The 72,089-nt window shown below is 36.6% G+C and overlaps 4 protein-coding genes across 4 annotated transcripts in view; 2 read left to right on the forward strand and 2 right to left on the reverse strand.

The window, feature by feature from the left end:
* Window positions 1-6,070, reverse strand: part of LOC144349581 (uncharacterized) — a 6,699-nt gene extending 629 nt beyond the window's left edge. The window contains exons 1-8 of the mRNA XM_085499360.1: window positions 5,994-6,070; window positions 5,724-5,861; window positions 3,642-5,082; window positions 3,357-3,488; window positions 3,028-3,186; window positions 2,405-2,674; window positions 2,156-2,290; window positions 1-1,937 (exon numbers count right to left, since the gene is read on the reverse strand). The exon at window positions 1-1,937 is cut by the window's left edge and continues 629 nt beyond it. Of these exons, the coding sequence (XP_085355486.1) occupies window positions 1,906-1,937; window positions 2,156-2,290; window positions 2,405-2,674; window positions 3,028-3,186; window positions 3,357-3,488; window positions 3,642-5,082; window positions 5,724-5,861; window positions 5,994-6,062 (2,376 nt within the window). The 5' untranslated portion in view covers window positions 6,063-6,070 and the 3' untranslated portion in view covers window positions 1-1,905. The remainder of the gene's footprint in view (window positions 1,938-2,155; window positions 2,291-2,404; window positions 2,675-3,027; window positions 3,187-3,356; window positions 3,489-3,641; window positions 5,083-5,723; window positions 5,862-5,993) is intronic.
* Window positions 6,071-34,338: 28,268 nt separating this feature from the next.
* LOC144355143 (uncharacterized) lies at window positions 34,339-44,837 on the forward strand. The gene is made up of 9 exons (XM_078010568.2): window positions 34,339-34,446; window positions 38,619-38,731; window positions 39,330-39,473; window positions 40,137-41,589; window positions 41,711-41,836; window positions 41,948-42,106; window positions 42,467-42,742; window positions 42,941-43,075; window positions 43,580-44,837. Exons 1-9 carry the CDS (start codon window positions 34,365-34,367, stop codon window positions 43,609-43,611), a joined length of 2,520 nt encoding a protein of 839 aa, XP_077866694.2. The 5' UTR covers window positions 34,339-34,364; the 3' UTR covers window positions 43,612-44,837.
* A 4,841-nt stretch (window positions 44,838-49,678) lies between these two features.
* On the forward strand, window positions 49,679-60,457 carry LOC144355116 (uncharacterized). Its single transcript, XM_085498977.1, has 10 exons — window positions 49,679-49,770; window positions 52,345-52,662; window positions 54,008-54,084; window positions 55,134-55,280; window positions 55,483-56,947; window positions 57,129-57,254; window positions 57,373-57,531; window positions 57,878-58,156; window positions 58,761-58,886; window positions 60,162-60,457. Exons 1-10 carry the CDS (start codon window positions 49,680-49,682, stop codon window positions 60,191-60,193), a joined length of 2,820 nt encoding a protein of 939 aa, XP_085355103.1. The 5' UTR covers window position 49,679; the 3' UTR covers window positions 60,194-60,457.
* Window positions 60,458-69,988: 9,531 nt separating this feature from the next.
* Window positions 69,989-71,173, reverse strand: LOC102809315 (E3 ubiquitin-protein ligase TRIM56-like). Its single transcript, XM_006811154.2, has one exon. The coding sequence runs from the start codon at window positions 71,171-71,173 to the stop codon at window positions 69,989-69,991; it is 1,185 nt and encodes a 394-aa protein (XP_006811217.1).
* Window positions 71,174-72,089: the final 916 nt, after the last annotated feature.

The raw sequence follows: 72,089 nt of genomic DNA on the forward strand, positions 1-72,089 counted from the left end.
CATTTAGAAGTGTGCCGCAATAACAAACACTTGGGGAATTAGTATACATTCATAGAAACGGATACATGTAATGAATTTCAATGTGTATGTATGACCCGTGTATATCAGATTTAATGAAGTCGCCAAAGACTTCGACCATATGAATATTGGTACATTCGTTCAATAAATCACGGCTCACTTGTTAAATATAGTATTATATAGTATATAATAATGAATAATGCAACAATATATAATTATGAGCTCATATATTTGTCATCAAATAATCAAGTTTGCACAGAAATGAGTTCTTATAAATGCGCAAATTACAGTAAATACCCGAATATTCTAAGATTCATCCGATTATTTTACATAAAACAAATTGAATGACCTCAGTATATACTACTTAAATATGGGTTACAAAAGTTATTTATTATTCACTAACTCAAACTCACTTGTATTAGATTTTATAAAACTTTGCGATAGCTTTTATACATAAAGCAGAATTCCACATATTCAAAGTAAATAATATTTCGGAACGTTGGAATAATTCCATATTTTCGATTTAGCCGGCAATAAAAACATACGAAAGTTACCAGGTTGTTCCTTAATCTCATTTCCCGACCTGACCACAAAAGGGCGTTTAGGTCTATCAATAATGTCTTTAAAATCAGTGGAGAGTTATTCATATGTATCACGGGAACCACACGTGCTTAAAGCATAAACATTGCAGCGTCATTAAATAGTAAAATTGTTTTACTAAAATACTGACTAAAATAACAGCACTTAAAGGTCTCAGGACAAACATGAAAACCTCACAACACACATGAGTATAATGTTGTAGTCAGGTCCATTGCCATGATAGGCGGAACCATACACATATTTCTGTTGTTAAAAACTGTTACAGGACAGGTAATCTTTACTTTAAACTTGTATTATCATCAAACTGAAAAGGGCCCTAAACTGATACAGCGTCTAGAGTAAGGCAGTCGGTCGACAAGTAAAGTATTTTAAAAAAAGACAAAGGCGGTTACTAATTCTAAAAGCTCATCAAACAAATCGTCGTTTGTCAGGTGCAGTCAACGAAGCGCGAAAAGGTGTTCATAGACTTATTCATTGAGTAGGCAAATTTAAAGTTATCAGCGAGAAGAACACAAACTTCTCTCAGTGGAACTTTGTGACAGCGAGGAGTCATTGTGGAAAGTGAAACTTGTGCTTAATGAAAAATACTTCAGGGGTAGAATTTATACAGGAGAAATTACAAGCAAACATTGTATGTGTAGATGGGCAGACAGAAGCGACACCGAAATGAAATGAATAGTGGTACACCTGGGAATTACCATCAATTAGCAGGGAGGGAATACTGGTTAATGGTAATTGCCAATTAATTAGGGTACTACCCCCGTGAATTTTCATTCTATAATGACACTTCACATATTATCCAAAATAATAGAGTAAAGGCAGGAACCTGTTACCCAAAAATGCTCTGGGGCTATGACAGTCTAATAACTTGACTCTGAAGCACAGAAAGTCGATTTGCCACATAGAGATAACAGTAGCATTTTCGAAAGATATTCGATAGAACTATAATACCTTCATGTGGTTGGATTAGAATACGCTGTTGGGGAGGGAATTGCATCTCCCGTAATATTAAATAACAATTCTGGAATTATTCATAATATCAAAATATTTACTTAGTTGGTAGTATAGGAAATTATGTGATTTAGGTCTGGATAATGGTTCTCAGCATGTGCAACTAAGAATTTCATTTTTGCCAGTGCACTGTAATACCAAATGAAAACATTCCACGTTTAGTGAATCATATACAGTGTTATTTACTGTTATACTTAAATATTAGGTTGTAATTAGTTTGAAATAAAATACATGTATAGGCAACTGTGCTCTAATATGATCAACAATCCCGATGTTTTACAGCCACTTTAGTTTTTCCAGCGGATAATCTAAATTAAAAAAAAACACACACGAAAATTTGAATTAGTGTTGAATAAGAATCTCTTTATCAACTTTAGACCTGTGTTTTTGTATTCGTCACAATAGTCAGTAGCGTAATGTATGGTGTTATGTTACTCGAAGAGCAAGGAAAAAATTAGATGATTTCATTACCACCCAGAAACAGCACAATAGTTATCTTATACGAACAACATTAAAGTTAAAGTACCTTTATTGTGGTCATCACTTTTTCCAGTTTTCAAGCGTGTTTTATAATCGCCAGGTTCCAATCTACTGAAATATGTTTGATACTTGGCTATGTCTTTTATGTGATAACGATACAGCATGGCTAAGTAGTATATACCTTTGGTACAAATATACATGAAAAGAATTAACAAACCTAATTATTTTTAGAGTTGACATTAGGAAATGTCAGCAAAATAGGGGAAATATAAATGTAAAGTAACCAAAAACTAACCAATTTGGTAGGAGTCTGTTGCTTGGGGTATTTGCTTTTCCTTGATCTGAAAAGCACGTACAAGAAGTTCCTCTGTATATCTCATATCCAGAGATTGTAGGAGATGGTTTCTTGCCAAAATAGTCATGGTGACAGCAATATTAATTGTTTTCGTTGTGTCATACTTTTCCCTTGCATATGCCTCATGAATTTTCAATGATTGAGCAAGAGGGTCCTGTGCTTTCTTGTATTGTTTAGTGTCTTGATAGAATCGACCAAGCTGAGTGAATGCTGTTAAAGACAATGTGTTCAATATCCTGTTAGTTGACAATTTGTTTGCACATACAATACAATTTAACCTGTTTTTTATTCACTTGTATTTATGAGAGATGCGAGAAAATCTAATTCAGTTTTTGCTCTGTCAATACGTAGGTATTGTAATTATATACAAGTCAATGTTATTTACAGAGTTAGATATATGGTGGGGTAAAACTAACCATACTAAAAGTAACCATACTAAATCAAAATATGAAAACAAAATGGGTGGTTTGCACCTACAAATAACCATATACGGTTTTTGAGTCTATATTTCACAATCTATAATCGATACATTTGTTCACAATTGTAGTGTCCAAAACACCTACCATATGCAACACTGTAGTTATTACGATCACCAATCCGCTCAAAATATTTTTTTTTCTTCTCAAGAATATCGATTAACAATTGTTTTACTTCTTCTCGCTTTTCCACATTATCCATGTGATTTGGTGTGTGTTGCTGAACTCTTGCTAAGCACTGCATAGCTGTAAGACATACATTTACCAAAAATATAAAACTTCATACAGTTAAAGTCTAATAATACGAATGAAAAATAATTAGAAAATTACATTCTATACCATTATGCAAATGATCATGAAATTTACAACCTATGACGACAACATTTTCGAGTTCATATAGTGTAACATTTATATACCTTTCAGCACTTGAATGTCATCATCAGCATCAGGTAATAACTTTTTATACAGTGTCAAACTTTCATGAAATACCTTCTCTGCTTCTGCTAATTTATCAAGATCATAGTAAACCTTTCCCAGACTCCTTAAGTCTGAAATAAAAATATATACCGGAATTTAAAGAATCAAAAATATCTACAGCACTGTTATTGTCACGGTTCAGTGCTGCACGTCATCATCATGTATGCCTGCATACAAATAGTCAAATATATCAATCTATGGCAAAAATAAAATGAATGACTTACCAAGAGCTAAGAGCAATTCTTGGCATGGTCTACGCAGTCTTTGTATATGGACCATCGACTTATAGAGAACCTCAACGTCTTCAACTCTACCAAGTCTGCGAAGATACGTGCCAACTGCTGTAAAGAGTTCGGTAATTTCGTTGATTTTCATTATGTCGTCTTTCTTCAAATAATCCATCTGTCGTGCAAGAGCTAGTACATGGAATGCTAAAATAGAATGCCTTTGATGAATAACATCATCGGGATAACCAAAATCAGCTTTAACTTCTTCTACTTTAGGAAAAATATTTTTGAGCATGCAAAGAGCATTATTCATGGCCCGGACTTTGCTATTAGGACATACACGTTTGCTAAACACAACCTGTTGCAAGAGGTGATGAAGCGCGAATGCTCCCATCCGGCCATACGTTGTCTCATGCTTTATAAACATGACAGTTGCGAAAGAAAACTTCTGCAGCTCGTTGAAGCATTTTCTCACTTTCTCCTCCCTAATAACCTCCCCATGAGTAACTCCGCGTACATCCCCAGTAGACTCAAGTAAAAAGTCTTTTAAGGACCCCGGGTTCAAAAACTTTGCACCTTCAACAAGCACTTCTACATGAATTACAGGAGCCATACAGCAGCAGAGGTGTAAAAATTCTTTTACAAATTTTTCACGAGTACAAAGCTCATCATAAGCTAAATCCCAGGTTGTCTGCACGTTTCTTCTGCTAAAGTCGGACAATCGTGCCAAGTAGTGTACTGGAGTTTGCATTTGCGCGCACTGGAATTTTTTCAAATCATCACCCGTCATGTTTACCAGGTCACTGGTAAGTGTTTCTTGAGGAAGCTCTTTAAGTTTGATCATGTCATTGCCAATAGCCCTTCGCAATCCATCTGTGTAGCATTTCTTCACATCATTTTCCTTCATCCAGTATGTTAGTGGGTCAGACTCAGGAATGTCTAAAGCATGGAAACTTCCTTTAAGGTAGCGTTGTTTATAAATAAGAAAAGTTATTTTGTATTCAACTATATACATACTGGCCTGGACTAAGGCTAATGGTAAACGATGTAGTGCTTCCTCGCCAACAAGCCACATGAGTGCCTCATACTCAGGAGAATTTTCATGGTGCAAGCGATCAAGCTCACGTTTGGCATCTTCCACTGAACTAGATTTGATTCGCATCAATAAGAGCAATGCCGAATCTTCATCAGAGAGTAGATTGACTTCATGTTTTTTCAATTTCCATCCCAGATATTCCCAGTCATCTTTCATTCTAGATGTTATGAGAATATGCCCAGATCCAAGTTCTGAGTAGTCAGGTATAAACTGCTTGACTATTTCGGGATTGTCAGCATCTTCAATTACTAATAACCAATTATTGTTTTCGCATAACCACTTGCGAGCTATTTTTCTAATACTTTCCGGATGCATGCTTACATTGGGATTCCATGGCTGCACCTTTTCAAAAAGAAAAAATGTTTATATATTATTGAGCATACACGAAATCCATTTGTTTCGTTATTGATACATCTCAGTATGCGACAACGGTTCTAAATGGACGTTATATTGCAGTTTTGATAAGCTCGGGTCAGAAAAAATATCTATTCTGAATATTCAGCCATAGTCTGAGATATGTTTCAAACCCAACATATCACATTAGTTATTGACATACATAATGCATTAAGTGATGATTATATACAAGAAAATCAATTGATGCTTAATGAATAACACGCATCAGATTTGGCATTTTTTGTATCGGAATTTCCATAGCAAAGTGAATAAAACTCTGCATATGTACTACATAGCCTTGTAGAGCAAACGGGCTGAGAAGGGTATACCTCATAGACTGGACTGAATATACTGTTGTAAATGCGTCGAAAATTAAATAATTTCCACATAGTTATCATAGCAAAGACTTGGGGGAACTTGAAATAAAATATAGCCGTAGTTAACGACAGGTACAATATATATATAAATCATCGTTATATCACTGATTATTGTGTCATTTAGAAGGAAAAATATAACCAAGTATACTGATGAGCTATGTTTTTATAATAAATTACACATCAAGTACAAATTGAACTGTTTTTTCTACATACCATTTTATTGAGAGTAAAATCTAATAAGCTTGCTGAATGGCCACTGAGAAAATAAATGTTTGAATACTTCTTTAGGTATCGCAGCACAAAATTGGTCACAATCTCTGTTTTACCACAGCCTCCCATTCCATAAATCAACTAAATTTAAAAAATAATATACAATTATTTCTAGGAATAATATCATTTTGTTAGTTACTAAATGTTTTGACATTGTTGTGAAAGTGTATGTGTTGTGCATTTGAACATATATCAATGTGAGCATGTACTGACCTCAATGTTTACACCAGTATCGTTTGAATCACGTTTTCCTAAATTTTGCAGGCATTGTTCATGATCCATTCCCGTAAACCAATCAGACGGCTGCCGCATTCCACCTAAAAATTGTTTACGTAATATATGAATTATGGTAATAAGCAATGTGTATAGGAACATAATACATTAGTAAGTGGTAGAGAATAATAAATACGTACTTATGTTTCCCAGACCTTCTTCACAAGTATGATCAAACTGGGGTTCTGGAGAAAGGTAAATAAACAAAAATAAGTTGGTGTTATTTCGTGTAATACACCTTTTTGCTTTTTTTGTTTTTGCATATATATATATATAAGTTATAATAAGTTACCAAACAAAAGGTCATAAATAAAATACATTTATGCTGGCACCATGACTTGCTCTTTGAGTGTATCTTATTATGTGCATAGTTAACCAGTCGTGCACTACCACTGGTCACTCAACGGTCACATTTTCCTCCCGAAAAAGTCCAAACATATCAAGCAATAATTATGTGGATTTATATATGTACATGAAAAGACATATAGGGATTGAGCCAGGTTTCGATATACTGTATGGATACGATATTTTGTTTTAAATATTTAACATTTTTTTTCTGCTGCAGTTATGATAAACATAACATTACTGTCAGAAAGTCCGCTACCTGTTGTGCGTTTTCCGGACTGCTATGGGGAGTCAGGGTGAAGGCATTAATGGTTGGCTATTTTAGATATTACTTGGATGTTTGTCATGACATGTTGAAAATCACAGATTAACCAACTAAATAAAGGGCATCATCCACCACAATAAAACTATGTGAATCTCTGTAAATAATATACATATTATCATATCACAAGCAGCAAAAAAATCAACGTTGTACAGTAGTATCAAATGCCAGCTTCATGATAACTAGTTAGTTAGTAGTTGGGTTGCATTAGGGGGAGTAAGGTCCGAATATGGCTCTTCACTGAACCCTTTAATCGGGTGTTGAGGCGTCACTGTGCAATCAATTTATATAGCAATGTCACGCCTGTCATACTATAGTATTGCACCTATAAATATCAGCACCAACCTGCTAACGATCTTGTTTGACGCATTCTGCACATCTTTATTTTTATTGATAGAAACATATACCATATTTTAGGATAAGGTAGGTCGGCTAGATTTGTATCCAATCTGCCCTGAACATTTTATTGGGCATTTCAATTGTTCATCTTTAGCCATCCTGAATAGTGATTCAGGTTCTTGTCCAATTGATATGCACTAAGAGTGTGCATTTTTTAGTATAATCATGACTTTGGTTACAATTTTATTCTGGGGTAGTTGGTCATTTGTGTCAATTGATCAGCTCCCTCTAGTGGTATATTGTTCTCTATATATTATTTCCCGGAAGATATCAGAACGTTTGCAGATATCGGGCTTTGCAATTATGTATTCATGAATATATGGACTGACATTGAGTAGAAATTGAGAGAAAATCTTATCAGTTCTAGCATTATTGCCACACATCAGCAGTTGTATTGAATTCAATTTGCACCTCCTGAGATGTCAGCAGTTAACAGCCACATATACACGCATCTTAAAACTAGGTGAAGTGAAAAAATAATTTGCACAGAATCTCTATCCTTTAAAGTTTCTGATGATTCACCCTAAATAAACGACCGCATAATTTGAATAGATCTACTGTTTATGTTGGATGCCTTCTTCAAAACAACGATGATAATCTTCTATATGGTGATATATTAGTGATTTGTCATGGTTATTGTTAGCACAATGTTCTGTTCTTAATCAGTCATGGCGGTTAATATGATTGTTGCTATAACAATTTGTATCAACTTGTTACAAACCATACCAAGTAATATTACTAATAAGTAATCAGTAATATTCGCTTAAAGGGAGGTGGTCATCGCGCCGCGTATGTGCGACATTTGTGATGATAACCATTGATGTTTCCACAATCCAATGCTCTTCTAATCGAAATCACAAGTACGAGTTTCGACAAGACGACTAATTACCACCGGTGTTCCTTTTCGATACTTCCTAAACTACCTAAAGATAACTACTTAAGGCATGGCAATGTCTCAGTTTGTATTCGTTGATCTGCAGAACAGTCAAAGTCGCCATCTTTGTTTATATAAGACTCGTATCTCGCTAATGCGTTGCGCGACGACCCTTGAAATAAAATAATGTTGATCAATCAGGCGGATTGCCTACCATTGTAGAAAAAATGCTATAAGTCGGAGCATTTGTAACTCATGAATGATTTTACCCAATAACTATTTAGTTTGTAGCATGGCCAAAACATCTTATGCAGATATAATTTTAGCTTAGTAATGTTGGGAATTCACAAATTGTTATGTGTGCAAATTATAGAATAATACATGTTGGGTTGTTTGTAAGTTAAAAAGTATCGACTCCAAAACGTTTTGGCTAAAAATGGTAGCGTTACCTCCTTTAGGTGAAATGGTAGTGACCCCTATCTAGGCACAATAGTAATGCGTGTTAGACTTATAAAAAATATAAATTTAATAATCTACACTGTACAAAGTTTTAAAGCAGGGGTATGATCGTATTTTCTCACGACGCGTTTATTATGCAACTGTTCCTGTGAATGAATTATTTTGAGCTGAGAGTTCAAATTAGTGTCGTTAAATTATCCAAGGATGTTTGGGTGTGCAGAGAATTATAACGCTCGCATTCGTCAGGGAATATTTAAAAAAAATAAATGGCTTACTTGCAACTAGTTTACTACTAGTAATTTATGTCCCTGTTGCCAATAAACACGTCATTTGAATTGTCCCGTATTATGCACTCCCACGCAAGGCATATATAATTGCAAGTAATTATGTAAACAGAGACCTGGGCAGCAACACGGTTGACCCTTAACGACAATTGATTCACACTAATGCACCCCGATTGTTGAATTCGCAGTTATTCTGGTTAAACGCAAACAATGAAAGACATAGCAGACGTGCTCTTATCATAACTTGTTAATAAATGTCTATTTAATGGGAACTATCATTCATAGACAGCTTCGGTAGTGTAGAACTGGTTATGACCGTAATGTACACCAGGTGTTGACAGGCATATGCACTTTCAATCCTAGTGAAAGGTCAGTTACAGTTCATATAACTCGTTTAGCTAGGTACGTTGCCAATGACGATTTTCTCTATTCAGGATTTGTTCTGGGCGTAAAACAATAATGAATGTGACGACATAATGTTTAAGCAATACTATAATGAAAATAACTCACGTCTGGATAGTGCGCGACTTTCGGGAAATGAATCTTCCTCTGTTTCCTGAACAGGAAGCGGAGTTCCGCTATCAAAACTTTTTGGTCTATTATCGTCACCTGTGTGTTGAACTTGTTCGTCGCTCATCTTCACGCCTGGGTCTTGAAAGTGCAGTGGTAGAAGCCAAACGTTTCATGCAAGACAAAAACAGGACAAGAAGCATTAATGAATTCGAGATGTGTGTCTCAGTCAATATAACTAAAATGAGTCACGTGATACAGAATAATAAGTTATCCACGTGATCATTTTCTCTCGTATGATTGGTACATGCAAGCAAAGTGGCCACATGGAGTAGGCAGAACATATTATTACAACATTAAACATCATAAATAGTTTTTCAATGACTATCATCAATCAAACATACCTAGAAAGCAACAGTGTACCTCGTTGATGTCGGCATGGACCGTCCAACTGTGACGTCACATGTTTACATATTTGCCAACCATAATGCAATTGTGAAGCAATGTTACTCATTGATCAGCGCTAGCTCACTATCAACTTTGCCATAACTTGTCATATTAACAGAAACACAAAGATGTTTATTTATTAACAACAACAGTGAATAACGCCGACATTTTATCTGCAGCTAAGAACAACTGGTTCTCACCAAACAGTCACTGCACATGCGCAAAGCGTAACAAGGGGAAATGGATAATGCAGTATAACACCTTTGTTAAAAGTGTAGTTATTGAGAGGTGATTACTATGACACGAGTCAATATTTAGCAGCGATGATGTTAAAATGTTATCAACTCACGTATATACCTACCATGTTCGTGGCAAATTGTGTGATAAAATAATCATCTCGGCTTTAAGTTACATTTTTAGCTAAAATTATTTCATTTGCAAGTAAAAAGGGCGATTTGAAATAGTGCAAGATCCAGCATTACCCGTTATTGGCGCACATGTCCGTGACCAATTAAATATAAGTCATTGTTTATATTAAATGTATTATTATTTCAAATGACATATGTGAATTATCCATGCGGCGTCCTGAGATAGTATTATATAGCGCCGTCATCGATCACATGTGTAAATCCATTTATAGATCAATGTCTTCAGTATTAAATGTTTATTGTCACAGTCATAGATAGTACGTTCCATATTGTAAGTTGTAAGCGAATTATTTCCAGGACTTTGGTTGTGAGTTGGATATAACGCATACGCTGATTCGTTGAAACAACATGTCACGTGACTTTGTGATAACATAATCTGTATTGCGTTTGTATCCTTATAAGAGTGTTGATTAAAATACAATACAGATGCACATTTATATTTTCGCCAACTTACAAATAGATGAGAAAACGATAAATTTGACAGTATATAAAGCTCAGAGTACATCATTGTGAAAACAGTGTCACTCATAAGTACAATATCTCCAAATTCCCATCGCTTGCTGTCCCTGAATACAAGGATTTGTGTTATAGTGCAATCAGATAGATGAATTATTCGGTAAAACGTATATTCGACGGGAATTTTTTTTATATATTTATTATAAATTTATTTTATTTTAACAACTTACAATTCTTTGTTAGTTTTCTTGCGTAGTCGGCCAGCTTGGTAAATAATTATATATTTACAAAAACACGCACTGCACACTGAACGGCGCCTTTTACTAGTAAGTGTCGATTGTCTAACGATTGTTGTCTTTATATTGCACACACACACACATTGCAGTGTCATCGTATCGCTTGGCAATGCGTAGTGTGTAGTATAGTCCTCAAGTTTTGGTTCGTTAATTAAACGACCCTACCAATACAGTATGAGTGTAGTTCCCAAGTTTAAAGACAATTGTGACTAGTACGTTAAAGCGGGAGGGTCGACACCTGCGCACGCGCGGGAATTGAGTTTCAAGCGACGATAACAAACACACGCTAAAAACGCAAACTTAGGCTCATGTGTAGGCGATTGTTTGTAAACAATAACACGCTATGGCCATCTGACGCATGCGCAGATGACGATTCCACCGCTTTAATATTAAAAATTAACAGGAAAAGCTATTACACTAGTATCAACATCACATGATATTCATTTCTTTTTCATTCAGTTTGCAAACACTCTATCTGATCAAAATCTGATGTAGTGTACAGACTTTAATTATTGTGGCTATTGATTTTGTGATTTTTTTTAATTCCGCCGTTCACAATTACCAAAACTTAAAAAAATAAATTCTAGATCAAAATAAAATATAATATAATAAATATCCAAAAAAAAAGCCAAAAATAGGATCTTATTTTAATTAGACTGGGAAACACTCACATAGTGACAGATTAATGCGACATATCCGTATTGAATGCGCCTCTATGTTTGCCGTCTTATTCTCTACGCTGAGTACACAACAAGAGTTCGTACACCATTTGGACGCGAATTCCCAACTTAACAATAGGAGTGTTTTGTCTTTGCCGTACACACATATTATTGTTAGATAAATAAATTATTGACCATCTAGCAGTAAAGTCAAGAACTCTCATTGGTAAAAACCAATTCACCCAAAAAGCTGAATTAAATGATGCAATAAGATGTTGTGAGCAGTGTTAGACAACACGTGATGCGGAATAGTATGATATAGTGGGAGAAAACTGATCATGATAACCCGTCCTAACTGTACTAACATACATAGACGCAATAAACTTCCACGCTGATATACCGGTAACTGTAACCCGATAGGTTGGTTTCGTTCGCTGCAAAATTACCAGCAACTACTTTAGGGAATTTTTTCACGCAATTTCAGTAGTTTTTTTCGTGGCTGTATTCATTTAAAATGCAGTGTCCTGGGCTTACCATTCTGAGCCACACTATATATTGTTATGTACTGTAGAATACATATACAATGCGAGTCAGTATCGCAACAAAAGAATGTCCCGACTAAAGGCATTAACACGTCTACGTGGACGGTTCTATTTCGTTGAAAACTATTGAAACACATTGACACTGAAAGCATTTATATAAATGTTTTTTGTCCGTAAGTTTCGCATTCATGTCATATAGCTCCTGGTTGTGGTTTCTGTGATGACAATAGAGGGTATTCATATTCAGATAAAACAATATTTGTAATTTAGCTGTGGCTTAATTACAGGTTTGCCGACTAACAAGCTTCCAAGAGTGTTCTCGTGACAACGTACAGCTGACCTGCCGAGGAGAAATCGTTGTAGTATATACCAGTATTAGCAATAACTTGGGGGAATACGCAGTGTTTCCATGAAATATTACATTTTTTATGTGGTCAGATTTGAGAATGAAATCCTGGCCGGCTGGTTTATGAAGTTGGGGGTTTACATCATGCCCATCCCCAAACACTCCGATATTAATGAGGGCACACTCTTTACAGCAGCCATATACTCGTTTTTGCTTATTGGAGATATTATTGGCATTGCCGTATTGTGAACAATTAGATATAAATAATACATATAATACATCTATCACCGGAACGCCATAAGTTACAGCGTGCCGTAATTTCGCGGTATTTTACGGGGTATTTTCATCCTATCATATAAGGAAATGCGAATTCAAAATATGGAATGATTAGGTACGTGAGCGTCCTCTAATAATAAAAACAAACATGGCTACCGCCTAAGTTTTACCGTACTCCATACAAAGAAGTTCTGAGGTTACCTCAAAGTACTGTCTTCGTGCATATTTTGAGGTATCCGCTTAATAACCTCATATTATACATATCTACTGAGGGTTAAAATGGAAATTATACCATTACCATTATATGAAATATCAATTGAAAATTATTTTCATGAACAATGCGTTTCTGAAAAAAAAGACACAATGAAATTAGTTTATCTATGATTGTGATATATTCAATATATATAGAAAATAAGGGAAACACAATAATGCTTAAATGCTTTTTTCATATTGCAAATATCATATATTTGCTCTTGCATCTGACTTCACTTCGTGGTTGGTTTCTTCGGGATCCACGTACAACAATTGTAACCAAAATTAAAGATTAGTACGACATGAACAAACGTAGGTGAATTGTGGTAAATTGAAATCACTCCAGGTAAAAATGTTGAACAAAAAGTTGAATATAATAAGAAGTATTCACTAGTTTCCCTATCATCATCTTTGTCAGTATAGTTGAGTAAACTATTTAATAACAACATGCTGAAAGGAAATTGTTATTTCTATGCTGATATCCAAACGTATTAATGTTTGTTTTTGACACTGATAATATCAGATGACACTGAAGAATAATCAATTAATCGGTAACACCTTATAAGTAACGAAAATAACGTGTCTTGTAGACTATAAAACTATGACCACAACTATAATCTAAAATACAATGACAATAAATGGTAAACACAACTAAATACCACAAATATAAAACTAAAACAGTATGAATATTGTTTAATAAATCATATAGCAAGAATCACTTGTTAGATATCCTATGTGCATATAATATAATAAGTTCTAATATTAATTATAAAAAACACAGTATTTCAATGTTATAAACACCCTTCGTTAATAATAAATCCTAACACGTAGGACAGTATGCATCCACAAAACAATCATATATAATACAAATGATATAGTATAGAATTAGATATATATAATACTAATGAATAATAAAACTATATAATTATAAGCTCACATCAAAGTAACGCTCTGAAGTAATTCCTAAGCATAATTGTTGTTTTCTATTATTATAACATATGTGCGAATTGCAGTAAATATTCCGAAATTTCATACATATGTGAGATAACCACGTGCAAAAACATTGAGACGATATTAAAAGTGTCTTTACTGACATTGATAACAACATTGAAATATATCATTGAACTTCAGAACCATTCAAATGAAAACCTCAAAACACACATGAGTATAATGTAGTAGTCAGTTTCATTGCCATGATAGGCGGGGCCATATCAATAATCCTGTTGTTAAAAATTGTTCCAGGTCAGCTTACATTAAACTAAAAAACGGACGAATCTTTAATAACAACAAAAAAAAAGAAAAGAGACCTGATCAGATAGTATAGTGTCCAGAGTGAGGTGGTCAACACATGTAAAATAACTCAGACAACGTCGGTTACTGACTGTAAAAGGTCATCAAACTAAATTTTCGTCAGCTGCAGCCATTCAATGATCAGCAAATTCAAACTTGATCAGCGAGAGAGAGAGAGAAAGGTACTTCTCGCGGTATGTATGGCCTTGAGACAGTGGGCAGACAACTGGGAAAACCTGTGATTAAAAAACACATTTCAAGTGCTTACACATTTCCCCAAGACAGAGCATCATTTAGGTGCACAATGCTCCAGCTGTTCAGCAGTTCAGCTGGGGAAGGTTTGGACACCCTACATCTACATCTTTTTCTGGTGTTCTGTGTTCACTCCAATTAAGCTTTATTGTATGAACATATTCATGCACTTCCACAGAAATTGCTACCAAACATTGCAAAATGAGCGCCATTGCATATCGAAAATAATAGAGTAGAAATCGGGACCCGCTACTCCACGATCTTCTGAAAATATGGCAGTCTAATATATTGACTGTGACGCTTTGAAAGTGAAGAGGAACATTGAGATGATCATATCATTTTCGGAACATTCAATAGACCCAAATTGGCTTGGCTTAGGAGATTGTGTTAAGAGATCACTTGCCACTCCCGTAATTGAGTGTTTCGTAATTGGTAATATAGGAAATAGGAAATATTGATACATAAGTCTGGGTAATGTTTTTCATGATGTGAAACTCATAGTTTCATTTTTCAGTGCACTGTAATACCAAATAAACTACCTATGCACATTCATGTACTGACATTTAGTGAATCAAAAATTACCATGTTATTTAGTTTTATACAAAAATATCAATACATTGAGATGTAATTGGCTTATACTAAGATCTATGTATAGACAAATGTGCTCTAATAAGATCCACAATTCCGATGTTTTACAGCCACTTAATTTTTTCCAACGGATAATCTAAAAAAATAAACAAACATGAAAATTCAAATTAGTGTTGAATAAGACTTTCAAATACAACTTGGGACCCATGTTAATGTATTCCTGGCGTGTAATATATAAAAAAATACAACAGTATATCACTCTCCTCCTTAGTTAATTTACATGAACACAGTACCTTTATTGTGGTCATCACTTGTTCCAGTTTTCAAGCGGTCTTTATAATCCCCAGGTTCCAATTTATTGAAATATGTTTGATACTTGGCTATGTCTTTTTTGTGATAACGATACAGCATGGCTAAGTAGTATACACCTTTGGACAAATATACAGGAAAACATGAAAAGGATTTACAAAACTAATAATTCCCAGAGTTGACAGTATAATAAATGTCAGTAAAATTAACCAATTTGGTAGGAGTCTGTTGCTTTAGGTATTTGCTTTTCCTTGATCTGAAAAGCATGTACAAGAAGTTCCTCTGTATAATGCATATCGGATTCCAGAGATTGTAGGAGATAGTTTCGTGCCAAAACAGTCATGGTGACAGCAATATTAATTGTTTCCGTTGTGTCATACTTTTCCTTTGCATATGCCTCATGAATTTTCAATGATTGAGCAAAAGGATCCTGTGCTTCTTTGTACTGTTTAGTGTCTTGATAGAATCGACCAAGCTGAGTGAATGCTGTTAAAGACAACATGTTCAATATCCTGTTAGTTGACCATTTGTTTGCACATACAATACAATTTAACCTGTTTTTTATTCACTTGTATTTATGAGAGATGCGAGAAAATCTATTTCAGTTTTTGCTCTGTCAATACGTATGTATTGTAATTGTATATAAGTCAATGTTATTTACAGAGTTAGATATATGGTGGGGTAAAACTAACCATACTAAAAGTAACCATACTAAATCCAAATATGAAAACAAAATGGGTGGTTTGCACCTACAAATAACCATGTACGGTTTTTGAGTCTATATTTCACAATCTATAATCGATACATTTGTTCACAATTGTAGTGTCCAAAACACCTACCATATGCAACACTGTAGTTATTACGATCACCAATCCGCTCAAAATAGTTTTTTTTCTTCTCAAGAATATCGATTAACAATTGTTTTACTTCTTCTCGCTTTTCCACATTATCCATGTATGTTGGTGTGTGTTGCTGAACTCTTGCTAAGCACTGCATAGCTGTAAGACATACATTTACCAAAAATATAAAACTTCATACAGTTAAAATCTAATAATACGAATGGAAAATAATTAGAAAATTACATTCTATACCATTATGCAAATGATCATGGAATTTACAACCTATGACGTCAACATTTCGAGTTCATATAATGTAACATTTATATACCTTTCAGCACTTGAATGTTATCATCAGGTAACAACTTGTGATACAGTTTCAAACTTTTATGAAATAAATTCTCTGATTCTGCTAATTTATCAAGATCATAGTAAACCTTTCCTAGACTCCTTAAGTCTGAAATAAAAATATATACCGGAATTTAAAGAATCAAACATATCAACAGCACTGTTATTTTCACGGTTCAGTGCTGCACGTCATCATCATGTATGCCTACATACAAATAGTCAAACATATCAATCTATGGCAAAAATAAAATGAATGACTTACCAAGAGCTAAGAGCAATTCTTGGCATGGTCTACGCAGTCTTTGTATGTGGACCATTGACTTGTAGAGAACCTCAACGTCTTGCACTCTACCAAGTCTGCGAAGATACGTGCCAACTGCTGTAAAGAGTTCGGTAATTTCGTAAAGATTCATTATGTCGTCTTCCCTTAAAAATTCCATCTGTCGTGCAAGAGCTAGTACATGGAAAGCTAAAATAGAATGCCTTTCATGAATAACATCATCGGGGTAACCTGAATCAGCTTTAACTTCTTCTATTTTAGGAAAGATGTTTTTGAGCATACAAATAGCGTTATTCAGGGCCCGGACTTTGCCGCCAGGACATACACGTTTGCTAAACAGCACCTGTTGCAGGAGGTGGTGAAGCGTGAAAGCTCCCATCCGGTCATACGTTGTATCATGGTTTATATACATGACAGTTGTGAAAGAAAGCTTCTGCAGCTCGGTGAAGCATTTTCTCACTTGCTCCTCTCTGATAACTTCCTCATGAGTAACTCCACGTACATCCCCAGTAGACTTAAGTAAAAAGTCTTTCAAGGTCCCTGGGTTTAAAAACCTCGCACCTTCAACAAACCATGCAACACGAATAACGGGAGACAAACAGCAGCAGATGTGTAAAAACTCTTTTAGATATTTCTCGCGTTTACAAAGAACATCATAAGATAAATCCCAGGTTGTCTGCACGTTTCTTCTGCTAAAGTCGGACAATCGTGCCAAGTAGTGTACTCGAGTTTCCATTTGCGCGTACTGGAATTTCTTCAAATCATCACCGGTCATGTTTATCGGATCACGGGTAAGTGTTTCTTGAGGAAGCTCTTTAAGTTTAATCATGTCATTGCCAATAGCACTTCGCAATCCATCTGTGTATCGGTTATTCACATCTTTTTCCTTCATCCAGTATGTTAGTGGATCAGACTCGGGAATGTCTAAAGCATGGAAACTTCCTTCACGGTAACATTGTTTATAATCGGCAAAAGTTATTTTGTATTCAACTATATACATACTGGCCTGGACTAAGGCTAATGGCAAACGATGTAGTGCTTCCTCGCCAACAAGCCACATGAGTGCCTCATACTCAGGAGAATCTTCATGGTGCAAGCGATCAAGCTCACGTTTGGCATCTTCAACTGAACTGGAATTGATTCGCATCAACAAGAGCAATGCCGAATCTTCATCAGAGAGTAGATTGACTTCATGTTTTTTCAATTTCCATCCCAGATATTCCCAGTCATCTTTCAGCCTAGATGTTATGAGAATATGCCCAGATCCAAGTTCTGAGTAGTCAGGTATGAACTGCTTGACTATTTCGGGGTTGTCCGCATCTTCAATCACTAATAACCAATTATTGTTTTCACGTAACCACTTGCGAGCTATTTTTCTAATACTGTCCGGATTCATGTTTACATTGTCATTAAATGGCCGTACCTTTTCAAGAAGAAAAATGCGTTTATAGTATTGAGCATACCGTAAATTGATAACATTCATCTCAATATGCGTAACATATCTAAAGGAACGGTATTTTGAAATCAGTTCATTACGTTCATATTTCTGTCTAGTCCTATGTTGGCAGTTGTGATAAGCTCAGGAAAAAAAGATCTATTCCGAATATTCAGCCACAGTCTGAGATACATTTCAAACCCAACATATCACACTAGTTATTGACATGCATTAAGTGATGATTATATACGAGAAAATCAATCGGTGCTTAATGCTTAAAACGCACCAGATATGGTATTCTTTGTATCGGAATTTTTATAACAAATTGAACATTTCATATGTACTACATAGGTTTGTAGATAAAGTTCGCTGAGAAGGGTATACCCCATAGACCGGGAAAACTTTAATAGTGTTGTAAAAGCGTCGAAAATGACATAATGTGAACATGGTTATCATGGCAAACAACTTAGAGAACGTAAAGTAACATACACCTGTTACAGTAGTAAATGATGGTACAATAACTATATCGACATCATCTCCCTGATTATAGTGTCATTTCGGAAAAAATAGTCAAGAATCGGGGTGAGCTGTATTTTTCTCTGCAATAAATATCACTTAATTAATAAGACAATCACACATAAAGTACAAGTTGAATTGTTTATCCACATACCATTTTGTCGACAGTAAAGTCTAATAGGCTTGCTGACTGCCCACTGAGAAAATAAATGTTTGAATACTTCTTTAAGTTTCGTCGCACAAAATTGGTGACAATCTCCGTTTTACCACAGCCTCCCATTCCATAAATCAACTGAATATGAAGAATATTATACAATTATTATTAGGTTTAATATCATTTTGTTAGTTACTAAATGTGAAAATGTATATGTTGTACATTAGGACATATATAAATTTGAGTATGTACTAACCTCAATCTTTACACAAGTATCGTTTGAAACGTGCTTTTCTAATTTTTGCAGGCATTTTTCATGATCCAGTCCTGTAAAACAATCCGACGGCTTCCGCATTCCACCTGAAAATTATTGAAATATATTAATTACGGTAATAACTATGGTATGTAGGAACATAATACATTAGTAAGTGGTAGAGAATAATGAATACGTACTTATGTTTTTCAGACCTTCCTCATCCGTACGATTAAACTGGGGTTCTGGAGAAAAGTAGAAAAATGTAACGTAATTACTATATAAATTCATGGCAGTATTCCTCACACTCTTAACTGGTAAATTACCTTGCCCAGATTGAAGCTATATTATTTCACAAGAACTCTCTGTGGCTGTTTTACCAGGGATCGAACTTTAACTTGTAATGCACCCGAAAATGTTTCTCCATATTATTTGCATTATCGTCTTCTCAGTAATATTTTCAATACACGTGTATAATTTTCATTACTCGGTGACTATTTCGCGCAGTTACACACTCATATTGGTGTGGTGAGGCGGACTATTTCGCGCAGTTACACACTCATATTGGTGTGGTGAGGCGGACTATTTCGCGCAGTTACACACTCATCTCGGTATGGTGAGGCGGACTATTTCGCGCAGTTACACACTCATCTCGGTGTGATGATCTTTCTAGCGTGTTCTATAAAAAGGTACACATTCAAGATATTCGACATGAATGACGTCAGCATGATTCCATACAAGCCTATGGTGATGAGAAACAGATAAAAGCTTTATTTTTTGTCATCATTTTCAAAAATACAAATTCGAATATTAATTCATGGATTGTAATCTTCACGAGAATCCAACGACAGTATTAGGGATGCACAGAGAACCAATAACTGCGTAATCGATGAACTTCAGCATTACTATTCTCAAAAATTAGGCTTCACATTTTTCAGGAACACCTCATTACTGTTTACTAAAGAAACGCAACAACCTAAACAACATATTCCACAACAACAATAAAGTGAGTACGTCATTTTGACAGAATAGGAGATACACATAGAACCAATAACATGATTATTGTGATGATTTTGAAATTTAAAACAGACAGCCACGATGTGAAACAAGCAACCTACTTGCATTTATCGTTAATTGTTTCAAGTTGCGCAACAATCTTTGTTACAATAATTTGCATTAAAGGTCCATAATACAGCAATACATAAGCTAAATACACTTGCCAATTTATGGGCAAGGAAATAACCGATGAACTTTGACCTTCACTATTTGATATAACACGACCCCGCATTTTGTATTTCCCTGTAACAACATATATTCAAAAACATATCCAGGATGAATTAGATTCTAATGGCATATCTTAAACCGTTAACCGTTGACAGCAGATAGTGAAGTTTGATCCCTGTAAAGTTTAGTTAAATTAATGATTTATCACGGCCATCATACACTGACAACTGTTAGCACATCTCATATGTTTAAACAGAAGATAACGAATCAGGAAACAATATTTGGGTGATGGTTAATTAGTAACTGTGTTGATTAAGGTCCCCTTGGATGCATGCCCATACATGGCATATTTATACTTAGCTGAGTTATGTAAAGAGTTACACTAGGTAGCGATACAACTGAGCCTTATCTGCATTGATTCACAATATTATCGGGTTGTTAAATTTTGTTATTCAGGCTAAACTTAATGAATGAAAGTAGCAGCGAACATGCTTCATCATAATTTGTTTATAAATGTTCATTTATTGGAAATGAAACTGTCAAAACCATTTATAAACAGTAAAATGTTGTTGGTAGTGTAGAACCAGATCATAGTGAAAGGTCAGTTACAGTTCACTAAACTCAGTTTGCTAGATACGTTGCCAATGATGATTCAGGATGAGCTGTTCTGAGCTTAAAACAATAATAAATGCGACGACATAATGTTTAATATGCTGGCATAATACTTTAATGGCAGTGGCGGTGGCACAGGGGGGGCAGAGGGGCGGTCGCCCCCTCGAAAAAATGTTGGGGCGTGGCCCCTCCAAAATTAAGCTGAAACCCGTTGTGTCAGCAAAATGTGCCCGTCAAAATGCAGGAAATAGCGTTTCAGAGGGCCTATATTCCACAATTTGTAAGAGGGTGCATGCCCCGGACCCCCCAATAAGGTTGAGCCTTGGTTGTGCAAAGTTGGTGAGCAGAGCCCCCACCCCCTGCACAATTTCGTGCCGCCGCCTCTGCCATTGAATAACTCACGTATGGGTAATGGTGCGTTCTCTGTTTCCTGAACTGAACAGGAGTTGTAGTTCTTTTTGGTGCATTATCGTCAACTTCTCCGTCGCTCATCTTGACGCCGTGTTCTTGAAAGTGCAGTGGTGAAAACCAGACGTTTGATACAACACTAAATCAGGAGCGGACAGTAGTAGAGCAGCAAAATGCGATAATGAATTTCAGATGTTTCCGCTTTAAGCTACATTTAAGCTAAAATGATTCAGTTTTTAGACAAAATGTGCTGAAGTATTAAAATCCAGCATTACCTGTTGTTGATGCATATTTCGTAAATCAATACAATACAAGTGATTGTCGTTTTTGAATAGGTCACCGAACGCAGTATGTATTAATATGTTATTGTGGCGTCCTGAGATAACATAATATAGCGCCATCATCGACCAGATGCTTTAATATGATTTGTTGCACACTTCAGTGTGGCAACATTTCAATGGTGATACAGCATCTAAAATGAGCTCACATTGATGGCTAGCAGTTCACCTGAAGAGCTTAATTGAATGGTGCAATACGACCAATTTAGGGAAAATTTTTCCATTCAAAAAATGTCTCCGTACATGGTTATAGGGATGTAATATGTCGGTGGGAATATGTGATGTACTTGTACGATATGTCCCCACAAACAAGCCGATTGTTAGTAATATTTTACATTTTTAATCGTTTTTTAGTTCCCGTTCGGACGCAGTTCGAAAACGAGGACTTATGTTTTGACTTTTGTGCTTCTGTGCATGCGTGCGTGTGTCTTATAATTGCATGGACAAATCACAATCAAACTTCACACATACATTACATGATATTATTTATATATACATGCACATATGATTATGTACAAATTTTATATATTCATGACATAGTTATATTGGTTTGACTATCTGATTCAAAATGGCCAAATGGCAGCCATTTTTGTGCTAATAAATCATCAAAAATAAAGCATTTCTGGCATTCCAGAACTGGATCTTGGGTGGACTTTGTTCAAACTTGGTACATAAATTAGAGATTCTGGGTTCTTGATGCACATCTTTTGTTATGGCTGACTGACGGCTATTTTGTTTACATGAATGCGCTTCTAGATTATGTTCAAGTTTTATAAATAGATATATTCAAAATGGCCGCCTGGTGGTCATTTGTTTTAATTAATGCTGCAATATTTCTCAATAAATTATGAACAAATACTCGTTTGACGATAAGATACAAGATGTCAATCATTTTTAATGTTAAAAAATCATCGTAATCAAGCATCATCTTCTGGATCCATACTTCTGACATGTTTACTTCCCAACTATATTACTATAAACAAAACTGTATATCTTAAATTTGATAATTAACGGGACTGTGCAATGCATGGCTTGTTTTTCGTGGCTGTATTTCATTTATGTTGTGTCGCCAGCTTTGTAACACTATCTTCGGCATTCCAGACACGCATTATATTGTTATGTACTGGACAATACGTGCACAAAATGGGTCACTGTCGCTACAAAAGAATGATCCGACTAAAGGCATTACAACGTTGACATGGACGGTTCCATTTTGTTAAACACATACAACAATGGAAAACATTGATACTGAAAGTATATATATATATATATATATATATATATATATATATATATATATATATATATATATATATATATATATATATATATATATATATATATACATGGTCGGCCAGTTTCTACATTTCGTATTCGTGTCGCATAGCTCTTGCTTGTGATTTCTGTAATGGCAATTGAGATATTCACAAAATACATTATTTGCATTTCAGCTGTGGCCTCATTACAGGTTTGCCGACTAACAAGGTCCCCAAAAGAGTTGTCGTGGAAACGTGTAGCTGACTTCCCGCGGGGAAACGTTGTAGTGTCTACCAGTAATAACAATAATACATAATGTAGATTTTTTTGAGTAATTTAAACTTTTTTTGATGTGGTCAGAAAATAAACAAGCCATGCATGGCACAGTCCCCGTTAGTTATCAAATTTAAGATATATATATTTTTGTTTATAGGAATATAACCATGTCAGGAATATGATTTTTTAACGTTAAAATTATTGACATTTGTATCTGATCGTCAAACAAGTACTTGCCCATATTGAGAGATATTGCTCTGGAACAGCATTCAAAATCAGCCGTTTTGAATACATGTATATATATATAACATGATGTATAACGAATATATAAAATTTGAATATAATCAGTCAAAGCATTTAAGAGATATGGCTCTAGAAGCCCAATCATTAAAACAAAATAGCCGCCAGTCAGCCATTTTGAATCCAATCTGAAAAATAAAATGACGTGCATCAGGAACCCGTATTGTATAATATATGTACCAAGTTTGAACGAAATCCATCCATAAAATGCCAGAAATGTTTGGAATTTGATGATTTTTTAGCACAAAAATGGCCACCATTTGGCCACTTTGAATAGGATTGTCAAACCAATATATCTGTCTATCTATGACATGATGTATAATGAATATTTAAAATTTGAACATAATCAGTGAAAGCAAGTCAGAGATATGGCACGAGAACCACATTCATTAAAACAAAATGGCCACCAGTCGGCCATTTTGAATCTTATCTGAAAAACAATATCATTTAAATCAATGTCCCATAATGTCTAATGTATATACCAAGTTTGAACAAAATCCATCTGTAAACAGCCGAGAAATGCTTGATTTTTAAGATTTTTTAGTACAAAAATGGTCGCCATTCGGCCATCTTGAATCAGATCGTTAAACAAAATAATGTGCGTCAATGTAATATAATTTCTAATGTATATACCAAGTTTGAACAAAATCCATCTGTAAAGAGCCGAGAAATGCTTGATTTTGATGATTGTTAGCACAAAAATGGCCATCTTGAATCAGATCGTAAAACAAATTGACGTGCATATGTATAATACCATGTATGATGTATGTGTAAAGTTTGATTGTGATTGGTCCAGGCATTTCTAAGATACAGGTCCGGACGCACGCACGCACGCACGGACACACAGAGGTCAAAACATAAGTCCCCGTTTTCGGACTGCGTCCGAACGGGAACTAAAAAATAACACGTCCTAATCTGTACATGCTGCAATGCTATCGCAGATCTATCTATTATATTATACAGTCGCAGTAAGAACGCACGTGACATATTAGTTCAAAGCTCGATACAATGCACACCCCTTGGACAAGAATGTATTAAATGTAGTTAAACAGAGGCTGCAAAACCAATACTAACCAGTCATACACAATAGACGATCACAAAACATGCCCTCCTAGAAATGTAACAATAAATATAATCACATGCAAACAATGTCACAATATATATGGGGAACACATCAGTAGCCAGATTTTTCATCAACCAACACCAACCGCACTGTAAACAAGTTTTGACCCAAACAAATGTATCCCGAAAATTGGCCGACGCGAGTCATGTAATAGAAAACAGCTGGCTTCCCTATTTGTTCATATTAAGTGTGTCACACATAGCTATAGGGTCAGAGGTTCAATCTCTTACTAAATAAGCTCTGTCAAGTCTTCGTCGTTTACCAGCATACTGACTTTTTTTAAGTTCAAACTATTCACAGGAAGGTACATTCTGGATGACAATGGTGTATGTGTGTCGTTGAGGCTTCAGTCATAGCCCAAATACGAGCTGGGGTTAAATTCACATATCAATTAAGATTTATGTCACATGTTTCAATCAGAATAATGCTGTCGGCATTCACCTTTATGTACACGTGCTGCGTGTACCAAAACAATACTTTTACAATTGACATTTGGCTAGCGTGGTTTTCCCACGACACAACAAATAAATTAAATTAATACGAATTCCCCAAAACCTTTTAACATATTAGTGACATATCAAATAATTGTGAGTTTATCACCAGACACGCTACTGACATACAATACATTCTCAAAAAACAAAAGAAACAAGCAATTGACACTCTCAACTTAATTTACATAAGGATTCCCATTATAAGAAGCTACAGGGGCGTCGATCCATTCTGAAAAGTGAGGGGGACACTTTTGGGTCCGCGTAAGCGGCCAATGTCCGCGCTTGCGCGAACAGGGGGGTGTCTGAGAAGTGGGGATTGCTTTATGTTCCGACATATCTATGTTCCGACACCACTATGTTCCGACACCCCTATGTTCCGACACATAGTATACTTGTGTCAAACGTAATCTGAATAGTCGTGCGTGACCTTATACTACCTTGATATAACCAGGATGTTCTGCGGGTTAATAAAGTTGAAATTCAACTGTAGTGTAGTCCGGCCATGATGCTCGAAAGTCCGTGAAGGCGGGATCTTGCATAATGTTATCGGATAATTATCAGAGAATTATCGAACAATGTTGCCCATTGTATCATTCTAATACTTCGACAATTATTTGACAATATCCGTGTCTGTTGGATGTGGTTCCAACCACCGTCCCGAGGGACGGTGTTCCAACCTTAAATCCTCCGATTGCCTAACTATCGAAGTTTTAGATCGATAATTATCGGAGAATTATTTTACCTTTTTTATGAAAGTTGTACTTCGGTATTCATCAGTCGCAGAATTGCAAGGTTGCCGTTTACATCCGGTAGCACCTTTCCAAGTTTATCTACATATTAATTAAAATCATTTATTTATTTATTTATTTATTATGCGAGAGATGAATAGGCACTGCATTTAGCATTCCGTAGTGTTTGCATAAGTTTTTGAGATTGCCAAAAAATACAAAGGTTTCACACTATTTTTTTCCGTTCCTATATTGTGTATTCGGCCAACATTCCTCGTTTTACCTCCACACGTTATACGTTTTCCTATCAATCTAATACATTGATAGGTCTTAGAGAATTACATGTTTAAAAAAATTAAACCACCACCCAGCTGTAGACCCTGTGTAATGTCAATCTAAAACATCGAGAATTATCAGATATTTATCCGATAATTCAAATGTACAATAGGCCGGCTTCCTCTAATGCGAGGATATTGCACAAGTTTATACTACCTGCAAATTTGATGAATAATTCATCGTTCAGGGTTAAGGTCCATATTAGACAGATTTCCTTAAGGAAGTCAGAAAGCACTATTCTATTTTATTCTTCGTTGTTCTATTGTATTGTTCTGATATTCCTCTTTATTCTGAAAATATTCCCATATGTTACACTCATAAATTACAGTTGGGCTACACTGATTTAATTTTATGGATGACGTCCTCTGAAGACCCCAAAACTATTGCGAGAGAGCGAAAAAAAAAATCCTGCAAAAAAAAAAATGTTGCTAAAACCACAGGACTACGGAACTGTTATTACGAATTGAACCACAGTGTATCAAAAAAACCAACAAGTCTTTATTTGTAGGAGGCACATATTGATGTACACATCTTGTTCTGTATTACTGTCACAGGTATCATCATCTTTGATTTTGAAAAGGCAGGAGGATAAGACAGATGTTAGCTTTGCCAAAGGCATACACATCAACTCAATAATAAAGAAAAAATTACTGTGTTGTATTGAAAAAAATATTAAAAATGAACAATAAGTTTGTCAACAGCAACCTGGAAATTAACTTCTTTGACATTCAAACTACAGCTTTTAAAGTGACACTTCAGATAGACTAAGTGTAGACACAAACTACTTCAACTATGTAACAAATTATAAGAGGCTCGATATTGTAAAAAAAACACCAACAGAGAGTCAACAAAAATTTGGATGCAGAAAATTATGTACATGTATCTTGATGAAAATTTGTCATATGATCAAAATAAGGGGACTTCGGCCGAGGAGCTTCAGCTGCTTTCGTTGCAGTTTTGTCGACTTCAATGCGGACAAAGCAACAGAACTGACTTTTCGTCTGTTCGACTTTTAGGCCACCATACACCTCCATTCCTCTCCCATTTCTCTCATCGTATAGCTGTGTAAACGTCACATCTCCCAGGCCAACGTCAATTGCGTACCAGTCTACAACAATCCCTCCGTTTTATCTCTGAACTTTTATGCTCACGTATTTTGGTGGCGTGGATCGCCATGTTGGATCATTTATGACAAAATTGGCATGTTTTGAGACAATTTCCTTCCCATAGGTCTTTGCGCTTTACGTAACGCGCATCTAACTGTGCGGAGTTTGGTTTTGAGTTTAGAGGTAGTCCAAAATGAGTTTTACCTGTTTAACGACAAGTCGGCGCTTTGCGACAATATGAGTCGGCAAGTTTCGAACAGAAAACCGATCTGTGGAGACTCATCGTCGGAGATTTTTTTTTTTTGAGACCAGGCGAAAACTGATGCGCGCGGATGTCATCAATAAAATTAAGTCGGTGTGGCCTTGGTATAATACACAATTTAAATACTTATCCTTATATCTGCCAAAACATGTACATCCCGTATTTATACTTTGTCAATATCCTTCGTGTTCTGCAGACGTATTTGAAACTGCCTATTCGCTCCATTGTGCAGTCGTCGATTTTGTATTTTACGTTTAATAAATAAATAAAATATTGAGAAAGCATAAAAAGACTTATTTTCAAATACATGAATATGTCATGACTAATTAATTTTATCCTAAACGGGATTTGCCCAGAAAATGCCATTTGATGATTTTGAATAACGTATAATAAAGTTAATGAATTCATAATGTCAATAAGTAATGGATTATACGATGTAATATCCAACGCAATACTTGTACGCTACATCAATATAGCTTTAGTTTGATATATAACATGATGGTATTTGTCTGAGGAATTCCTATTTAATATGTGACAGGCTATTACGTAATTATATCTTTGTATAAGGTTGATTCCATAAAATTCCCTTTTATTTGACGCTGTGTATAATTTTTTAAAGCTAACATATTTACCCTGATTTTTGGGGCAAAACGGCTCAGATTCTGCAGCCAAAATTGACCAAATTAATTCCCATGTTTCTGTCTATTTTATGGCATGTAAATTTGACAGTCTTGTCTTAATTTTAATTGTACAGTCAGTATTCTGTAACTAGACTGATCGCCCTGAACAGAGAAAAAACATGTTGCTATGTTCTATCATATGGAGGGGTATTTATCCAATGTTGGCTTCCGACCACTAGCGTACATTTTTCCATTGAAAATATGGCACATTCTGGCCGGCTCAGAATGTATTTAATGATCGTCGAACATAAAAGTACTAAACAATGTAATTTAGGTCTCCCCGAGTACAAGTTGTCAGGGGCCCACATGAAGACTGTCAAGTACATAGTTTATTGTTGATCTGAATGTTTGGCAATAATTAAAAAAAAAATTGCGTCTGAAGCTTGATAGGATACATCGCGTCTAAGAATATTGCCGACGACGATCACAAAAACATCTCCATGAAAGCCCATGGCCAGAAGAGTGACAAGTATTATAATCCGGCATAGTTATTTTTTAATGTAAAGAAATGTAACATTGTGTTACAAAAGGTGGGCGTAGAATAATATTTGAAGAAGAATAATAATATTTTTTCTTATAGTAAAGAGATAAAAACGCACTGAAATGTCAAAAACGTTTCTAAAATTTCGTAGGTGTCAGAACCTAGGGTTGTCGGAATATAGGAATGTCGGAACATAGGGGTGTCGGAATTTAGGGGTGTCGGAATATAGGTGTGTAACCCCGAGAAGGGATGTGCCCCCCTCAGAAGGTAGAAATTTTTGAAAAATGCAACCAAAATGAAGTCATTTGGTGCATACTTGGGGATTTTCATTCTTGATCATTAAGAATACAGTACATGTACACAGAACCAAAGGCATTACACAAACGCAGGCTTTGATATAAGCCTATTATTGATATTTGGGTAAGTCTAGAAAGTGGAGGGGACAGTTGATATTGTGTCTCCCACCCTTCAGAAAGTGGGGGGACGTGTCCCCCCTGTCCCCCCATGATCGACGTCCCTGAGAAGCTACAATCTCATTCATAAGGGTCGAATCTTATCTACATTAGGTCCACGTCGGTAGGCGCAACAACAACCAACTACCAGCGAGTCAACTCGCTTCCATAACTTAGGTAGTCAGTAGATCTAAGTATTGTATAAGTATTCTAGTTGCAATAGACCAAGTGCGAAACCAGCAACAACGTGTCTCGTATGGAAGCCTTGTGTGAATGTGTATATATGCGTACTGACCTCACGACACATGCGTCGTGACCCCGGTACTCAAGCAGCCAAGTCGAGTGAGTGATTCGAGTGAGTGATTTTTACGGGAAAGAGAGTGTTTTTCTAAAAAATTATATATTCACAAACACCAAGTTGCTGTTACAGAAAATATAGTTACGACGTAATCAAGACCCAGCAATAGCAATGAATTTCAATAGCGCAAACCACACCATAAACGACATATCATTCATAGGCATAATCAAGATAAACTACGGACCGGCTATGGAAGCATCTAGAATATATTTGGATAGATAAAATGGCTACACCACACCATAAGCGATGAATATTGGATATTGTCACATACCTCGTAACGCTATAGCAAGTGCGTCCTCTCCAGGGCAATAGTTTCCCGTATCCCAACCCAGCGCAACCGGTGTTGATTAATCAAATAAAAAACTTGTCACTCTAAATTATAAGAAGTCGTGTGTTTGATGTCACGCTGTGGTGAAATTGTAATTACATCTATAAGGTATATGATAAGACGTTTATGGACTGGACACGGCCTTTGCTGTCCTCAGTCATACGGTTTACGCGCCACAAAGCCGTACCCCTCCATAAAGATTAGTAGGCTTCATCATATGATACAGCGCCCTCTATCATATGCTATAAATAGAGACACACCTACACCTTTGACATGCACCACTAAACATCCCACAGAGGCGAATTTCAGGTGAGACTCCTGAAAGTTTGTTGTGGCCCGCCTTGTAATCGTAATCGAAAATCAGTCACTATTCCAGGTATAATATATTTAAAACTCATTAATGATTTACTACATGTTTACATGTAACCAAGATACGTCGCCATATTATGTATTTTATTTCTTTTGTTCTACAAATGGCCGCTGTTGTAGGCTGGGTGTGAACTATGGCAATTAAAACACCGCAACAGACATCTTCGAGTCAAGAGTATGGACGAGAGTATCAGGAAACAGCTGGGGCAACCTCGTCAGGTACATACTGTTGTGTATACGTTTTTAGTCGTGATATAAGGCTACGGAAGTAGAGTAACAACTACAGAACAGTCAAAAACCAGGCGATATTTACTTGTGTGCGTTTATTCTTCACTTTTGCATACAACATATGGTGCAATTCATGGCTGTTCCTTTTCGCATACGTAATATTTGATAATCTGAATATTGGATAGCAAAAAATTTACGTACACAGAGAGAAACGTCGTATCGAATGCGTTTCATTGTTGGCTGATTTGTTCGGTATCCGTACCCCTGCTGGAATGTTCGTTGTTTACAGGTTAAGCCAGCTTGCTTGTATGCTAGTCAGTGCGTATTGCATATGAGGTCAATTATCTCACACTATAGGTCACCCTCGTCAATCATGGTATTATGTTGTAACCATATCGATACGTACATTCGCCAGCCAACACTAACAGCTCTGTGGACGGGATTGTGACGAGTTAACGACCTGATATGTTGCACAATAATTAGCGTGTCCGCACATTATCAGGGAGATCGTTGCACTCCCATTACCGGCTGTACACTCAGCAGTGTTAACAGAGTACGTTTTGTCCATCTGCCAAGCTCTTTCATATTTTAGAAAATGGCGTTTTTTTTGGAGGGGGCGTGATACTGGCTGGCGTAGCCTTTTCCGTGGGCCAAGCGATCTACTATATGTGTAAGAGTTGCACTGTCCATTATTTCGTAGCTTGTTAACCAGAGATTATAGTTCAAGTGATTAATATGCATCGTCAATCCGATAACACTGGCTAAATAAATAAATAAATAAATAAATAAATAAATAAATAAATAAATAAATAAATAAATAAATAAATAAATAAATAAATAAATAAATAAATAAATAAATAAATAAAACATATCAATAGACGCATGCTATATACGACTACAGGTATATTGCTATGTGGATGTTATAAATTCTGAATCAAGTCTGAATGCCTTGTATTATGTATAGGTATCGCGCTTACTAAACTGCTAGGTATACAAATGTCAAATGATAGCGTGGTAGTCTATACCTAACAAAAAGTAGAGTTCACTGTTAATTTATTCAAAAAAGGATTTGATATATCAAAGTCGACCACACACTTGCAGTAGTGAGAAGGCAGAACAAAACCTTCTTACTTGCGTCACAGTCTTAGGTGTCCTGCAATATTTATCGGGCTTCACCTTTTTACGGATTAGCTCTACTGTCATTTGATGTCACACCGTGACCCAAATATGTTTACACTTCTCATTGGGTGCGTTATTTATTCTTCCAAATAATATCACAATATTTAGATATATCACAAGGGTTTTTGACTGCAATCCAACTATTCAATAATATTTAGGAACTATGGTTAAATCAAAACGCATAACATTTTAAATGTACATTGTGCATCAAAAACACGTCTTTTTGCCATCTGCATCGTACCCCACCTGCCAATATCCATACGTCAAAACCAAATTTGAGAGCCAGGATTCTTCTTCGAGTCGTCGAAAGTCATTGCAGAATGGTATCATACAATCTATTTTCCAGACCAGGACTACTGACCGGTGCAACCTATGGTGACGACTTCCAAAGTTAAAATGTTGAATTCATATTCCACTTAAATTTCCATAAAGATTAAATGTACTCCCTCATTCAATATACTATTACGATATAGTCAGCATTTATTAACTAGATATACATATCCATACAAATAGAACGGATACATATTATGTTGGATGCTATTATAGACTGATTCTCATATCTTACGGTAGCGAGACTATTATTTGTGTTGAAAATTACGATTTTCACATTTATTTATTAATTGATGAAATGCACTATAAACTTTCATATAATATAGTCAACATAACATAGAATGTCATGTAAGTTGGTTAAAATGTTGATTTTCTGAAGAAAAGCAGGGCAGCTTCAGTAGTGATTTCCAAAATCAACAACACAGGTTTAATCTGTGTGCCTATAAGTTTCAAAGATAAACTCAAGACAAAGCAATGTTAGGATGTGTAATCAGTAGCTATCTGACACACAATGAGTGTTTCCAAACATTCGAGTGGTTTGTCTCCGCCCCTGCTTGTTTGCCAAATTAGTCATTTGCATATAAATATGTCAGACACAAGGTCACACAGTCACTAAAAAAATCATTGATTTTGGTGTTTTCATCTGCCGATTTTATCAAATTATAGCTATACAATTTCTTTATTTTTTTGGTTTCCAATAGCCTTACACATTTGGATGCCCCTACACATGTTAAAACAGACCTTGACGGGAAAACAAATCGATTGTGTCGATAAACAAGCTTGAAAATCTTTGCTGTGACTTCATGGACGTCTTCTATGAGTTTATTTTTTTTCAAAAAACAAGGTCTTTAACAAAAAATAACGTATACTTATTGTCGTCGGATTAACACCAAATTTTCACAGCTTTAAGGTGACAATGAGAGGAGCTTGAATGTGTCCAGACAAACTATTTTGTGGATTATTTACCAACGTGTTGTGGTTTGAGTTGGGGGCAATGCGACTAAAACGGGAATTAAAATTCAGCACACTACTTTTTAAAACGCATTGCTTGCATAAAACTGGCCAGACACATTCAATTTACCAGACTATTGAACACTAGGAAAAGTAAAAAAACCTTCTTATCACCAGCATAATTGTGTAATTATTTTTTTTACAGAAAAAGTATTTTTTTACCTTTGATTGAGTAACGCGTCGGAGAATGGATTTACGGGCATGAAAAACACACTTTTGGAAAGCTTGAAGTCTGGCGATTCCACAAATATATACTTCCCTGAATCTTTTTGTAGACATTTAGTCACAATTAGAAGATGAAAACAAGTATGCAAATAATAGTCCCGCTACCTTAACATAACCATGAAAATATATCATTTTATTTATCATTTTATGTTTCAGATACCATCAGCTCTATAAATGATAAATATGTCTCTGCACTCAATAACGTAAATAGCCACGATCTGTGGGCGTTCGCAAGACAACTGGGTATTGGTGATCGTGATTTGGACAGAATTGAACACGATTATAAAGCTCATGGCATCGAAGAAATTAAATATCAAGTCGCTTTATGCTGGAAACGAACGCTCGGAAAAGATGCGGATGATAAGTGTTTTGCACGTGCGTTGAAGCACATTGGACATACAAGCGATGCGGAAACATTTTTGAAAGGTAGTTTTACTTATAATGCTAGACATAAACTATTTATAATTATCAACACTTTTAATTACTTATATTTATACTATTTATAGACATCATAACCTGATTATTTAGTATTATATTATTTTCAAATTAGTAAATGGTGAATTATGTTTCCCTAGTTCTGTATCGACGGGAGTAGTAAATGTTCGAACTGCTAACACAAATATTCGACAATATTCTGTTAAGTTGTCATGATAATATGTCTTAGATTTTCGATATTTAGAAATTTTGTGACAAAATCGTAGAAAGTAGAAAATAAAAAAGATTGTGTGAAGTTTGGATAATATACATAATGTATAATTTGTATTTGAATTAAACTAAAAGCAGATTTTTATTTTTACTGATGTTGCAGAGATGGTGTCAATCCCTTCTGAGGAAAGCGGTGAAGCGGGCGTAGGATACAAGACTTCACGATACTTGCCGTCAGCACAACTTTCAGGTGACGATAGTCACCGCGCCACGCTGACTGGAACACATTCCGTGCCGCATACTCCAAAACGTACTACATCTCGAAATCCCTTTTCGGAGTCTCCATCTTGGATGTCTTCAATTTTTCCTAGAGCGGCAGTTATATGTTCCTTTTTCGCTGATAGTAATATGGTAACGTCAATAGCCTTGCTTGCACATGTCTCGATAAATGTGATTTGGTATTTCTGGAACAAGGGAGACAAAGACAGAGGTGAGTTATTTAAATGGCATAGGCCGAAAGCGAGACCTGGAAATGTCCAAGGAACGCTGTTGGGAGAAACTTCTGTAGCCAAAGCTGCTCTATCACCTATGCGCAGGAATCTCTGTGGCTGTCCGAGCAATGTCAGCAAACCAAGTCTGACTCACTACAACAGGACCCACCCTAAAAGACCTTCCTCAATTGATTATGTGTCTCTTAGTTGCTAATTGGTAAAGACGTTTTTCGTCCTCCAAAAGCCTGCCCTCAATGCGTGTTTGAGGAGACACCAGACATGAGAGCTAATGAGTTATCAATCCAACGAACCTCATGCGCTTGTACTATAGACCCTGTGTCGACATTGTCGCAGTGATTCACCTAGAAAAGGAGGTCGGGGGGCTGGTCACACAAACATGTGCTTGATGCCTTGCCTCGACTCCCTAGTACTGTTCTCATAGCAACTCAAATTTGAACCGGGCAAAGAAGCAACTCCTGATCCCCCGGACCAACAATATTGCCCTGGGATTTAGTTCTATTCACCCTGGCCAGGATGTTCGCAGCCCGCTCAGATAAACCTTCCATCTGTGCGAGTGTACTGAGAGCCTCCATGCATGTGAGTGGCAGTGGCACTCGCTGGGCTTAATGGTAGTGCGCCGTCCTGTTGGAACAGCAGATCCTGAATGTCTGGAAGCACAATTAGTGTTTCAACTAACATTTCCAACAGTAGTGTAAACCCGGCCTTGGTTGGCCAGTTGGGCACCACCAGCGTCAAGAAGCAAGTGTGCTCCAGTACCCATTTAACTGTAGGGAAGGGAGGAAAATCGTACACGACCATGCGGACTTATGGGATCGATAGTGCGTCCATGGTCCACGCTCCTGGTGTCACCAGGAGTCTCACATATGTCATTGTGCTTTGAATTTCGGAGTGTGGCTCATGGGTCCAACTCTGGACTGTCCCACAGCTGAAAACAGTCTACAGGCTACCAATTGGGTATCTGCCACTATGTGTTCTAGAAAACACCGCCATGAGAGGGCGACCACTTGACTATTCTGCACCCATGGAAGGTGGTATGTAGTTAGCTCGACACTGAATTACAGGCACCAATGGAGAATTTGTTCTGCCAGAGATGACAGCGATGGGGATTTGGTCACTTCTCCTTGTTGATATAGGAGACCATCACTGTGTTGTCCGTGCTAGTAAGACTCTGTGGCCTCAAACTATAGGTATAAAGTATATCAGTGCTAAGTACACTGCTATCAGTTCAAGCCAATTGATATGGCGGTCCTGAAACAAAGCAGGGGGCCATATTCCTTGGGCTTGTTTGTCCAATATGTGCGCTCCCCAACCTTTGAGAGAGGCGTCTGTTTTAAGAGTCATAGCCATGGAGCCGGCAGTATTCGAACTTGCACGGGCAGCCCTAGTCCATTGCCTTAACCACTCGGCCACTTAATTTCTTATTTTACTGTCGAGTGGGTCTAAGGGGATCCCCTGCCTGGGATTGGGAATTGTTATCCACCAAGGAAGGCATCCCTTGCAAGTTCCGAGAGAGTTACTCGCCTTTGTTGTTCCCGTAGGTGAAACCGGTGTTGCCTGGGAACTACTCATCAAATCAATGATGCGCATTCAAGAGAGTCAGAGGGAATACTGACTAGACGTTTGCATGGGGCACTTACCTTTAGGCAATGAGTCTGTGAAATGTGCACTAAGCCTACCTCTGTGTCGAATTCCATGTCCACAAAACACCAACTGCCATGTTGGATGTGGGTGGGATCTACTAAGACGCCTGACTGGTGTAGTAAATCCTGTGTCAGCCTTACTTGCTGGGTGCATCAGTATGTTCGGTTAGGCATCACTTAAAATTAGTGAGGCTAACCAATTGAAACGGTGCATGGACAGTAGAACTGTGTTCGTTGTCTTCATGCAGAACTGATCAAGGGATACATACCAATTTTGCTTGTTTAAGTCCGGAACTGGATGCAGCCACATTCTTCTCTTTTTTGTAGCCTTTGGAATTGCAACACATGTGAGTAGAAGCCTGAACTTGTCGCCGGGTCAAGTATGTGTATAGTGCCCTTCGTAAGCAAATTGTCTACCTCCTGTCGGATTGCTTCTGCTTGAAGGAATCCCCTGGTGGCTGTTGCCAGGGGTGGAGATAGCAGCAGAATTTTCGGTAACCATGCATCACCACCGGGAGAGTCCAGGAATTGTTTACCCACTGCCTCAAAGCTGGAATACACCAGCGCAATCTGCAACAGAGGTATGTGGCGATGGGTTCTGATTATCTATATTTGTGTGATCTCTTCTCCGACAAGATGAGTCCCCTAAAGGTTTGAAAGAGTCGAAAAGTTCAGACTCTGCCCCTTCTGAGAATGACTCAGAATGACCCTTGTCTATGTGCACCGCCACTTTTTCTCCGGAAGAGTTGGGGGCACTTGCCTCCTGGCTGCCTTGGTCTGAGACTTGAAGACATGTAATGCATTTCAATGTGCCAGCCACAAACTCCAAAAATTAAGGGTCGTAACTCAGTTCTCCAGGGTCTGAACGTAGCCATTCCCCTTTGCCCATCCCACCAAACAAAAGTTTGGGGAACCAGGGTCGTGGGGAAGTAACCAGGGGATACAGTCGGGCGTGCGCTTCGGCTCCAGACTCCAGTAACATACCCCACCATTCCGGTAGCATTTGGTCCAGTGAAAAGGGTTACACATGAGATTACCCCACCCTAGGGACTTAGTCCTATATTCTGCAGGGGACCAACGTCCACCCATAAACATACATGTCTGTATGCCCTCCGCTACTTCAAGCACTGGGCCAAACCAGGGGATTCATGTAGTTGGTGTTGCTTTGGATCCCGTTGTCTGGATCCCGGAAGTGACAGCACTACTGTGAGCGACTGCTTCATGATCAAGACTGGGGGTATGTACATCAGGTAACTATGATCGATGATTCCCGCATCACACCCAACAACGTGGCCCACAGAGTCATTACGAAAAACAGAGAGGATGTCCTAGGTTGCACTCGCTGAATCAGATATTGCCTAACCTCCTTCATGCACGGGCGTTTCTGAGACACCTCTGAAGACTGAGTTGGTCCCATCTACGAACGCCTACAGGTCATCAAAGGGGGAGTGACCAGAAACAAAGAAAGGACTCTGTAACTGGCTCCAGCAGACGATCGCTGGCTGGCAGAGTGCAGGGAGTACAAAACCAATGTCATGCCATTCTTGGTTCCAAGAATGGCAGGACGTTGGTTTTGTACCCCCTGCACTCTGCCATCAGCCACCTGTCTCAGTGGTGATCCGGTACCACTAACCTGTGCCCCATCTGATTTAAAAAAAACGATGGGGAGGTTGGGCTAGGATCGGGGGAATCATGGGAGGAAGCATCCCTTCTACAAATAACACAATGAAACCCGACTGTGGTTAGTGGGACACAGAACATGGGACATGGGCCCCAATAAGGAAAATGTTATCTTACCAGACACCACGTCTTACCGTTACCAACGGTCACAGGAGTACCTCGGAAAAAATGAAGACTGAATCGCCCTGTTTAGCTGTAATGCACTCTTAATGCTGAGAAAAAGGAGAGTGATCATAAGGCAAGATGGCGTTGCCCTCTTACCTTGATCACGTGTTACATGACGTGGAAGAAAATCTATGAGGTGATGGGGCTTGCCCTGATCTAGATTTCTCCGTCATTGGCTTAATTGCAGATTAATGCCTACATTTCAAAATCATTTTTGAACTGTCATTATGACTGACTAGAGTCTATGGTTGGTAACTGAATGTAGTGAATTGTACTCGTCCTTGTACATGGATTCTAGTTTGCTGAGACCTGTTTCAAATAAATAAGTACTTCTGAAGGAGACGTTTTAAGTGTTTATGTTGCGACAACAATCACGTAACTGCTGACATATGCATGAATTTAGTAGCCTATATGCCAGTATTGCCACAACAAACAACTATTACGTCATATGTCCCTATTATAAATTTCATTGTGAGTTTGGTAGACAAATTTAATGACATTACAACACTGAATTTTGTTTTTTTATACCACCACTTCCGGGTGGTCAGATCACACGACCCACCGAAATGTTGGAAGTAATGAGGCTTTGATTGTACTATATAGGCACAGTAATGAGTATAAAATTTAAATGATTGTAATTATTAAATTATATTTAAATAATATAGATATTCAAGTTGGGATACGCAGTCCGTCCAGATTATTCACAGGAACCCATCACGAGAATTGCCTGCAAAGAATTGGAAAGCGGGGAAATAATTCAAAACGAGTTACAATTGAGGTCAGTTATAACAATTCAAGTAGATAGTTACTTTAAAATCTTTAAAATATCAAGTGTTCGGAGATTAAATGTTTAGTTACAATATGTGTATTCATGAATTATATAATGTAATCAAAATCGTTTTAATATTAATTCTTTCAGAATACACAGTAAGTTGACGGTTTTTCAGGACATTACTTTTTAACAGCTGCCATTCATTAATATCATACTCGTCGAAGCTTAATAATAGTAATACATAGGCATATATTTCCGACCCTGCTGAACCAATTCATTATCATACTCAGTTTAATAATAGTAATACATAGGCATATATTTCCGACCCCGCTGAACCAAGTCATTATCATATTCAGTTTCTTGTCGAGCGTACGGAGTGAGCTAATCAACGTCCATCAGAATAAAGCACAATAATTCACTTCACTTACAGACAAACATTAATTTCACTCTAGTGAATCTCCAAAAAAGGCAAAGTGTTTTGTTTGTGGATGGAGCAATATTGACCCAGGGAAGTTTTAAGTATCTGTTCTAGTGTTCCAGAGATTTACTTTGTATGTACATGCTTTATAATTTTGTGTAAAGGTCACCAATACTTTGATTGCAGTTAATCCATGGGCTTGGAGGCTGTGGTAAAACCGAAATAGTCAATAATTTTGTATGGAACAACTGGAGAAAATATTCGGAAGTGTTTATCCTATGTGGACATTCGACCAGTTTACTCGATTTCAGCCTGAAGAAAGTACTGCAGGTAAGTGAAAACTATGCTATTAGTGTCGTCTTTTACATTTACTTCCTGTTCTTTCATGTGCTTGTTACAAGGAATATTTGAATGGGCCAATGAGCAATATGCATGGTGCACCTAACAAAATCAAATGTCTTATTTGGCACGTGGTTTGGCGAAAATGTTAGGTTCAGCAAAATCTAGAATACTCTAATTTATCATACTTTCAGGTCTTAGCTATGCTTTTTGTAGCATCGTTGGCATTTGTATAAACAATATCACAAATTAATATAGCATCGTTGGTTACATATTACCAATATCCCTGGTACAATATTTGAATTTTGGTGACATGTGGTGGAATGTGATTTGTGAAATCACTAGTTTGAAATTCTATTTTAGAATCACTGGATGTGTGGCACTTTTGATATTGAATTCAGTGGCCACCTCGGATTTAAAAAACAAAAACAAAAAAACATGAAAGTGCTATATTTCTTGTACAATTTGTTTCAAAAATCTGATTGGCTGTTGTAGTATTAGTGGGATTTGTACAACCAATATCACGAATACAAACAACCGGTTATAATATTCTGTCACCATAGAGACTTAATTACACGCGCACACACTTATAATAATTGCTATTATAAATAATGCCTTACTGTCTCACATGCCATAACATTTGTACATTTACAGAGAGTGTTACCAGAGATTTCTCAAGAATATATGACCTCTCAAAATGTCAGACGATTAGCCATTGAGTGGATGAGTAACAACCATGATTGGTTATTGGTGATAGAAGATGCAGATCGGCCACATATTATTAAGCAGTTCATTCCAGAATATACACTCGGCCATGGGCACATAATTATAACTTCAAGACTTGTAGAGGAATGGGAAGAATCATACGCAGATATTATTAGGCATCCAGTAGAGCCATTATGCATAGAAGACTCTGCAATATATTTGCTGAGAGCAACATGTCGCAGAAATGAAGTGATGACATATAAAAATGCTCATAAGAAGCTAAAAGCATTACGCAACACAGATCCTGATGAGTTTGAAGCATTGATGTGGCTAGGAGGTGACCATGCACTACACGGTTTACCACTGGCTTTGAAACAGGCTGGAAACTACATACGAGAGGCAAATATTAGTTTTAAGATCTACAAGGAAATCTACAAAACATGCGCCACTGGCGTTTTCAAAGACAGACTGACAGATCCCGTTGTAACTTGGTTAACTGACAATGGCATGGACGCAGGATATTCAGAACTAATCCGCGATGCAATCAATGATGATCTGCTTCAACTCAAAACGTTGCCAGTAGAAACCCTCCAAAAGGATCCAATTTGCATGACACAAAGTAATTTGCAAAAGTTCAAAGCTGCCCAAGAACATACTGATATCCAGTACTTTGCAAAGATTGCAAACCGCAGTAGAAGAAATGTACTTACCACTTGGACCATTAACTACAAGAAGATACGAGAAGAAAAACGTATAAAGGAGTTTCTGCACATTTGCGCATGCCTCTCACCCCTTGTGCACATCGCAGTGTTGGTAGAAGGGGCGCCATTTCTCAATCCATGTAGCTTGAAGGACTTCATTCTTGCGACTGATCATGGCCAAAAAAGTAATGAGACCACAAAACAAGATCGAGTGATTCAATGTTTCAGACAACTACAGACCTATTCTTTCGCAGTAATAATGGTTGGGAAAACGAAAAACAAACACAAGCGCAGTTTAGGTAGAATGGGAGAGTTCACTCTACATCATGTCTTACAGCAGGTCGTGTTGTTCAACTTCGTTGATGGCACTGAGAAAGTCCGAAGTATAAATAACGCGATAAGTATGCTGGAAAATCTCTTCCCCAAGCTAAACGAAGTGAAGGAAGACGTGTGTTATCCCGATGAAGTGATCCACGACAGACACTCAATAATAGCATTTCATACGTTAGCACTGAGTACACAGATGGAATCACTGACAAAAGAAGAAGTACCCGATATTAACCATCCTGGAAAACTGTTTGCAGCTGTAGGTACGTACCTTCATAGACTCGGGAAAACTGCGGACGCGGTATCATTGTGCAAGATGGTGGTTAAAATTGGACGTTGGCAGAAATTAACTAGAAAAATGGATCTAGCCGATGGTAAGTCATCGTTTTATAAATTTCATGTTTGTAATATTTCGATGCAATTTCGAATATTAGAATTGGTTACTAATTTTGAACTATTTGAATATTTTTGTTCAACTATTGAATTGACTTTCAGACTTGCGTTTTCTCGGTAAAATTTACTTCGAGCTTAATGAGCTGGATAAGGCTGAAGAGTGCTTCGCTGAAAGTTTAGATCTGTACGAAAGGACAACTGATGATGATGACCTGTATGTGGCTAAAGGTATATGAAACCGCCATTTTGAACTTTTGAAAATATGATTGCTGATTGCCATATATTTTTATCTTTCGGACACAAGTTTTTTTTAATTTTTTTTTATGAATTATATTTTAGCGATGCAGTCGTTAGCAAGAGTACAACAACATAACCCTGAATACATAAAAGATAAAACAAAATGCAAAGAGATTGAAGATAAATTAATTGACGTACTACACAGAAAAGAAAAACACTTCGCTGAGATAAATGATGATACTAATTACAGTATTGCTTATTGTAAGTGGCAAACATAGTTATAGTATATGGATTAGCAAATGCAGGCAACTTTCTGAGTATTTTACCAGTTACTAAATACATATACAGATCAACTTATACCCACTTACAGCAATATTATTTATACTTATAATACATCTCTTCTGCTATACCATCTTTTTCGATACATGTCTGTTTACGAATTACAAGACACAATTCACAACGTCTTTATTGTTTTGATGTATGGTCGTCCGTCAATGAAATATTGTCTTTTTTGAGATGTGTTTTGTTATGTATGATGGATGTCTATGCAATGAAACGCCATTTTGTCAACACAGATGTCACTAGAAAGTATGACTTACTAACTTGTTTTATATGTAATAGCATTACACCAGCTAGGCCGATTCTACCAAGACATTATGCGTTATGAGGAATCTGAGGCATATCTAAATAAAGCATTGGAGATGGAAAAGCGTCACGCAATGAGACAATATGACACAGACGAAACGTTGTATGTCGCTATCAGAATGACTAATCTGGCACGAAACTATCTTCTTGAAGGAGAAAAAGACAAGATGGATGAAGCAGAACGTCTCCTCAAGAAGGCTTTTGAAATTAAAAAAAACAACAGACCTTCTACGAGCGATTCGTTTCAAATTGGTGAGTATTTGAAAATGTCATATAACCCAATTTTAAAACATCTTGCCATGATACCATTTTGACATAATAACTTTCACACCTGTCACGTAGTCCCATGTCAAGTCCCAAACAACAATCTATTAAGCCATCAGTAACATTTCTCTACTATTTATTCAATTATAAGTATATCTGAATATTTGTATTCCATTATAATTGTAGGTGCCTATTACCTGGCTGTTTTATATTGGCATCACATTAAAGATCTGCGTAAATCAGAAGAATATCTAGACAAACTTGTGTTTGACAAATATAAGCTACTTTTCAGAAATGGGACCATGAATGGTGGCAATATAGGTAAGTACATTGAAACATATATGTATTTACTGTGGTATTGCCTGTTTCAGAATTCCGACACCAAGAAATTACAAATATAATTAAGCAGGAGCATAAAAATCACCTTCATATACATAATTTATATGATTGAGTGAGTATTCTTCTGTCTCAGAACTGAAATTAAGAAAAGGAAACTCCTTTAATAAAGCCCACATTAGAATATATTGTTGGTGTAATGTCCAAGTATCTACCAATATTATACTATATATATCGATACTCCTATATATTATTTACGATGTAATAATGACGTAATGTCACATCCGGGTTACTGGAATAAAGGTGTGATCGAGGCTCCCGCACTTGACGGTCACTGTACACACTGTACGAAAGTTGTCTCCTTGTACTACATTATAAACGGTACTGGGAATTTGTCATGGAACAATTATTTATAAGTCTCCACTTCGCAATATTGGAAAAAAATAAGTATCTCTTAGACCTAATGACTTTTTATTTGTTTTGTTTTAGAGTATCCCCCAGACGGATCTTCATGGTTATAAATTATGTCTTCAAACGTTGCCAAACTACATGTATAATATGTACAAGCATGGATGTGCATTTGATAATGCATGAAATACGTTTGTATAATGGTTGGATATAATGTCACGGTTTACTTCATTACAATATAAAGAGCTTGTATCTTTTATCATCGTTTAATCTGTTATGGATCTGGACGGATTGGTACATTTTGGCAGATCGAAACACGACAGTCCCTATGTAGAGGTGTGTGTGTGTGTGTTGTTATTTTTAATAATATGATTTCAATGGGAGAGCTAACTTACACACGATACCATGCATTCCTAAATGCAGGCAAGTACAGGTCGTGTTAAATATTGATAAGTCACGTATTGTTCAAATCACGATCAGCCATGTACTTTTGTCAATTACATTAATTCGTTTTTTTTTTTTTTATTGTATAGAATTACTGCTTATTTCTGCTTATTTATTTTTCAATGTCAAATCTGAAATAATTGTGCTGTCCTGTGTCTTATTAAGAAATTGTAAATTGGTTGATGTCAAGTTTTCTAGACAATTATTTGAAAATGTAGCTGTTATGTCTCGCATATTATTAACATATCACTGTTTGTTTGCGTAAATTGACCTACGTATGTGATACAAGATACAGGCTAATCAGTGTCATTGTGTTTTATTGAAGCTACTGCATTGGCTAATCAATGCCTATTTTTTACAATACTTCAAAGGAACAGCAATTTACTTCACAAGAAGATAAAAGTGTTTGTACGACAAGCGTATTTTATTTTAACACGACATATGAACAGTTCCGCTTACAACTAATTTCAATCCATATGAAACTTGCGCGTTTTGAACTTCTTTTATCAGTTAACTCAAGTGGTAAATCAATACAATAAACTTTTGATTCATTTAGTGTACTTTGCTGTATTCTACATATTATGACGTAAATATCCATCGACTTTTGACGTTTTCCTCTGGAAACAAACAGAATATGTTCTGTTGTACCTCAACAAAGTAGCTCATACCTAAACACAAATGAAAGTTCATTGGCTTCAATTGGAATTAGATCGTGTTATAATCAAAATCCCAAATTATGGAGTTATAATTAGAAATTTGTCTCTCAAATAAACAAATATATGATAATTGATTTATATTTGATCTCATTATTTTTTATCCTGTGTACTGTAATTGCGCCATCTAAAATTTTAATAAATTTAAATAACAATTAAAATCATACAAAACATGTTCCAAATGGGTCGTTTTATTCAATAGCACTATTTTTGAAAGAGGATATATTCCATAAATATAATTAATTATGAAAATGACGCACACCCAGCTGTTACGAAACGTTATAGTCTAGCGTTAATGTGTTGAATTCAGTGTCACTGTGTACATTATCCAGTGGCCGCCATATGTACGCCCCTTGTAAGAATTGCAGGTGTGAACACAGTACCATGATATGGATATCTTTCTAATAACCAGACGCTGCTAACGCCGACGCAACTTGTTCAAGTGACAACACAGGGACTATCATTTTGAATTAAAAATCGTGTAATGAATTATCCAGAACTGTTTGTCCAGAAGACATTTTCCCCACACCCACTGGAACCAACCGACGTATTTTGAGTTTAACAACACATACCGGGTTAATATCTCTAGCCCAAACTCCGTGTAATACAAGATTTAGACCAAGATATCTTGAATGCAAATATCGCTGGAGTTCATACACCGCTGACCTAATTGATATAAAAAGTCCCGTAGATGGCCTCAGGAATTATCCTTAACAGGGTTACGGACAACATACATTTCAGTTTTTGTTGAACGTCTGTCCACATTTAGTAATTCGAACTTTTTTTGAAAGTTAACCAAACTTCGAGATATGTTAATTTTTTGTTTTGTTTAACGATGTATGTTTCCCATATTACTAATGTTGGTTACCTTATAATTACAATTTGAGTTATTAAATTTGAACGTTCAACAAAAATAAAATTCATGTTGCCCGTTATGTTAACTGTTAATTGAACATTGAGTTACAATTGATTTCTAATTTATTTCTAATGGATAGCTTAAAACAGCAATTACACTTATAGTAACAACATTAGAAATCTTGATCCAACTGAGTACTCAATGTGGATAAGTTTCACTAAAAACACACTCACAAATCTATGAAATGGTTAATCGGGGATCAAGATAATTCCATCCCTATGTCCTCATGTACACCTCACGCATGAAACCTACAAACCCACCTCTTCCAATTCATCAATTGTTTTGCCCAATGACATATATCATCCATCAACACAATAGGCATATCTTGTGACACACCTCCTGGCCTCACATATGTTGCATGTTAACGAGCACCGGACATACGCTCATAAAATTCTATCATCTGACAAAAAACAAACAAAAAAAACAATAATTAAAAGGAAGAAAATGCTTCAATCAATATTATGAGATTAATACAAGAATATCGCAAAGTACATGTACGCACAAAGGCAGTAGAGTGAGTGTATGGTGAACATGTTGCAGAGGTCAATGCAAACCTATACTGCCTTAATTCATACATTATGGTATTCTCATTATAATTTTGTTCTTGTGTGTAATACAAAATGTAAATGTTTTGTGAGAAATAACAGCCCAAAATGCCAGTGCAATGTATTCGTGTACGCGCGATTTTTTTGCTTTGGTGAAGTAATGCTACATTGTTGTGTCTAATTCCAAATACTTTCGAACAAATAAGTACAGCATTTTACGGGCAGATTGTTATCTGAATTTTCAGAACACGCCATTATCGCATAAACTCATATTTCACAAGAGCACAATCAAGTGCCAATATATGAACAATCCCATCCTGCTATTCCCACATCAACAAAATACTACATTCAGAAATGTTATGATCAGTAAATTCCAAATTATATTTTTGACCTTGCCTTAGAACAAAACATGTTTTAATTAGGTCATCAGATTTCTGTGGTATAAGAACTTACATTATCTCTTTCTTCAAATACTCAGAAGAACGGAATCATAGCACCGACATTTATAGCATGAGTACAGAGGCCCATAATATGATTAAGGATTTTTGTCTGTTCAGCAAACAACCCAAACACAATGACAACATTAAGAAATTATTGCCAATGACATAGTCTGTATTTGTATTATAGGCATGAGATATTGTTTGACTACAAAGGCGATATCCATAATATTAATATGTATGAGATATGGCTCCATCAAACTGGAATCATTTGAACAAGAAGGCTGCTAGTCAGCCATTTTGGAATAGATGGTGACAAAAATACACACGAGTTTGTTCGATATGATGTCTGATGTATGTATGAAACTTTAACTTGATTGGGCCAGGCACGTCAAAAATGTGTTATTCTTAAAAATGGCTGCCAGTAGCCCAATTTAAATTTTATACTGAAAAGTAAATTAATCGGTTTCAAAATAACAATCGGTATTCTGAAAATTAAACGTCCATATAAGAACGACCTGCCTATAAAAAACATTTTAAGACACTGGAAACTACTGATTGTGGAGTTTTTAGTAGGTGCTGGGGAGGGCCATGTACGGGTTTGATTGTATAAGAAGCCTATAGACAAGCTGTAAAATGTGTGTCGTAATTATGACATTAAGTTTGGATATGACTTTTAACACATACATATGATGTACTTCGCTCTGATTGGATATTTAATAGCTTTTCTGTGGCGAGAGAGAAACATTGTTCATTACACATCATGGACACATACATGTAATCCAGTCTGTCAAAGTATGGCAACATTTGAGTGCAAGTCTCGCATTCAATTAACTTTTCTGTACCACGGTATAGAAGGCCACCGTGGGGATCACATCGAACGACACTCTGTTGATAAATATAACAACTATTAATAGATGAAAACGTAGAAGGAATGAAATGTTCAGAAGTTGGTTAATCCATCAAGATGATGTATACTTTGCTGCATAGTAGTGTTGCTAACAAGACGCCGTTTTTAGGACATGAACTATTTTTTTCAAAAACTATAGGAGTCAAGTTCCTGGCTCAGGGTGACTTTTTTTTATTTAATGAGACGGGGACAACTATGTTGTTTCCCCAAAAAATCAAATCAAGTAATTTTTTTTTACAATATAAAGATAAAATTCTGAGGAGATGATTTTTGACTAAAACTAGGTAATGTTAATGAGTATACGCTATATGGCTTAGACAGAGTACAGTGTACAACTTACAAACAAATTTTACTTCGTCCTCAGAAAAAAATAATTGAACAACAAAATATGGACACATTATTAGTAGCGCATATGTTTACATAAATGACCTGTGTATATCCGTCTACAGTCAACATTTTAATGATCCAGCATATAATAAAAACAAATCTGCTTTATGTCAAATTTTATTGACGATCTACATCTAATAGAGCAAATATAGTATCCAAAAATATGAACAATAAAATAATAATACTAAAAAAATGAACAATTGATATTTTCCCCCTGGAATATTCTCAGTTGTGTACTAATGGACTAGTAAACATTACCATAGCTACAAGCTTATAAAAACAGTATCACTGGTGAGAGATTCAGCTTCAGTATTGTGAAGTTCACCCAACTGAAATTGCAGAGAAAATACATGGAGGATATCAAGGCATTCAGCTTGGGCATGTAAGCAATTTCAAACCAATATTGGTCGTGTGCGGGCGCTCTAACCACGGAGGTTCCTTCCCACAGAAATCATTTCCTGATCTCATTCTAGTCTCATCTCGTAGATAGCGAGACTGATATGATGCTACGACCTTCGAACATGACATAGGCGGTTTGTAATAAAACATGTATTACCACATTCATATTAATACATCGAAAATGTACAGAAAATATAGTTATCGTAATCCGTCATATCGTGAGCAGCTATTTTGATCCACCCGGACATCCCAGTATCCTAGTTACCTCGGGCATGCGCATTCGCATTTTTCTAAGTTGGGACGCTTATGCGAGAGCGAGATTGTAACGGGATCTTGGTATCATGTCACCGTAGTTGCAAACCCCAAGTACCTCTGGTATGAATAGTATTTAATATATGGAAAATAGATATTAGACTGAATAAAACAATGTAATAAGTAAGTTTGTCTGTATGATAAACGTTATTCATGATAAATAAACGGGTATAGTGTAATGGTTTCGCCCTGATTTGCATAGCTTGGTAGGGGTGCGTGATCGAACTGGTGTGACTAGGTTTCTTACTCCCAAACAAGCGGCACCTCATATGTTTCAAAACGTTTAGTCGATTCTTTATTCAATAACCATGTGTATCGAAACGATTATTTTTTTAATCCAGACAAGCCAGCCCGGTCACTGATAATGGGGACAACTCTGAAAAAATTCATGGTGATTCGACTGCATGCTATATTGTGATAAGTTTCAGGGCAAGTGGTTTGACATGTCACGCTATGATTTCAAACAGAAGAATTTCCTACACCAACGGCGTAGTGAAAGAAGACAACATGAGTGACGTTAGTGTACTACCTTCAAAATGAAGTGCTGGGTTGGGTAGTCACTTTGATGGGAATGCTATTAATGTTAAAATTAGGGCGGATCAAAAAAGGTCGGCTCGACCGTGAAAATGGAGGCAAAAATGGCGGTGCATACCTGTATAACCTGTATAACTTATAAGATTACACTCTGGGATGGTTCCATATAAGGGCCTCCACATATTCTAGATTTCCGATCGAATAAGAATCTTGCGAACTAAAGGCTACGGCGGATCGTGGCAATGTGTAGCGCCCTCTATCGTAGTAGGGTGGTAGCCCGAATTTACATTAAATTCAAAATCAAAACGTATTTCGCCAAACATATAACAGATTAATGCTTTGATTCATTTGAACTTGAATCGAAATGTAGATATTTCGATTACACATATTATTCCTGAATCGTCGTCCCTGCTAGCACCCCCCCCCCCCCGCGATTTCCTTCTTTGATCTTGTTTGCATATCAAAACACCCACCCCAGTTTCAGTAGCGTAGATGCAGAGTAAGATCCGGTTCCGGGTCTTGTTTATGTTTAGCGGTGAAACAGAGTTTGTTCACTCCTGTAAATCCCTACAGTAATAGACAAGATGGCTATAAACGGCGAACACACTGACGACGGGTCTGGCGCCAATGAAGAGAGTGACACAAAGCCTAAAACACCACACGAAAGTAAATCAGGTCTGTATTATGTAGTTTACGCAGTCGATGGAGGACGCTGGTATTTATTTCTGTTTTTGAATTGGATTTTGGACTGGATAAACGTCTTAATGCAGCCCGTGCTGTCACAGTGTTTGCATGCCAATGCGGGGTTTCGGCCGGTCTTTGCCCCTACATAAACACGGTGTTGTTATAATTTTCACCCCAGCCAACGTTGTCTACGACTATATATTTATGCAGAAATCCAATTACCTATTTCTTTTTTTTTCGCGTTCCGCAAGATTTGAGTTAGTAAATTCTAAATACTATTGATGTGAACATACAAAGAACATGCTAGAATGTCTCTTATAATATCTGTATAATATCTGCCAATTTATCGATTACACGTTTTGCATGAAAAGGATGACAACTTCACGAACATATTTCGAAATATTGCTGTAAAATTCTATCTTGTATATTTAGTTCGACACAACTGGTCAGAGGTCAATATAGATTATAGGGCGGTGGTCATCGCGCCACGCATGCGCGAGATATGGGACTCATACAGATGGCGACCTTGACTGTTGAGCAGTTTAATGAGTACAAAATGAGACGTTATCATGTATTGAAAGGTGTCGAAGAAGTCACCGGTGGTAATTAGTGCATGTTGTGCCTAGGTACTCGTACTCATAATTTCCATTAAAAGAACGCATTGAATTATGGGAAATCAATATTTATCTACATAATTGCCGCGCATGCGTTGCACGCGTACGTCAACGCTAACCAGCCAGACAGTAATACAGTTTACAGTAATATGTCACATAAAGTTACATCGTATGGCGCGGCGTGTTTGTTGTCATGGAAACGCTATTATTGTTATTATCCTCATGACTGTGCATTACTTTGGCGGCAATTTTGAGTACAGAAGTTCTAAACCTCTATCATGTTGGGCTTTAAAATAGAAAACTTAGGTGGAGGATTTTGTGAGTGAGAAGAAAAAAAAGGAGAATAATCGCATGATAGCAGCCAAATACAGGCCTTGTTGTTGTATTTTCTTATGGGTCCCATTACCTTTCTCTTTTTCCGCGTTCCACAAGATTTGAGTTAATAAATTGTAAACGCTATAGCTGTGACCATACAAAGAACATGCTAGTATGCCCCTTATAATATTTCCAATCTGCCAAATTATGGATTACACGTTTTACTTGGAAATTGAAAAATGGGGGGGGGGGGGGTTGTGAGTGAAAGGAAAAAATGTAGAACAATCGCACAATAGCAGCTAAATACAGGCCTTCTTGTTTTATCATGGTATGGCGATTTGCTATTGCTCCTTGACATGCAATATTTATCATTATATTAAATTTAAAGCATTTTTGTTCTACTCAAATAATCACAGCAGAACGAAAACCCGCCTTGCATAGCTAGATCAGAAAATTGGCATTTCGCCAAGATACCCATCTCTTTCATGCAATCTCTTTCAACCGGAGTCCAGTGCCATTAGACTGGTATCATTCCAGGCGGTGAGTTGCATGACGTGATTGGTTGCGCTATGTCCTCATTTAAATATATGAATAATTCATTACTACAAAAAGTTTGTGGATTTTACGGAACATAAAACAACATATTATGGTTTAATTACTATATATATGTAACTTATGCATGGTTTGTGAATATAGCATTTTTGAGCAACGGTTTTTGATCGATGTTTTCGGCGTGTACGGAAATCAATATATGGTTTTCATGTTGTGCAAGACACCGAACGCTCTGAAACTTACAATGAATGTAGATAGATACTGCTTATTTACTACAGTATGATTGTGCCTCCAGTTTTAAGCTGTTTCTAAGCATGCAAACTGTCCGAATTAGCATTCATATACCCCGAATTTCACAATTCGGTGTCACGTGACCTACGAGTCAAATCACTTTAAACTCAGACAACTAATGATTAACAATAATTAGTTGTCTGAGATTTAAAGATGGCGATGTAAACATGGCTGTTGGATAAGCTCCTGCCATCTTCACAGAATTTATGTTTCTTTCTTGAATATTGGCGATTTTATTTTTTTATATTATCTTAATGTAGTTTAGTTAGTTTAGTGTTGTGGTTTCGCGTCGAGACGTACGACAGGGATGGTAGACCTGGTCTAATACTATTGTAGGGTGACGATATCGTACGAGTTAATAACAATGCCTAAAACGTACGACAGGGATGGTAGACCTGGTCTAATACTATTGTAGGGTGACGATATCGTACGAGTTAATAACAATGCCTAAAACGTCGAGCCAAATTGGATACAGTAGAAAAGTTTGCCATAGCTCTCCATCAGAAAAAAAAACAAAACGAAGAGGAAAGTGCAGAAGGGTTCTCTATGATTTAAATAATACCTCTGTAAAGAACCGCTGAAAGAAGGGCGCCCTCACGTGCGACCCCTCCTCTGGTATCATTCACATGAAAGCAAAAATGTGTTGGTTAATAAATAAATAAATCTGTGACAAAAACCAACTGAAGTATAAGCGTACACAGTTGTCTCGAATTCACTTGTATTAAAGTAATATATTGTTTTAATATGTCGTCATAGCTATTTAATGTATAAATGTGTTTTCTTTACATTACAGACCCATCCCTGCGATCACCTTCTCCTTATGATCGCCATGTGAAGGCCTTGGTCAACGTGACCATGAATAATATTAAACAAGTTGGCAGATATTTGGACCTTACCGATAGTGAATTGGAGGCAATTTTATATAACCATTCATCGTATGGCCCTGGTGAAATCAAATACCAGATAGTCAAACAATGGATCCTAAAAAACGGAAATGACGCAATAGACGAATGGTTTGCCCAGGTTTTAAGACACGTTGGTCTGCATAAAGACGCAAAAGAATTTCTAACTTCACCATCATCATCATCATCATCATCATCATCATCATCATGTACGTACACTTACTTGTCCTAATCACGACTTTGTATGTCTAGTTTCACAGCATTCCACAATACTTCGGCAATACAGTATTACAGTAATATCACGATGTGTTTATACACATTTATTTACATTGCAGAAATAACGACTAAATACTTAATAATATTTTTGGATTGTAATGAAGTGAAGTGAAGGAAAAGTCATAGTGGTGGCAAAATGTTTGTCGTCCGTCCGTCGTCCGGCGTGTTGCCTCAAACTTTTCTTTTGAGCGCGATAACTCAAATATCCTATCAAAATATATATATATATTTTTTTTTTTGCTTTGGAATGTGAAATTTTATTTCATATTATGTAACATTTTTTTGTAAATGATTTCAACAGAGGGTGCCCTTCGAATAACTCCAGTGTTTAAAATTGTTAACGAATTTAATACCAGATATCCAATAGAACTGATCGTTTTTGTCACCATATTAAAGAGATAGTGCTGTTATTAATTAAGGTTAAATAATTCACCAGGGGCGACTAGTCATGATTTCTCGCAATTTAATTAATCTAATCTGGTTGATTGGGAAAGTGTGTTGAAGATCATTGTCACAGTGTAAGACCTGCTTATCGTTAATAAGAGGGCATCCACAGAACTCACACTGGACAGAGGGTTCTTTCACTGCTAGTATGGGGTAGACAAGACAATAGTACTGGAAATGAAAACTGTCCTGAGTCTGTCCAATTTATAGGCATGATTCAGTGTCACCACCTGGGTTTCCTCATAAGCCAATCAGAATGTGATCTTGCTAGCAGCTGGGTCACGCAGGCAACTCAGTAGATAATAAATATTCAAATAACAGCACACCTGGTAGATTCCAATTCTCCTTCCAAAGTTGTAAATTAACACCCTTTATTATGCAAATTGCAAGCACACCTGGTAGAACCCACTGTCCTTCCGGAGTTAAAAACAAGTATGACCTGTCAATCACCTTTTGACAGTTATCACAATGCACACCGTTTCTTCCCATGATTCCATGCTCACTTCCATTTGCAGGGTATGAGGTAATATGACAAAAACATGAAATAACGGATGTTGACATTCATGATATACATATTAACATTAGTATTGACATTGTGAGTATAAGGGTCAGATCATTCAACTTAAATTAAAAGCATTGATAACTTCAACACTTTTATTTCTCTGTATCTGTACATAATAAATACATAAATAAAATTCCTGTAAATTCCAATAAATTGTTTCTTTAAGAGTAATTGTGATTTACGGTATCCCTACTCTATGCTATGGTCTGTTCGTCCTTACAAATACAGGGCAAGCCATGTGTAGCTTAACAATTTTTTTTCTTTTGTTGCAGATCATTATCCTGAACAAGAGTCTCAGCCGGCTGGCCCAATCCATGTATTGCCACGTGCACGAGTCCAAGATGTACCAGTATTGCCACGTGTACCCAGCACATCAAACCTGTACCACACCTCAAGCCATAAATCATCGTACAATTTTCAGTTTTTTTCCCACGCTCTACTCTGCATTATTATTTCCGCACTGGTTCCATATGCTATCAATACTGTAGCTGGTTTGGGAATAACAAATATCGAATGTACCATTGTATCAGCGTTATGTGTATTATCAGCTATCGTTATTACAACAATCATAGCTTGTATGACGTCCCGTGATAAAGGTAACGTATGAATAATCAAAATATATGCTAATATTCTGTATTAAAAATAATGCTTCTATGCAAGGCATTATGGGAGAGAACTTCCCACAGAATAAGGTGAGAATATTATCACACTGGATATTTCACTGAATTAAATATACATGTCAATAAAATTCATATTTATAACAATAATCTGAAATTACTTGTTTAAAGCGGGGAGTCGTCGCCTGCGCATGCGTCAAATGGCCTTAGCGTGTCATTGTTTACAAACAAGCGTCTACCCATGAGCCTTTGCGTTTTTAGCGTGTGTTGTTATCATCGCTTGGGACTCAGGTGACGACCCTACCGCTTTAAATAGGAAGAATGATAAGAAGCGTATGTGTTCTACAGCAGTGGAGCATTCAGACAAATGTATAAGGTTATGATGCTGTATTATTCAGTTCAATTGTGTATCCTACTGTGTATAGACTGTAAACTACGACATAGTCAATACAATAACGTTATATGACCTTGTGATGCATTGTATCAGGTTTTATATTGACAGGTCCACCAGTTGAAATTCGCAAACCTGCAAAAATCTTCACTGGGAAACAACACGAAGATAATTTGAATCATATAAGCACTACTTACAGGAGAATTATCACTTGCACAAGTGAATCAGAAGCAGAAGTAGTCATACAGGTGATTCCCCGAAACAACGGTTTTAATACCAACACGATTGTTATATACCACATCAGGACATGTACTAACTTATGCAATGTCTTGCATTGTTGGTAGATACATTCAGCAGCAGTTATTCATTTTTCAGAATATTTATTTCCAGGCATTATGTGGTCTGGGCGGTTGTGGAAAAACTGAAATAGCAACACGATATATATGGCAGAACTGGAAGAAGTACAGTGGTGGTGTATTTTACATTAGTGGACAGTCAAGCAGTCATTTAGACTTTGGATTTAAGAAAATGCTACAGGTAAGACATCGTACAGAATATTGTCACTGGTAAAGACCACGTACAGCATCTACATTATCTATCATGTGACCAAATGAAATCACACAAATATAATTACTACAGCATGGCAAAACAACTAGTATGCTCATGATAATTTGGAATTATACACAATAGTAGTGCATGTAATGAACGATATATCCTGTTTTTTGTTTTGTTTTTAAAGAAGGCTGGTGTTGAGCTGAGAGATGAAGATGAAACGCCGAACTACATTAGAATGCAGGCATTGAAGTTCTTGCATCAAACTAAGAACTGGTTGCTAGTGATTGACAATGCTGATGATCCTAGCATAGTGAAAACTGTCATACCTGAGAATCCACGTTTACGCAATGGTCATATCATTATCACCTCCAGAGCTACAAACACATGGGATGGCTGGTATAATGTACAAACTATTCGGGTATCGCACTTGACTCCACACGACTCTGCTATATACTTGCTCCGAAGACAATGTGCTGCACAGGGAAAGGAAATGATAAATACAGAGGCTGAAAGGAAACTTAACCAGCTGAGGAATGAGAGGAAAGACGAATATGATGCTTTACTGTGGATAGGAGACCTAACTGCCCTACAAGGCTTACCACTGGCGCTTCAACAAGCAGACAAATATATCGCTATGTTCAATATGACATTCATGGGATACAAGAAAGAATATACCAAATGTCGACTGAGTGTCTTTCAACACTCCCAATACGATCCTGTCGAAGGATGGCTGAAAAGTAACGGTTTGAATCCCGAATATGCACCATCACTTCGACAAGTAGTCCGTGGAGAAACCTTGAAGTTGAAAACAATCTCATCAGCAGAACTGAGGAATGCGCCTATTTATATGAAAAATTGTGAAATTATTGAGTTTCAGAAAGCGCAAAGGGAAACTAACAGTGACTTCTTCGCTCTCATGATAGACCCCTGCAGAGAGTGTTTTCTTACAACGTGGAAGATGAACTTTGACAAACTATGTTGTGATACAGCTACTAAAGAATTCATGTTACTCTGCTCTTGTCTAGCTTCCCGAATTCAAATCGCTCTGTTGGCAAACGGTGCCGACAAATTAAATCAATGCCAGTTGAGAATGAAGTTGTTGTCGGAATGCAAAGACTCTTCAAAAGGGTCTACTGGGAATAGACTCATAACATCACAGATTCGTACACTCGTGAGAGTATTAATGGAATCTTCATTTGCTTCAATGATCACTGAAAATACCAGTGACAGCAACGAATTAGATAAGTCAGGAACATTCACAATGCATCATTTGGTTCAACAGGTTATGTTTTTAGATTTTGTTGGTCGTAATGAGAAGATACAAGCTGTCAACAATGCCATACTTGTACTTGAAAATGCATTTCCCGATATTGATGATGTTGGTGATGACAACTTCGAAGCCTTATATGGGCAGCCCATCAGCGATGAGCATTCCCTAATCGTGTTCCACACTCTAGCATTAGCGAGGCAGATTGAATCACTTGGCTGTGATGATATTTTAAATTTACGCAGTACACACAACTTATTCTCGGCTGTTGGTATTTATCTTCGAAGACTAGGAAGGGCTCGCGATGCCAGACGATTATATAAGTTGATGGCTCGCCTTAGTAGATGGCGTAAACCAATCCGAGAGGAGCTGCTCAAAGAAGGCAACTATCCATTTTGGCTTTTTTATATCACTAACTATATTGTCCAATGTATTAAACTGTTGGCCACAATTCGTTTGTGTAGCTTTATCTCCTAACAACACCATTTTTGAGAATTTATATATCCCAACCATGAATCAAACATTATTGTTATAGTTGTAATTTCCACTTGTGTGTTTTTCAGAACTTCGCTGTCTCGGCAAAGTCAACTTTGAGTTGGGCCGATATGAAGATGCAGAAAGATATTTCAAAGAAGCTGTAGACTTGTACAGAAAATTGAATGGTGATGATAACATTAAGACAGTCTACGGTAATTGTTCATAGCATTTATTGAGTGATTTTAACCATGTTTTAGAACAAAGAATTGTCTCCTCGTCACGTCAGAATGATTGATTATATGTACTATTTATTCATCATATTACTTACAGCATTGCAGGGTCTTGTTAAGGTTCAACAAAACAATCGGAAATATATGCAAGACCCAGGAAAACGCCTTGAAATTAAAAAGCTACTACATGAAATATTGGACCGAAAAAGGAAGTTCTTCGAGTTGAAAGTAGAGAAAAATGACTACACAATAGCTCACGGTACATTACTGCTTATAATCAGTGTAGATATATAAGGATATGTGAGAAATACTATTATTTTTTTGCTTGAGGGGAATCACTACACACAAAATGACAATGCCTTATCAAATTAAGATGTACATCAGTAGATTTTTACTTATATCTTATTACATCAACTTAATATATGTCGTAATGGATTTTCGCTTCACATTAAATGGTTATTTATTTTTATCTTACCATATTGAATTAACATTGTAAAATCACTAACCATTGACAGATGGGACCTGGCTGACGATTTAACAGACTGGTTATGTTATGTGTGTTGATAAGCAACATTTTCATAGAATGTATTTTTATTATTTTACAGCTTTGTATCAAATTGGTAGATTCTATCAGGACATTGGAGAATATGATAAAGCGCATGAATACTTACATGAATCGTTAGATATAAAACAGCGGTACTGGGAGTCAAAAAACGGTACAGCTATACATCATATAGATGTAGCAATTGGTAGCACAAACCTTGCACGGAATTACTTATTACGGGAAGATAAGAGAGACCTTGACACCTCCTTGAAATTACTTGAGACGGCGTGGAATATTAAACAGAAGAAACTCCCTGAAACCAATGAATCATACCAACTTGGTAATTGTTGAATATTTACTTTAACAACGAAGTTGAATACGTGTAATAGGCACACATATGAACTCGTGCGTTTATTGGAGAGATGTGCGCAAATTATATAATTAAAGGACGGCAGTCGTCGCGCCGCGTTCTGTTTGATATGGAACTCATAGCGACGTATACAACGCGTGTAAAATACATTGTTTATTTACATGAAATTTGAACACGCGCTGCGCGACGACCACCACGCCTGAACATATTTAGAAATGATTAGTAATTGCAATATTATCAACTTGTGTACAATCTGACAATTCTAATAATTGATACATGGCAGGTTGATAAAGATGTGAATACCTCGACTTCACTTCTAGAAAGTTTGCTATGTCTTTCATCCACATTCTTGTTTTGCAGTGATTGTCGCTTGGTTTTAGCATTGTACTTGTAGGTCTAGGCTTGCTGTAATCTATTACTTGTATATTTGAAATGTGTCAGTTGTTTGTTTTGTGTGATTGTACCTTTCAATTCACGAGTACGGATGGGCTATGGATTCACAATTTCAATGTGTATTTTGTATTATACATTTTACACATATTACAGTATTTTGTCACTTATACTTAATACATAGGTCTGTGTTACCTCGTATCAATATATCGCGAAAAAGGTGACAAGAAAAAGTGCAAGGAATACTGGGAGAAAATCCAGCTTGACGAATACAAAGAAAGGTTCCATCCACAGCGTATGGGTCAGAAAGGTATGCAGAGCATTAGAACACAATAACACCAGAATACAAGGAAACCATGACAACAAAAGAACAACAGGATACTACAACACTTCAACACCAAAACGCTAGAACACTAGAAAAATAGGACACTGTAATACAACAATGCCAGAACGCATATAATTAATATGAGGTTATTACGAGGATACTGCAATGTATGCACGAAGTCAATACAGCGTACTTGTCTGAGTGCATACTTTCCAGTATCATCGTAATAACCTTATTATTATACATCTATACTCCCATGAATACATCATTGGGATGCCGAAATCTAAAACGTATAGAACAGATTTAGCGAACTTCTTATTGTGGGGTTCGGTCAAACCCTGGGGCGGCCATGATTGTTTTATTTTATTATTAGAGGGCGCTTACGCGCGTAATCTTCATATTTGGAATTCGCGTTTCCTAATATGGTGGAAGAAAATACGCAGTGCAATACCGCAAAATTACGACACGCTGTAACGTATGGCGTTACAGTGACTGATGTATAATAATTAACATTAATATACATGTGTCATTTTGCCTTCATAAGTTACAGGTAAACGTAAGTTTGTGACAGGACTAGGGTATATGCATTCTATCTATTTCACACGATGAATATTTACACGATATTTCGATAAGGCGCCGTAAAAGTTTTAAAAAACATAACTAGGAAATGTCACTCATTTTCACCACCACTACTTAGCCGAGTCCTTGACTTCACATAGGTCGGCGTGGAAAAGTTGTAATTATTTTGTAGATATCCTCGGGGGCGGAGCTACGTCACGGACGTTCCACGTTGCTAAGACGCGCACCACTGTACATGCATTTCTATGGGCTCTGTGCGCGCTGCTGTGGAAAGCCGGTCGAGCCGGTGAAAATTCGAGAAAACAACACAAACTCAACTTTGAAGTAATCCCGAACAACCAAATTTATATATGTTACACACGTAGGGCTAATCTTGTTACACTGTTCAGAGGAGTCTCAACAGTCATCCCAAAGTACCGTTTTCTGCGAGTTTTGGGCCTTTGTTTTCACCGCCGCGGGTTGCCAGGCGGTGAAAATGCCCGGATGTCCGCGCCCGAGGATAGCGAAATATGCCTTCAAGAACTATGTGTGAGAAGATATTCATTTTTTTCGGTACCCGGGAATAGTGCATACTAGTTTGAAAAAAATACATCTCACCATAATACAGTATATATTAAATATCTATGTATTTAAATACATGTATTTTAAAATATATTACTCTTTTTTATATATTTTTTATAGATTATCCACCTGAAAGAATTATCTGGTTATAAAAAAAATCATTTGGACCACGTATCCATGTCCAGTGCACTGTGGAGATTATTTGGAGAACGATGCAGCATCACATATTCTGATACATTACGTCGAGATCGAAGTGATTTTTAAAAGATACGTTACCTATCTAAGAACACAACTTACCTTTCTAGACATATACAATATGATAGTTAGAGCACAATGTATGTAGTAATTATATATTTGTAGACAATGTCACAGCTTTGCAGCACTATTATATAGAATAAATAAATACAGTTTCCCTAGATGCGTCTTGCCCCTCGCCCTAAAATCTTACCCACTGTTGATATCAATTATATGCAAATATTTGATTTTGGATGTACATATTAATACATTTTGTTGAACAATAGGTTTCTCGATTTGTATTTAACGAGATTACACATTTCCGATAATTCAAGGAATCGTAATTGTTTTAAGGATGTAGTAGAGTTTTTAGAAATTAAAATTCCCACTAATTATGTTCATTTTCACTAGAAATTTGTTTTTTTCGTTTCGTCTCTGAAAAAAAAATGAAAAAGTTCCTGTTGAGTAATACTCATGTGATTGATCTTGTTGATGTCAAACAAGGGTATACCCTAATTTGAATATCAATGATTAAACAGTGGAGTTGCTGCATTAATATTTTTTATTAAATTGTTATGAAATCTTATGTGATTATAGTTTGGACGTCTAGTTAAATGTTTCAAAACTATTTCAGTATTAATTTAATTGTATCCAATAGATGGAAATGTCAAATCTATACGGGTTGTTAATTTCGACCACTGTTTTAAGCATTTCCCACTTATGATAGAGTTTAAAACCTTCCGTAGAATAATTAGATTTCATTATAGATTCTATAAAATATAAATAAACATGTGCCAACAAATTCTACTACTCTAATAATTTAATAAATAAAATAAATAAATAAATAAATAAATAAAATAAATAAAATAAATAAATAAATAAAATAAATAAAATAAATAAAATAAATAAATAAAATAAATAAATAAAATAAATAAATAAAATACATAAATAAATAAATAAATAAATAAATAAATAAATAAATAAATAAATAAATAAATAAATAAATAAATAAATAAAATACATAAATAAATAAATAAATAAATAAATAAATAAATAAATAAATAAATAAATAAATAAATAAATAAATAAATAAATAAATAAATAAATAAATAAACAAACAGTATGACAGAAAAATAACAACAGACGGACTAGTTTTTGTTTTGTATTACCGTGTAATAGTGTATGCATTTACTTGCAATGACTGTACAGTAGATCTACACAGTAGGTTTTCCAGTCGTACGTGACAGGTCATAGGTCACATGGCAATAAAGGTGGGTATACTTTACATCGCATACTGTAATCACACCTTATACAAGATTTATTCGTACGATGAATGAAGCATGAATGCATTCCAGGTAGCCAGGCACCCCAGCTTACACAATATATATCAAGTGAAAACAGCTGCATAAATACCATTACCAATCATAAGGCATACGATGTTAAAGAGACCACTTAAGCAGAGAGAAACTTTTTGTTGGGTTTCATTCTTTTGTGTAGAATAGCAGTAATGTACACATACAACATTTAGTGTACACAGACGGAAGTACAGATGATATATCACACAAGACCACATTTTGTGCCACATTAATATAACAAGACCAGTTTCTCGACGTCATTACTTTCCTAGATCGATGTACACTTATTACGTAATGTTTGGCTGTGAGTATTTTATGAGATTCTGAATATTATCCAGGGTCGCTTGCACAGACTCCAACAAATGCATGTAACAATTGATTGAGTGTTTGAGGCAGTGTAATTGTAAAACGTGAAATCTACGGTCTGGTGGTTTTTTAGACATGGTTGAATGGTATTGTTCATTGAATGGAGCGACGATAAACGTGTCGCTATGATTGGAATCATGCCAACTCTGTAAGGCACTTTGCAATAAAATAAATTGCTGCAGAATGACAAATTGAGGGCGCAATATAAAAAAAAAAATTTGTTAAACCACAAACCGAGATCTGATGGCGTACTTTGTGTAGATTACGTTGGCACGCCCTCTAAGGCGTATTTCCACATGACACTTCCTGAAATAAAATGAATTCTCGTTAGATTTATTATTCATTCAGATAAAAGCGACTTATTTCACCAAATACGCAATTGTTCAACGGTTATAAATAAATAGTTATTCTAACGTTCAATCAAATCCTTTGTATACACTGATATTTAATCGTTGTTCCCACATATGAAACTTTCAAAATTATAAAGACTTTCCGTTATCGACATTGGTGAAATTCTTTCGTTTTTTTGTTTTTTTTTTCGTTTTTATAATATCAACATACTCATGATGTAATAATAACAATGTATAGGCTCTTAGTTTAGGGTGTCATAAATCAATTAAGTATTCTATCGACCTAGCTCTGAAAACTAATTGGCAATCGCGACGGTCGGTATTAGTTTGGCCAACAACTGTTAAATCTCATTAATACCAAATCACTTCCAATTCCGCTATGCGTATAACCGCACGCGCACGTTGTCAGTGGAATACATAATTTCGATAATTACATACATCAAATGAATTTATGATTGGCACATCCGGGTGATCACAGGTTGTTACTTTAGAGATTTGTGGTTAATTTGATAAAACGATTCACATAATTATCCTAATTTATTTAACATCCGTTACACGTCACTGAATTTCACCATCAATCTTCGCCTTCAAAACCCTGAGAAAACGTTGTTCCAGGATTACTGGCAACGTGCGAAATAGTGTTCTTTATTTGTGTGTGCCTGTCTTTTGTGTTGCATTGACATATTTACTACATCAATAGAGAGTGTAACTTCATCCCCAATTGTAGAATACCCCCACGTGTTGAGAGTTCTAAAAACATTAATCACTGAGAATAAACAAGTAGAACCCCCAAATATAGGATATTATCAGAAGTTGAAACCACCACAGCCGTTTAATTATCCGAAATCTCTGATATATATCAACAGAACGGCTATTATTATTAATACAAATATTTTAACACTTAGTTCATTCAAATGTATTTATCCTTTCTTATTCTTGGAGGTCATTGAACATTCAAGTTCATCGAGTATTTAAGTCTAACAAGCAAATTCATAAATATTTTTTCTGATGTCGGGCCAATTACGTATCTACTTTTCTCTGATTTTTTTTTGTCTGGATCGACTTTGTGCAAAGTCGATAGGCTGGTCATACCTATAATCTAGCTTAGTGGAACAAATTGACAAAACAATCCTGAACTACCGTTGCCATGGCAAAGGCCAGCAAAACAACGTGTTTGCATCCCTCAACAGACCTCTCATCAGCCTACCAACTTTTCTTAAATTATTTGGTATTGCAGGTGTCACTGATGAAGATATTAATAAAAAGAACACATTGAAAAAATCTCTCGGCCAAGAAATTGGTACAGATGTCAGACGATGGCAGACGCTGGATGGCTATATTGTCTAACGATAGTCAGTATATTGCACGCCAGGTGAACTGTGAGGTGAGATGTTTGTATGGCAAATATTATCTCTCTTTAGTGCAATATATTCAGAAGTTTAAATATTCCTTGCGACCTTCATCATTCAACTATTGCCAAATATATACCACCTATTACAAAGTACAGACGTTTTTTCGTAGATGAGCATAGTACACGCAGATTTCTCATTATGGAAGGGTGAGAAATCACAATGTGAAGCCACAAACACCACAATTATGTTTATATAATTCTCTATATACAGCTTGAACGCAGTCGCATTTGTTATGCGCAAAAAACATAGAAATACTCTTTTGATGAAATAATGTATATCGCAAATGCAATTCATCTAAACATAAATGTAATTCGAAACGCATGCGCACTAGCGGTTTTTTTTCTCTGAGCGCATACTCCTATAAATTTTACTGCCAAATCATTATTTCTTTTATTTATCGAAAGGCATCTTGAAACTAAATGTCATAAACCTTCTCTATGGTTCCCTTATGTGTATGATTGAATTATAGAGCTTATGGTTGAAAGGATTGGGATGGCACAGTGAAACTATGCCGCTGGGTCGTCAGACTGTAACAGTTGTCAAGGTAGCGGGGTCGAGGGGCCGAATATGCACACTTGTCATAAGTACTAAGTAGCCTACCTCCAAGTTACCGGTATCATATTTTTAAAATTACTCACAATATAATCTCTTTTCACACGCAGCCGAACTTCTTGCATTTCACTTATCTCGCTTGATGGGCATGGATAGTGTCCCCTCAGCCACGCTCTCTACGAAAACCTTAATTCTGGGCTATGCAATGGCGTACAAATCGAGAAAAAAGAAAAGAAACCCAACAGCAAACGAATGCCCGATCCACCCACAGATGGAGATATTGTATCTCTCACACAGTGGATAGAAGGTCTGAAAAAAATGTTAGTACGCCCCACTGGTCTACACGATCTACTTTTTTCCCCGACATTTTTCAGCGTGCGAATAGTCAAATCCGCGATTAGACGCTCTGTAGTTCAAACTACTAAAACACGTACGCGCAAAAATAAATGTAAAATTGTCAATCTGTTTTTTAGGGGTACAGTAATTATTGTTCATGACTTATCTGAGTGGCATATGAACTTTTAACAGAATTTCAATCTTTTATGTATTATGTATTTACAGGGTCATTGGAGAGCCCCTCTTTTCAGGTGACATTTATCTAGAATGGACCGATGTAATACTATTTGATTATATCAAAGTTAACTATGACAGGTTGTTGTATGTTGTTATAAGGTTATTACGAAGATACCTCAAAGTATGCACAAAGACAGTACAGCGGCGATATAGACCGACGCGCAGCGAAGGTCGATGCGACAGCGTACTGTCTGAGTGCATACTTTGAGGTATCTTCGTAATAACCTTATTATTATACATCTTTTCCTACTAAGGATACATCATGGGAATGCCGAAATCCAAAAAAGTTAGAACAGAATCAGCGAACAGCCATGTTTGTTTTTATTATTGGAGGACGCTTACGCGCGTAATCATTCCATATTTGGAATTCGCATTTCCTAATATGGTAGGATGAAATTACCCCGTAAAATTCCGCAAAATTACGGCACGCTGTAACTTATGGCGTTACGGTGACAGATGTATAATAATAATATATATCATATCATATATCCAACGCGCACAACACAGCGCACAGTGCATAAACAAACAAACACATCAAAATTACATTCAAAAAATATAGATATAACACAAGCATGGACTACATGATCACACGTTACATTGCCGATCTGGCAAATATCATACAAGTGTGAATATTATTGTACGTTTATTATGAAGAAAAACACGAACCATATGAAACATTGCAGTGTTAATAAAAGATATCTCATGAATCAGATTCATTAAACGAGAGCAGTAAGGTTTATTACTAATATTTAGTTATTTTAATATTTAACCAGAACCGTTACGTTCACACATCAGGAACAATTAACAATTAATAAAAAAAGTTTAATAAGTCTGTTATTGAAGGTTCTGGGATTTGATATTCTGTTTTATTCATATTTTTTTTTCGCACCTGTTAAAAGCAAACAAATAACACAGTGATCGTAATTGACTTAGAAATGGCCACTAAACGTCGGTGAAGAAAACATACTGTGCGCGGACAAGTTGACATTTGGAAATTCAAAAAAAATGCCTCAATTATATGTGGCGTTATAACATCTATACGTACACATGTTGACTGGCAACAGTGCTTTGAAACATGAAGGTATTCTAAAATTGCTGGTAATGATTTCAAAAAATATAAATCTGGCTGCATGACCAATCAGACTGAATTTGTCATATAATGTAAATATAAAATTACGCTTCTTTATTACACTGGACTGCCATGATAAATGGGATTAAAGTATCACTAGACATTGCTGTAACAGTCATCGGTATGTAACAGTGATGTTGACATTTGTAGATCAACTGTCCTGAATTGTACAGTTTTCATATTTATTTTTCTGTAGTTCATTATAAAACTTGTACATTTCCAGCGATTTAAAACCATGAACTGCTATAGCTTTAGACTTTTGACAATTTGGTTTGGAATATCCAGCATGGGTGGTGTGAAACAGGGAGTTGTGCACTGCATATATATGAAGTCTTTTAGCCAATATACCTAAATACACATCCTCAAATATGAACGGTCTCACCATTGATGTCTCCCTGTAGAATTCACGGACTACTTCGTTTGACAATAGATAAGCCCCGCCTGAAATATAGGGAGGATAGAACATTTCGGGATAGTCTTTTTCTGGAACATACCATTTTGTCTTCTTATTTCTATCGACCCGCGTGTGTCCGTACAAATACCCCGTGTATAATAGCCGTCTTCTGATTGGTCGTACATACTTCAGCCACCTAAGTAAGTTATCCATTATAACATATATATCGTCGTCCGCTTTGAGAATATATGCTGCATTGGCGCAGTTTTCCACTGTCCACTGCAGTCCAAAAATCGTTTTCAAAGTCAAATTAGCATATGAATCTTCGAAATCCCCCTGAACAATATCACCAAATTTTTCAGATTCACTGCGCAGCGTTTGCATCTCTTTAACTTCCATGGTGGTCCCGAAAAGAAATGCTAAACGCACTGTTACGTCACTTCCGTCTGCACCTCGTCCCCAAGTATTTCTGATGGCCTTTCTTTGCAGACGGTTTTTAGGCGCAGAAAGCACAAGTATCAGAAGATACACATCGGCATTTGAACACAATTTATCGTTTCTAATAATGTACTGTACTGACACTGAATTTGTAACGTTAGATGATTGTGGTAATGTATACTGTACAAAGCCTTCTTTTGAAGACGGTACCACAGTGACATCTGCAAGAACATTTGTGCTGTCTTCTGACTCCTTGTTGTGACTTCTTGTCTTGTTCCTGCCACTGAGAGTTTTCATGGTAATTATGTTTTCAGAGATAATGTCCTTTGTTGGAATAGGAGTGTCGTTATACGTATCATCCCCCCTAGCACCGCGTAGATGATAACTTCCGGATGAGGTGAGAGGATAAACATTAGATAGGTATTTGACGAACAACGAATTGTTATTTCCGATATCTAAACGAATGTCCGAGCCGGTGTAGTTTGAGCGCAATTTTTCTAGTAATGCGGTATACAACTTCGGGCAACTGTGGACAGTATGATCCGTGCCACTGTCACTGCGATATACACTATGTACAACCATATAACGTTCACTAAATATGTAACACGTGAGAATAAAATTATACACAGCGAATATCACAAACATGCGAAGAAACGTTAAGCTCATGTTGACGCGCACGGTTGTCAGTTTCCCTCCCACAACAACCTCTTATATGTTGATATGGCTACATCACTGGAGTCGTTAAACCAGGTTCATTTGCATGACATTTAACATGGTGACATTTATCATAACGACTAGTAGCCTAATTATGGGTAACAGCTGCAAACGTGAATATTTTTAAGCAACAGTTTGGTTGTAAAGGGTGTACATGTTTTCCAACAGAAGTAAGTCCACTTAGTTGACCTTTGTATTTGGCTTGTTAACCAAAAAGATAAGAAAAAAAAACGTTATATTAATGCGTCGCGTCATGACGTAGCAAACGCTTGGGGCGTTCGAAATATCAACACCATAGGGTTAGAACGGTTTACTTCTCGTGTTATTAAACGTCACATCAGGTATCCGGGATCGTTACTTTCGCAGACCTTTCAACCAAAGAAAGACACGCACAGATGGTATCGTGTCAACCCCCAGTCTCCGCTGTCTCGTGGAGAACTGACTTTATTCCCTTTTCAAATCTACTACACGGGAATTTAAGATCTTGAGGCGTAGCCTCCACACATTTCACTCATGTAGCCAAACACGTCATTATATACTTGGTTAATTGTTTACTATATTGGAAGACTACTCATATAAAAAAAAAATTAAACTCATAGTTGCTGTCGACATACGAAGTAAAGTAAGCAAATAACACCGAATAAACGGCAAGGTAAATACAACGTCTAATTATAGTAAACACGTACTGCGTGCGTGACACGAACCGGCGCTCGCGTACGCCACCTAAACGCCTAGCTTCATGCCACTACACGTCTTCCCCCGGCCACCGGGCATCCCCCCAAAAAGATGCTTAATAACCGAGCTTATTACGTGCAGAGAACATGAAACCCGTCCACGCGATCCGCGCCACACAGCGCAGTACGTGTTTACTATAATTAGACGTAGTATATACCTTGCCGTTTATTCGGTGTTATTTGCTTACTCATATAAAACACCGTCAAGACACACTCGTGGGGTGCCAGGGTTATCATGTGTGGTAAAACAACAGTCCGTTGGCAAAGTTTATATCTTTAATTAGTTTCAATCACTGATCCTATTTCCGTCCAGTACTTGTATAAGCCCAAATGATAACAGGTTACGAGCAAGCGCTGAAAGACCTCGCCCAGCCTTTTAACCGGAAACCAATCATCAAGTCCTAATTAGTGAGTTTCATCGCAATTGCCAAAACACGAACCGATATCTAAACCCATGAAAACATAATCATGACAGAGTGATTAAATATTCCTGTATTAACTTCAAGGCTTACAAAGGGTACACTAAAGTGGGTGTTGTCGGTCGGTGTCCTCCCAGATAGTTTGACGCTTAATTATAGATCGATGGGATCGGTGTGCTTGTTCAGATTCTGTCCAAACTCCAAGAACGCCCGCAAATTAGTCGTCGACGTGTCCCGATCACATACTGTAACGTGACATGCGCAGAAACAGTTCCGGCAGTTTACGCATTGGTTCGATGCCATTAGTAGTTTCAGATGTGATAAAATGTTAATACCAGTAAATAACAACGGGATATTCCATTAACGAGACAGGTTATAGTGATGGTTACTATGACGTGTAAACATTAATGTCATTTGCATGAGCATAGTACATTCTAAATAATGTAAAAATAAATCGGCCGAGGCGGTACTATTGATCTATTCACTGTGAAAATAACAACCTGGTTCACGTCATAGTATTATTATTATTATTGAGGTTTATTTCAGATTAAAAAAGAATAATCCATGGAAGTTAAAAAAAGTGCACATCAAAAAATTCTCTTGCCCCACAGTTCCCATAAAACACTATAAAATAAAATAGAAATAGATAATACAGCTGTAACAAGTGGGTTGTCAGAAAAGTGCAAACGTGAAAGAAAACTAAAACACTAACAATTTCGTCAAACGTTAAAAGAGATAAACCAACAAACATCAAACTATTGCTTTGAACATAAGAGTGTTTAAAACCGGACATTATTCGAAAAACCTATGAGTGAGCTCTACGTAAATTATGATAAGACTGAATGGTGTAATTACACCATAAATAAGAACAATATGAAACATCACAAACAAAAAGAGAACAAATTACACTTAACAGGCAATGATGCAAACTTAAAATCACGAATAATAAAATTTCCTCTAACATAAAATATAATATATTCTGTCACAAGCAGTCGAGTTAGTCATATATACGGCACATATTGATCCAAACCAAAATTATATATAAATAATGCATTACTAATCATATGTAATTATTCTTTCAATGGACATATCCTATTGTAAGCAAAACAACATAAATTGGTATTTTGGTCGCTGTTTGTAAAATGAGAATATGTGAATAGTACTTAATCTAGTCACGACTTTCCTATTATAAACTTAATGCACAATTTAGAAATGGCTGTCCCAATGCACACTCACTGCAGCCATAATTGAATGCTGCAACAAATGTGAGAAATGACCTAATAAATGACAAGTCTGCCCAGGTTGTCCGCTGATATGTTTTGGGATAAATCCGTTTGATTGGGAATGAATCTATAATCCTTAATGCCAGTTGAGAAATTATAATTCTCCATTGTTTCCTTAATTTCCTGTATTATTTGCTTAACCATATACAAGAATCCAGCACCTTGGCCATCCTGCTGCAACCTTTCTGCAGCATTGATGCACTTTGTTAGTTTATCTATGCTATCACACAGCGTCTTCTGACTCTCTGTGGAAGCATCACTTCTATTTTTGAACATCGAAGATATTTCTTGAAATAGGGTAGATTGATCTTTTTTCATTTTTTCAATGACTTGACTACAATCGGTCACGAGAACATGAGAACGGGTTTTTATTTGTTTCGCTACCTCTTCCACCTTCAGCTCAAGAGATGTACTTTCTTCATTCAAATGTTTCATAATTCCATCTAAATTCGTTTTTAAATCAGTTGCTCTTTTTATTTTCAAGTCAAGTTCAGCTTCTTTTCTGGCCCTTGCGTCGCCAATCTTTTCACGAGTGTGATCGGTGTGATCCTTAGCTACACAAGTATCGCATATTGGATAATCACAATCTCTGCAGTACAGCTTTAGAATTTCATTAGGATGGCGGTGACACGTAATATAATTCGACTTGATGAGAGGAGATTCTTTAAGGATGGTTCTACGATACTCTACTATAGGCATCGTTATATGTGCCTTGGTTATCGGTATTTTTTTATGTACATCTTCACAGTCACTGCAGAGCGCTCTACGACAAATTGTGCAAAACTTGTTTGGTTTTTTACCGCGATGTGACCTGCCCGATTTAGGTGCTGTGTTGCCAGAGCACACGCCGCATTCCCGTGACGATTCCAACAGTTTTTCAGCCGATGAATGTTCAATTAAATCATTCAGAAGACGATTATCTGGCAAAAGTTCCAAACCACCAGAAGGAACTTCGTGTTGAGTTTTACATAACGGACAGTTGAATTTTCCCTGTATCATCTGTAAGCAACGGAGGCACACAGAGTGATAACAAGGCAGAATCTTCGGAAAATCGAATGCACGAAAACACGCTGGACATTCAATCCATTTATCGGGCAGTGTTGACTGAGTTATTTGTTGTTGACGTATAGCACTCAGGTCTATACCTCCTTCCACCGTACATGAGACCACGTTACCCATCTCCTTATGACTAGAAATAAAACAAATCAATTAAAAAAATGTTGTTTGCGATAAATATGATATTCGTAAAGGAAGTAATAGTACGCCATGGTATTAGCTTACTTGTTGCATTCATAATAACTAATACTGAAAATACTGACTCACATAGGGGAACTCTATTATTATTTTATGTTTATGTAAGGTGTGGTAAATTACGCATATGATTCATCAAGTTTATATTTATAATGTACTTAGTATATTCGAATGAATCAGTTCGTTCGATCGATCCGTTCTTATCACAGCGGTTTGTCACAGTGACAATACAACGTCAGAAGGAAACACAGTAGGGGACGTGTCGGGATTTCCCCAAATCGTGACATTGAAAGATTCATATCATCACCAATGTTGGCACTCAACCAGCCACACATGGACACTTGAATAATGGGGTTTTGTAGAGCCAACAAACAGAAAAAGACACGTTGAGCTGATCTACAATTATCTCATTTCTTCATCGAGTTGTCAATAAAGCATCAGAGAAAAGAATAATTTTGCCACCATAACAATGCAGTCACAACAACGCAGTGTGTACTTCAGTAAGCATGTATCTCAGTGAGGGATGGGCTCACCGCCTACACTGTACTTCAGTTTAAGCATGTATCTCAGTGAAGGATGGGCTCACCGCCTACACTGTACTTTAGTAAGCATGTATCTAAGTGAGAGATGGGCTCCCCGCCCACACTGCTTTTCAGTAAGCATGTATCTCAGTGAGAGATGGACTCCCCGCCTACAATTTACTTCAGTAAGCATGTACCTCAGTGAGAGATGGACTCACCGCCTAAACTTTACTTCAGTAAGCATGTATCTCAGTGAGGGATGGGCTCACCGCCTGCACTTTACTTCAGTAAGCATGTATCTCAGTGAGAGATGGACTCTCCGC

The sequence above is a fragment of the Saccoglossus kowalevskii genome, chromosome 5, assembly GCF_978046115.1.
Source record: "Saccoglossus kowalevskii chromosome 5, keSacKowa6.1, whole genome shotgun sequence".
Classification (NCBI taxonomy): domain Eukaryota; kingdom Metazoa; phylum Hemichordata; class Enteropneusta; family Harrimaniidae; genus Saccoglossus; species Saccoglossus kowalevskii.

Excerpts from the sequence above, each read along its gene's own strand:
- LOC144355143 (XM_078010568.2), top strand. The coding sequence starts at position 34,365 with ATGGTAACGTCAATAGCCTTGCTTGCACATGTCTCGATAAATGTGATT. Across the intron at positions 39,474-40,136 it reads GCCTGAAGAAAGTACTGCAG|AGAGTGTTACCAGAGATTTC; the intron begins GTAAGTGAAAAC and ends GTACATTTACAG. Across the intron at positions 42,743-42,940 it reads GAGCGATTCGTTTCAAATTG|GTGCCTATTACCTGGCTGTT; the intron begins GTGAGTATTTGA and ends TTATAATTGTAG.
- LOC144355116 (XM_085498977.1), top strand. The coding sequence starts at position 49,680 with ATGGCTATAAACGGCGAACACACTGACGACGGGTCTGGCGCCAATGAA. Across the intron at positions 54,085-55,133 it reads CACGAGTCCAAGATGTACCA|GCATTATGTGGTCTGGGCGG; the intron begins GTATTGCCACGT and ends ATTTATTTCCAG. Across the intron at positions 57,532-57,877 it reads TGACTACACAATAGCTCACG|CTTTGTATCAAATTGGTAGA; the intron begins GTACATTACTGC and ends ATTATTTTACAG.
- LOC102809315 (XM_006811154.2), bottom strand. The coding sequence starts at position 71,173 with ATGGGTAACGTGGTCTCATGTACGGTGGAAGGAGGTATAGACCTGAGT.